Source organism: Oncorhynchus keta, chromosome 37, assembly GCF_023373465.1.
Source record: "Oncorhynchus keta strain PuntledgeMale-10-30-2019 chromosome 37, Oket_V2, whole genome shotgun sequence".
Taxonomy (NCBI): Eukaryota; Metazoa; Chordata; class Actinopteri; order Salmoniformes; family Salmonidae; genus Oncorhynchus; species Oncorhynchus keta.
Genome location: NC_068457.1, coordinates 21,127,656 through 21,192,506, shown reverse-complemented (window position 1 = coordinate 21,192,506; position 64,851 = coordinate 21,127,656). Strand labels below are relative to the sequence as shown.

General features: G+C 44.3%; 5 protein-coding genes and 1 long non-coding RNA gene across 53 annotated transcripts in view; 4 read left to right on the top strand and 2 right to left on the bottom strand.

Annotated features, from left to right (window-relative positions):
• Window positions 1–620: 620 nt before the first annotated feature.
• Window positions 621–3,600, top strand: urp2 (urotensin II-related peptide). Its single transcript, XM_035763772.2, has 4 exons — window positions 621–1,255; window positions 2,153–2,475; window positions 2,963–3,125; window positions 3,249–3,600. The coding sequence occupies exons 1-4, from the start codon at window positions 1,156–1,158 to the stop codon at window positions 3,278–3,280; spliced, it is 618 nt and encodes a 205-aa protein (XP_035619665.2). The 5' UTR covers window positions 621–1,155; the 3' UTR covers window positions 3,281–3,600.
• Window positions 3,601–4,219: 619 nt separating this feature from the next.
• LOC118376967 (chloride intracellular channel protein 4-like) lies at window positions 4,220–28,753 on the bottom strand. 48 transcript variants are annotated; one of them, XM_052499654.1, is made up of 9 exons: window positions 17,315–17,865; window positions 17,060–17,152; window positions 16,724–16,951; window positions 15,668–16,084; window positions 11,191–11,300; window positions 10,889–11,014; window positions 10,686–10,792; window positions 10,276–10,457; window positions 4,220–5,089 (listed from the first exon to the last, which is right to left on the bottom strand). In XM_052499654.1, the coding sequence occupies exons 1-9, from the start codon at window positions 17,846–17,848 to the stop codon at window positions 4,928–4,930; spliced, it is 1,959 nt and encodes a 652-aa protein (XP_052355614.1). In that variant the 5' UTR covers window positions 17,849–17,865; the 3' UTR covers window positions 4,220–4,927. The 48 variants fall into 48 exon arrangements, with proteins under 48 accessions (XP_052355614.1, XP_052355620.1, XP_052355628.1 ...); XM_052499660.1 differs by having other exon boundaries at window positions 17,369–17,865; XM_052499668.1 differs by having other exon boundaries at window positions 17,477–17,865.
• A 120-nt stretch (window positions 28,754–28,873) lies between these two features.
• Window positions 28,874–33,796, top strand: LOC118377066 (calcipressin-1). The gene is given in 5 exon segments (XM_035763897.2): window positions 28,874–29,589; window positions 31,227–31,400; window positions 31,821–31,914; window positions 31,917–31,976; window positions 32,143–33,796. Coding segments are annotated over 5 exon segments (606 nt in total). The 5' UTR covers window positions 28,874–29,502; the 3' UTR covers window positions 32,334–33,796.
• A 640-nt stretch (window positions 33,797–34,436) lies between these two features.
• On the bottom strand, window positions 34,437–36,313 carry LOC127916739 (small integral membrane protein 11-like). The gene is made up of 3 exons (XM_052499675.1): window positions 36,186–36,313; window positions 34,826–35,065; window positions 34,437–34,674 (listed from the first exon to the last, which is right to left on the bottom strand). Exons 1-2 carry the CDS (start codon window positions 36,207–36,209, stop codon window positions 34,862–34,864), a joined length of 228 nt encoding a protein of 75 aa, XP_052355635.1. The 5' UTR covers window positions 36,210–36,313; the 3' UTR covers window positions 34,437–34,674; window positions 34,826–34,861.
• Window positions 36,314–57,428: 21,115 nt separating this feature from the next.
• LOC127916737 (uncharacterized) lies at window positions 57,429–60,594 on the top strand. The gene is made up of 2 exons (XR_008095774.1): window positions 57,429–57,909; window positions 57,999–60,594. It is a non-coding gene; the product is annotated as an uncharacterized LOC127916737 (long non-coding RNA).
• A 1,554-nt stretch (window positions 60,595–62,148) lies between these two features.
• The window catches only part of LOC118376971 (sodium/potassium-transporting ATPase subunit alpha-1-like), a 9,726-nt gene continuing 7,023 nt past the window's right edge, over window positions 62,149–64,851 (top strand). Inside the window, 5 exon segments of the mRNA XM_052499562.1 lie at window positions 62,149–62,317; window positions 62,576–62,701; window positions 63,430–63,489; window positions 64,413–64,616; window positions 64,755–64,851. The exon segment at window positions 64,755–64,851 is cut by the window's right edge and continues 17 nt beyond it. Coding sequence (XP_052355522.1) covers window positions 62,306–62,317; window positions 62,576–62,701; window positions 63,430–63,489; window positions 64,413–64,616; window positions 64,755–64,851 — 499 coding nt within the window. The 5' untranslated portion in view covers window positions 62,149–62,305.

Here is a 64,851-nt window from a genome sequence, read left to right as displayed (position 1 = left end):
CCATTGCCCATGTCTTACAACTCCTCCTCTCCTCACCCGTCATTTCTGACATCACAGTGAAAGGACAATCAGTGCGTCCAGTATGCCGTCATCTTCCCGTGTGATTAAGCTTAGTGACAGGCAGAATAAAACCTCTTTTATAGACTGAACATGACTCTCTTTGACTGCATCTCCCTTTGACGTGTGTCACACAACACTCTGTCTGCATCTGATGATTGTGTGTGGGTGTGTTTGGTGATGCTGTGTGTGAGTGACTGTTGGTATATGTATTTATTTGTGTGTGGGGGTCAGTCTGTTGGCCGGAATCAAGCTAACCTCTGCCTTTTGCAAACAAATAGTGTGTGTATTTTTGAATTCATGTGTATTATTATCAATTCATGTCTATTCTTGTGTCTGCAACGTTTTCATTGTGTGTGTGTGTGTGCGTGGTCTGGGCCAACTTTGTGTTGGAGACAGGCTTTTGGACCTCCTGCGTCAGAGAGTCTTTCTCTGTGGGCCCCTGAGCAAACACATTAAGAAGAATCTTATCACTGCTTATACAGCGAAGAGCTGACACACACACACACACACACTCAAAAACACACACAATGGCGAGCCTGACGCCAAACACGCCAAATGTCATCACGCCGCTAAGAAGGTGCAGGCGGGATTACAAGAAATTAGCAGCCCCTTAATTGGGCAACGGCGAGGTGTTGGTTTGGCCCGTCTTGAAGGAACCGTTGGGTTTATAAAGAGAGGATGGGACAGGTCTATGTTAGAAGCGACAAGAGCTAAATTTGCACACGCACCTCTGCACACACACACACTCGACAAGCCTTCTTCACAGAGGCGCATCGGTGCTGAACGACAAGTGTGTTTACGACAAACAAGTTAGTGACTTCAGAGACAGAAATTAAGAAACAAACTTTGGACAAGAAGACTAACAGACACCCAAACAATTGGCTGAACACTGACCCCCAGGAGACATACAGGTTCTCCCAACGTGCAGCTAAAGAAGACGACAGAGCTAACTCAGCTCTTTGAGACTAAAACTAGACCTTGTTGGTACCCGAAGACCTGAGCTTAGAACCAGACCGGTACTTGTGGTTGAAGCCCAGAAGCTGTGGTCAGAATTGGTTCAGAAACGGTCAGAAGTTCCGGTAAGAAGGTGCAGTCATGCAGAAAATGTCTGTGGTCCTGTTGGTGGGAGTCCTGACGGTGCTGGTGACTCTGTGGGCTGGAGTGGACACAGCCCCCACCCTGCTGACAGACAGAGGTAAGGAGAGAGGGATGGAGGGATGGGATGGAGACTTAAGGGATTGAGGGAGGATAGAAGAAGGGTGAGAGTCGAGGTATAAAGGGAACATGGAGGGAAATTATGATGGACAGAAAGAATGGAAGGGAATGGAGAGAGTAGGAAGGAAGGCTGAGATTTAGTGGCTGAAGGGAGAGTGAAGGGATGGGATGGAGAAGGTGAAGGAAGAGAAGGATGGAGAGATCACGGTTAAGGATGAAGATGGCTGAATTAAAGTATTCAGGGAGTATAGATTAAGAATTTGTGGCTCACACTCCTCTCTTCCTAGAATACTTTCCTTGCCCACACAATGCTGAATTATCCTTTGAGTTTGTCCTATGTACACACACACACAAACAAATGCAAGCAAGCATATACACACAAACACACACACACACACACACTCAAAGCCGCTCGTGTCCACTCTCCACTTCGACACTAGCTGACATTGGTACTGAGTGATTCCATGGCGTTGCTATGGGACCGCTGTAACGTTCAGAGGTCTTTAAGGTGGCCACACAACAATACGGCTCAGTTGACACAGTGACCCTCTGAAGACCGTGGACAGACAGAAAGCTGAGAAAGGCTGGGAACTTTGTCTACATCACACAACAGACTGTCTAGAGCTGAGACTTGGTCTGTCTCTGAGTTGCTGGGGTTTGGTGGAATCAATCAATCACATTTTATTTGTAGGACACTTTCTACAAATAGCAACCCTGGCCTGAACCACCATGGAGCCCACAGAGGAGAAAGGTCAATGTGTCATCATCCAGAATCATTATGGGAGGAATTATAGAACGAGGATGTCATTCTGCCAGGCGTTGAATATGACTCTGAGACCACAGAATGTTCATGTGTGTCTGTAATGTTGTCTTTCAGGAGACATAAAGCTAACAGGTCCAGCTACAGGCGACGAGAGAACGGAACCGTCAACGGTCAACGCTTCTAGACCACTGAAGACCACACTGATGACCACCATCCCTGTTGGTCGAGAAAAGACCTCCACACCCACCAGCAGTCTGGATAGACGACTGAAGATGGATCCGGTGACGAGCAGTCCAGATAGACGAGCCCAGATCCTGAAGATGCTGTCAGTGCTGGAGGAACTCAGCAGGGCGATCAACAGCACTCTGAGCACACGGATGACCATGATGCCCAGAGGGTCAGCAAACGGCAGAAATTCAGGAAAGAAGAAGAAAGCGGTAAATCAATGCTGTTTGTGTTTTATGATATTCCTACCTGCCTTGGGATAGAATAGTTACTTTCACACCAGGATGTGTTTTAGAATGTAATACATCTATGGAGTGATAGGGGCAATAGTGCAACTTTTCTCAATTCTATGGCCAGATCAACTCAATATTTTGTTTAATGTTACTTTAAATGTGATTTGGCCATATATATTTTTTTTTACATTGCACTTTTGCCCCTGTCACCTCCATTGATTGCTAGCTAGCGATTGGCTAAAGCTACCTGATGTTTGTAGTGGCTGTTTAAAGATAACTTAACCATGGAATACAGTTTGTCTTTGCCCGTAGACTACTTTCAGGGTGTGGAACCATCTGACATTAAGTTGTGAACCTAATCTTCTCCTTTATAAAATGTTAAATACTGTACCTGTGATACATCATTTGAAAGGATCCTCCTGCCTGCTTGAACTAAAGTGTGACTTCTTCTATTCCTGTACTGAAGGTAGCTGAGGCGGATAGAGTGAAAACCACCACAGTGCCTCCTGTGGATGTTGGAGGTAGCGTCACTGCATCCCGGCCCAGCACTGACGGCATAGTCAGTCTGAGTGGCCGAAACTTCAAGAAGTCCCTCCCACAGCAACCCAAGAAGCCCAGCAACAAGAGAGGTGACAACAAGGGGTCAAAAGTCAATTAGGAAGTCCTTTTCACTGGTTTCATGTTTTGTCATGTTTACTAATATTTGAAGATACTGCTCAACTTCCTAATCTCCTTCTCTTTCTCTCCAACAGTGTGTTTCTGGAAGTACTGCTCCCAAAACTGATCCTCCACAGACCCTGACAAACACCCCTATAAACATCCATGGTACCCGCCAAACCAACATTCCCCCATCCTACTCCCACCCTGCACCCGGGCACTAGGCAACCAATGCAGCGAGGCATCGGATGCCTGGCGCCACCACTGACCTTTTCATTGGCTCATGAATAACAGTACTGACCAATCAGGTTGCCCCATCATTGACGTGTGTACTTGTGCCTATGTGCACGAAAGTCTGTTAACCGTTTATAGAAGAGAAAACACTGTGTGTGATCTGTAATAAAGATGACCTGAGCATGATAAAACTATAGGACAATAAAGAGGTTTATTTTTCTACAGATCTCTCTCTCTCTCTCGCTCTCTCAGTTGTTCATTATGGAATGACCAATAAGGCCCAAATAACCAAAATGACTGAAACTGTGTGCAGTTGGCTGCTAAAGATGATATTGAGGGCAGATGTATTGCTGTCGTTTGAGGGGCTCACAAGATCATTTGAAAGGGTTCGAGGCATCATCGCAAAGCTGAGAGACTATTGTCTTAAAGGTTATGTACACATTGGTTGTATAATGTAATGTTACTGGACTGCTTACATTGGTGGTAGAGATTTACATAAGAGATTACACACTTCTTGCAAAACGCTAGAATTCCTGGAGAGGATGTCCCCATGGTAACCCATGGTGGCACTGTAAACTACATTTGTTGATATTAGGGCTTTTACGTTTTGGGTTCCACAGAAGAGTCAGTTGTACCATTGCCTTGGTGACTGTGGGTGACTGGGTTGAGGTTTAAAGGGAAAGTTCACCCCATATTCAAAAGTCTGTCAGAAGTTGTAATACATCAAAAGATACACAAAGCAAGGTAACAAAAATATCAAAGACAAATCACTGTTCTGAAATAATTTTAATAAAGTCTCCTCTTGTGTCAGTATTTGTTTGATTATACAATCAAAATGGCTTCCGATGTTCAGGAAGGCCCAAACAGGTGAGCTTCTCAACAGAAAGCCCCACCCACAATCCTGTTATGGTCAATAGAATTCAATATAAATGGTATTAAAGCAGATTTGCGTTTACAAAACGTACAAATAGAAAAGTCAGACCTTGACATCAAAAAAGCTTTTTACTATTGATTATTATTCACCCATAGATAGCCAAAATAAGACGGGGGAGAAACTAAAGAAAAGTGAATTTATAAAGTATATGTATGTTAATATTTATATATAGGTTAATACTGTGGTCAAGGCCAAAGTGTTGCATATTCATATAAGTATGGTGTGTCTACCTGTGCTCTGCTATTCCTCTAAGACACAGAGGTTATAACACTCTAATTAATGCTTATGGCTGCTTTAGGACAGTTTTACAATGTGGCAGATAGTAGATAGTACTATACGCTGTTAGAGTTCGTACTCTGGGTTTCTAACAGTGTCTGTGTCTTCAATGACACCATACAGCTGTATTATAGTGCACTGCAGAGGGCTTTGGCCAAAAGGACTGAATGTGAAATGGATGTAGACCTCTCTGTCTAGTGGTCTTACAATCACAGCAGCCATGACACTACATATGAGTGCCGTGCAACCCAACCTGTGAGTGCACAAAGACACACACACACAAACAATTTGGGATTGGGCCAATTTGGGATTGGGCCTCCTCCCCTCTCGCTATTTGATTCGTTTGGCCACATCTATGTAGGCAAATTCGATTTCGCACTCAACAGGACAGGTGTTAGTAAACTCTTCCCTCTTGTAGGCGTGGTTCAGATAGCGCCACACCCCCGCCATCTCCACCGGGATCTCAAAGCCCCGGTACTTCCTGGCCACCACCTGGGACAGGACCGAGACACAGGTGATGTCATGAAACAGACCAGGAAGTGATAGAGGTCAGTATTGATGTGAGAATTTAGAGGATTTAAGTCATTAAAGTAGTTCCTTTATAATGTGTAGTCCTAGCGGCAAGGTGGGTATTATTGGTAGCAGTACCTTTATAATGTGTAGTCCTAGCGGCAAGGTGGGTATTATTGGTAGCAGTACCTTTATAATGTGTAGTCCTAGCGGCAAGGTGGGTATTATTGGTAGCAGTACCTTTATAATGTGTAGTCCTAGCGGCAAGGTGGGTATTATTGGTAGCAGTACCTTTATAATGTGTAGTCTGGGCGGCAAGGTGGGTATTATTGGTAACAGTACCTTTATAATGTGTAGTCTGGGCGGCAAGGTGGGTATTATAATGTGTAGTCTGGGCAGCAGTACCTTTATAATGTGTAGTCTGGGCAGCAAGGTTTATATTATCTGGGCAGCAGTACCTTTATAATGTGTAGTCTGGGCGGCAAGGTGGGTATTATTGGTAGCAGTACCTTTATAATGTGTAGTCTGGGCAGCAGTACCTTTATAATGTGTAGTCTGGGCAGCAGTACCTTTATAATGTGTAGTCTGGGCAGCAAGGTGGGTATTATTGGTAGCAGTACCTTTATAATGTGTAGTCTGGGCAGCAGTACCTTTATAATGTGTAGTCTGGGCAGCAGTACCTTTATAATGTGTAGTCTGGGCAGCAGCATAATGTGTAGTCTGGGCAGCAGTACCTTTATAATGTGTAGTCTGGGCAGCAACCTTTATAATGTGTAGTCTGGTAGCAGTACCTTTATAATGTGTAGTCTGGGCAGCAGTACCTTTATAATGTAGTCTGGGCAGCAGTACCTTTATAATGTGTAGTCTGGGCAGCAGGTGGGTAATGTATCTGGGCAGCAGTACCTTTATAATGTGTAGTCTGGGCAGCAGTACCTTTATAATGTGTAGTCTGGGCAGCAGTACCTTTATAATTTGTAGTCCTAGCGGCAAGGTGGGTATTATTGGTAGCAGTACCTTTATAATGTGTAGTCTGGGCGGCAAGGTGGGTATTATTGGTAGCAGTACCTTTATAATGTGTAGTCTGGGCGGCAAGGTGGGTATTATTGGTAGCAGTACCTTTATAATGTGTAGTCTGGGCGGCAAGGTGGGTATTATTGGTAGCAGTACCTTTATAATGTGTAGTCTGGGCGGCAAGGTGGGTATTATTGGTAGCAGTACCTTTATAATGTGTAGTCTGGGCGGCAAGGTGGGTATTATTGGTAGCAGTACCTTTATAATGTGTAGTCTGGGCAGCAGAACCTTTATAATGTGTAGTCTGGGCAGCAGTACCTTTATAATGTGTAGTCTGGGCAGCAGGTGTAGTCAAGGTGGGTAGTCTTGGTAGCAGTACCTTTATAATGTGTAGTCTGGGCAGCAACCTTTATAATGTAGTCTGGTAGCAGTACCTTTATAATGTGTAGTCTGGGCAGGTACAAATGTGGGTATTATTGGTAGCAGTACCTTTATAATGTGTAGTCTGGGCGGCAGTACCTTTATAATGTGTAGTCTGGGCAGCAGTACCTTTATAATGTGTAGTCTGGGCAGCAGTACCTTTATAATGTGTAGTCTGGGCGGCAGGTGGGTATTATTGTAGCAGTTTATAATGTGTAGTCTGGGCAGCAGTACCTTTATAATGTGTAGTCTGGGCAGCAGTACCTTTATAATGTGTAGTCTGGGCAGCAAGATGGGTATTATTGGTAGCAGTACCTTTATAATGTGTAGTCTGGGCAGCAGTACCTTTATAATGTGTAGTCTGGGCAGCAAGATGGGTATTATTGGTAGCAGTACCTTTATAATGTGTAGTCTGGGCAGCAGTACCTTTATAATGTGTAGTCTGGGCAGCAGTACCTTTATAATGTGTAGTCTGGGCAGCAGTACCTTTATAATGTGTAGTCTGGGCAGCAGTACCTTTATAATGTGTAGTCTGGGCAGCAGTACCTTTATAATTTGTAGTCCTAGCGGCAAGGTGGGTATTATTGGTAGCAGTACCTTTATAATGTGTAGTCCTAGCGGCAAGGTGGGTATTATTGGTAGTAGTTCCTTTATAATGTGTAGTCTGGGTAGCAGTACCTTTATAATGTGTAGTTTGGGCAGCAGTACCTTTATAATGTGTAGTCTGGGCAGCAGTACCTTTATAATGTGTAGTCTGGGCAGCAGTACCTTTATAATGTGTAGTCTGGGCAGCAGTACCTTTATAATGTGTAGTCTGGGTAGCAGTACCTTTATAATGTGTAGTCTGGGCAGCAGTACCTTTATAATGTGTAGTCTGGGCAGCAGTACCTTTATAATGTGTAGTCTGGGCAGCAGTACCTTTATAATGTGTAGTCTGGGCAGCAGTACCTTTATAATGTGTAGTCTGGGCAGCAGTACCTTTATAATGTGTAGTCTGGGCAGCAGTACCTTTATAATGTGTAGTCTGGGCAGCAGTACCTTTATAATGTGTAGTCTGGGCAGCAGTACCTTTATAATGTGTAGTCTGGGCAGCAGTACCTTTATAATGTGTAGTCTGGGCAGCAGTACCTTTATAATGTGTAGTCTGGGCAGCAGTACCTTTATAATGTGTAGTCTGGGCAGCAGTACCTTTATAATGTGTAGTCTGGGCAGCAGTACCTTTATAATGTGTAGTCTGGGCAGCAGTACCTTTATAATGTGTAGTCTGGGCAGCAGTACCTTTATAATGTGTAGTCTGGGCAGCAGTACCTTTATAATGTGTAGTCTGGGCAGCAGTACCTTTATAATGTGTAGTCTGGGTGTAGCAGTACCTTTATAATGTGTAGTCTGGGCAGCAGTACCTTTATAATGTGTAGTCTGGGCAGCAGTACCTTTATAATGTGTAGTCTGGGCAGCAGTACCTTTATAATGTGTAGTCTGGGCAGCAGTACCTTTATAATGTGTAGTCTGGGCAGCAGTACCTTTATAATGTGTAGTCTGGGCAGCAGTACCTTTATAATGTGTAGTCTGGGCAGCAGTACCTTTATAATGTGTAGTCTGGGCAGCAGTACCTTTATAATGTGTAGTCTGGGCAGCAGTACCTTTATAATGTGTAGTCTGGGCAGCAGTACCTTTATAATGTGTAGTCTGGGCAGCAGTACCTTTATAATGTGTAGTCTGGGCAGCAGTACCTTTATAATGTGTAGTCTGGGCAGCAGTACCTTTATAATGTGTAGTCTGGGCAGCAGTACCTTTATAATGTGTAGTCTGGGCAGCAGTACCTTTATAATGTGTAGTCTGGGCAGCAGTACCTTTATAATGTGTAGTCTGGGCAGCAGTACCTTTATAATGTGTAGTCTGGGCAGCAGTACCTTTATAATGTGTAGTCTGGGCAGCAGTACCTTTATAATGTGTAGTCTGGGCAGCAGTACCTTTATAATGTGTAGTCTGGGCAGCAGTACCTTTATAATGTGTAGTCTGGGCAGCAGTACCTTTATAATGTGTAGTCTGGGCAGCAGTACCTTTATAATGTGTAGTCTGGGCAGCAGTACCTTTATAATGTGTAGTCTGGGCAGCAGTACCTTTATAATGTGTAGTCTGGTGTAGTCTGGGCAGCAGTACCTTTATAATGTGTAGTCTGGGCAGCAGTACCTTTATAATGTGTAGTCTGGGCAGCAGTACCTTTATAATGTGTAGTCTGGGCAGCAGTACCTTTATAATGTGTAGTCTGGGCAGCAGTACCTTTATAATGTGTAGTCTGGGCATAATGTGTAGTCTGGGCAGCAGTACTTTATAATGTGTAGTCTGGGCAGCAGTACCTTTATAATGTGTAGTCTGGGCAGCAGTACCTTTATAATGTGTAGTCTGGGCAGCAGTACCTTTATAATGTGTAGTCTGGGCAGCAGTACCTTTATAATGTGTAGTCTGGGCAGCAGTACCTTTATAATGTGTAGTCTGGGCAGCAGTACCTTTATAATGTGTAGTCTGGGCAGCAGTACCTTTATAATGTGTAGTCTGGGCAGCAGTACCTTTATAATGTGTAGTCTGGGCAGCAGTACCTTTATAATGTGTAGTCTGGGCAGCAGTACCTTTATAATGTGTAGTCTGGGCAGCAGTACCTTTATAATGTGTAGTCTGGGCAGCAGTACCTTTATAATGTGTAGTCTGGGCAGCAGTACCTTTATAATGTGTAGTCTGGGCAGCAGTACCTTTATAATGTGTAGTCTGGGCAGCAGTACCTTTATAATGTGTAGTCTGGGCAGCAGTACCTTTATAATGTGTAGTCTGGGCAGCAGTACCTTTATAATGTGTAGTCTGGGCAGCAGTACCTTTATAATGTGTAGTCTGGGCAGCAGTACCTTTATAATGTGTAGTCTGGGCAGCAGTACCTTTATAATGTGTAGTCTGGGCAGCAGTACCTTTATAATGTGTAGTCTGGGCAGCAGTACCTTTATAATGTGTAGTCTGGGCAGCAGTACCTTTATAATGTGTAGTCTGGGCAGCAGTACCTTTATAATGTGTAGTCTGGGCAGCAGTACCTTTATAATGTGTAGTCTGGGCAGCAGTACCTTTATAATGTGTAGTCTGGGCAGCAGTACCTTTATAATGTGTAGTCTGGGCAGCAGTACCTTTATAATGTGTAGTCTGGGCAGCAGTACCTTTATAATGTGTAGTCTGGGCAGCAGTACCTTTATAATGTGTAGTCTGGGCAGCAGTACCTTTATAATGTGTAGTCTGGGCAGCAGTACCTTTATAATGTGTAGTCTGGGCAGCAGTACCTTTATAATGTGTAGTCTGGGCAGCAGTACCTTTATAATGTGTAGTCTGGGCAGCAGTACCTTTATAATGTGTAGTCTGGGCAGCAGTACCTTTATAATGTGTAGTCTGGGCAGCAGTACCTTTATAATGTGTAGTCTGGGCAGCAGTACCTTTATAATGTGTAGTCTGGGCAGCAGTACCTTTATAATGTGTAGTCTGGGCAGCAGTACCTTTATAATGTGTAGTCTGGGCAGCAGTACCTTTATAATGTGTAGTCTGGGCAGCAGTACCTTTATAATGTGTAGTCTGGGCAGCAGTACCTTTATAATGTGTAGTCTGGGCAGCAGTACCTTTATAATGTGTAGTCTGGGCAGCAGTACCTTTATAATGTGTAGTCTGGGCAGCAGTACCTTTATAATGTGTAGTCTGGGCAGCAGTACCTTTATAATGTGTAGTTTGGGCAGCAGGTTGCAGTCTGCCAGTGTGAGGTCAGGTCCATCCAGGAAGCAGCGTGTGGACTCCTGAGGGTCTTCTGTGCTGTTGGCATCGATCTCCTCCGGCAGGGGGGTCCTCAGGTATTCATCCAGCCGCCTCAGAGACTTCAACAGGGCCTTCTCCAGGCCTGCACCCCCACCCCACCCCACACCATGCCCCACACACACACACAGACACACACACAGACACACACACAGACACACACATACACACACACGGTATACTGTGAGTGAACACAGACAGACAGAGATGCACACACACAGACATTGTAATCACAGTCAGAGACACACAGGCTACAGTGTAAACACGCAAACACACAGTACACACACGCAGTACACACAAACGCAAGCCTTACCGTCGTTGGTATCTTTGCGGGGGTTCTTGATGTAGGCAGAGAACTTGGAGAACACATCTATACCTGCGGTGTTTGACTCTGGGTGATTAGTCGCCAACTTGGGGTACCTGAGAAAGATATATCAGACATCAGGATTGGTCAGTTGAATCCAGGAAGTGGTCGTTTGATTGACAGGCAATAGACAGGAAGTGGTGGGTGTGTACCGTGGTGGCGTGAGTTTTTCCTCAAGGAACTCTTCTATCTTGTTGACGTCGACCTTCACCTCCCCGTTAAATGTGACGAATGGAGGGTTGGTCCCCGGGGCCAGGTCCTGCAGGTCCGCCGGTTTCCTGGGTAACACATTATTACAAGGTTCTTACAGGGCTCCTGTGTCAGGGAACCCACATAAACATCACCCAGCATTGATGGCTGAATGTCTTTAGAAAGTATTTCAAACCCTGTTGATCTTGATATAGAACACAATTGATTGATTGATAGACGTATCGGCCGATGGGATGATCCATACCTTTTGAGGTCGACTGTGGTGACGTTGAAGATAACTCCCTTCAGCCACAGGATCATGAAGAGGCGCTGGGAGAATGGACAGTTCCCGATGCTCTCACCATCACTGCCAGCCTAAATAGGAGACACACAAAAGGTTCAGTCCAACTCATACACACACAGTTCAAATACATACAGTACATACAACAAGCCCCAATCACAAATGCCCTGGTCATTATTCCCTGTCTGGTAAAACACACTACCACAACACGTTGAATCAGCCCTGACGATCTCTTGCCACTAAAGGTCCTCAACAAACCTGAGAGATCATCAACAACACTAGCACCACCAGCAGCACCAGCACCAGCACCAGCAACAACAACAGCACCACCACCATCAGCACCACCAGCAGCACCAGCAACAGCACCACCACCATCAGCACCACCACCACCATCAGCACCACCAGCAGCAGCAACAACAGGACCACCAGCAGCAGCAGAAACAACAACAGCACGACCACCAGCAGCAGCAACAGTATCACCACCAGCAACAACAACAACAGCACCACCACCAGCAACAACAGCAGAAGCAACAACCAGCAGCAACAACAACAGCACCACCAGCAGCAACAACAACAGCACCAGCAACAACAGTAATACCACCAGCAGCAGCAACAACAGCACCAGCAACAACAGTACCACCACCAGCAGCAGCAACAACAGCACCACCAGCAGCAGCAGCAACAACAGCCACCACCAGCAACAACAACAACAGCACCACCACCAGCAACAACAACAGCACCACCAGCAGCAGCAACAACAGTACCACCACCAGCACCAGCAATAACAGTACCACCACCAGCAGCACCAGCAGCAGCAGCAGCACCAGCACCAGCAGCAGCAACAACAACAGCACCACCACCAGCAACAACAACAACAGCACCAGCAGCATCCAATTCCTCCATACTTCAAGCTCAACTCTTACCTTGACAAACAGCTCGATAGTTGGGAACCCCAGCTTTTTGGCTGCTATGTCAAACCAGGCCATGGTGATAGCACAAGTCAAGGTATCAGTTTATGGACTCATAACCTAGAGGTCCAAAGACAGCCTGATCCGTAAATCAATCTGCCTCCAATCAGTCAGGTTCTGTCAGCGAAACCCGTGAAAGTTACGGTCTCTGTCTGGGCTGACTGAGACCGGACCAGGTCTGAGGGTTCTGTAGCTGTGGGTGTCCATGATTGGGGTGGTAAGATCGAGGGGAGGTGGGTTTAGATATGCAGAGCAGGACAGTGAGACGTTTTGCACAGCACACTCCCTCTTTGTTAGCCACACACAGCTAGCATAATAGACACACTGTTTGGTGGGTGTTTTCCCTGTACTTTGATAGATTGTAGTTCTGATGTGTTGATTTCAGCTACAGGTACTGACATAATGAATTAATAATAGCCCATGCCAAACAGAGAACAGCGTGCAAACTTGTTTAGATACGTAATCAGGTCCATGTGCCCCTCTACAATAATTTCTTCCTGATGCAAAAGTTTCAGTTTATGATTCCAGTAAAATGATCTCATTCACTGCCCTAATAACCTACAATGCAGAAACTTTGCCTCTTTTGGTGCACCAGGATACGTTTTAATCAATCCTCAAACAACAGCAACAATAGGCACCAACTGACTGACCCAGAGTCTGTGGGTATGGTGTCAGTGTAGGCTGGCAGAACAGTGTGAGGTCTGTTCTGGGGTCAGTGTGTGGGAGTTGATGGAATCCTCAGGCCTGTTCTGACCCTGATGGAAAAGGGCAATGTGTTTCTCACACACACACACACACACCCACACACACACACACACACACACACACACACACACACACACACACACACACACACACACACACACACACACACACACACACACACACACACACACACACACACACACACACACACACACACACACACACACACACACACACACACACACACACACACACACACACACACACACTGAAAACATACTCCTCGTAGGCAACCAACCATACTGTGCATGCATATCATAGAAGTACCTCATTGGGTAGAAAGTTGTCAACAACATAAAGAGGATTGTTTGATCATGTATATTTCTACTGAGATCATTACAAACCCAACCAAGTCCGACTCATCACACTTCAACTCCGACCCCAAAACTCATGGCAACAGGTGACCATTCAGGTGTGCTGTGTGACTTTGTTACCATAGTGACAACAACAGCGGACCAATAAGTCAAATATCTGCATGTGTGTAGGCAGAGTGGGCCCTGTCACCCCCTCTTGTCCCCAGACACCCCAGTCAGCTCCATACCAGCAGGCCTGATAATCAGCTTATTGTCAGAGAGAAATAGAGTAATATTATTATATTATTATTATTAAATAGAGAGAGAGAGAGAGAGAGAGAGAGGGAGAGAGAGAGGGGAGAGAGGGGGAGAGAGGGGGGAGAGAGAGAGAGGGGGAGAGGGGAGAGAGAGAGGGGAGAGAGAGAGGGTCGAGAAGGAGAGAGGGAAAGAGGGAAAGAGAAAGAAAGAGAGAGAGAGAGGCAAGGGGGTCAAGAAGGAAGAGGAGGAGGGAGAGAGAGAGAAAGAGAGAGAGTGTAGGCAAGGGGAGAGAGAGAGAGGAGGGAGAGAGAGAGAATGCAAAAATAATTTCCTCCATGTTTTCCTTGAGTCTCTAACTCTGTTGAAAGCCACAGTTGGAGCTTGCTCCTGCCTCCTGCCTCCCCTGACCTTGACCATGGAGCATACCTACAGTTGCTCTCACACCAAGAGCAAGACAAAGGTGTCTATTGTATTATGTGAGCAGGCGCCCTGGGGAACAGGCCAGGATATTAGGACATTTTCCCCCAGGCTTAATCCTTCAGCTGGGCGCCAGGGCACCTTCATCAAACACTGGAATGTGCCTTTGTTGTGTTGGTCACGTCCTGGGCCCATGGCATGCAGCCCTCCAGACCTACAACGCCATAACAATATGCCCATTTTTAGCAAGAGGTTTTATCTAGTCGACTGATGGTTAGCACACATACAGTATTATGTAGCACATGTGGGAGTCAAATCCACAACCCTGGGGTTGCTATAGAGAGCCACACTCCAACCAATTGAGTCAAAGGAGGTACCATGTCAGGTAACTTTTTAATACAGGCTTTATATAGACAACTGACCAGAAATGCATGGCTCAAAGCAATACAGTTGCGGCTAGAATGGAGCGTAATGATGTAGTGGCTCAATGTAGTACTCTCCACCTAGTCCTCAAAGCACTGTTGCTAAGGAATATTATACAACATGCCTCACACCCAAACCGTAAGTATGCTTGATGTTTCCTTAGCAACAGATTTTCAAAATGGCGGTGTGTTTTTGAATAAGTCCAGCAGGCTAATACTTTACTGGCCAGACACACAGACCCTCTTCTTTCCTTACTACATCACCTCTGACCTGCAGGGCCAAACAGTGTCTTTATTTCGACGTAAATTAAGTTACCTGCTAACTACTCCCTTACAGTATATTTTCCAGGCCCAGATCTGAAGCGAAGCCAGTATCATTGTATGTTGCCATGTCGCTACACTCGGTGGTAAAGAAGAACAGGCCACAGAAAGTAGGCTAATGATAACAACAACGTCGTCTCTCTCTCAACGACTCCCGACAGGAGGCCATTTCAAGTTGTCAAATCGCATAACTTTAAACCAGCCAGGGGAGAATAGACCACAACAACAGAACAATGTCTGGGGCTTTGAGCAGACAGTGTCTGAGCTAGCCTTTATGACCAACTGAACATGTATAGACCAGACACTAATATAATTAGCAACTAAGTAGCTAAGATAAGCTAAAAGGTGGGCTAGGGCTAGTGGCTGGCATGAGTTTTCCTATGATGCTAGCTAGCACGCTACATGTAGCCCCATTTGTAATCTATAGAACAGGATGACAGGAAAGTTCCATTACGAGCTAAGTAGATCATTCTCGAGGATTCCGAAACACTGATTGGATTACCATGTGAGAGTTGGAGAGATAGAGAGCGAAGGAAGAGAGATTGTCCCTTATTAAAGCCTCTTCTAAGAGAAGGGGTGGGTTTGTATTGTTGTGACATGTGGACAGATACATCTTGTAGCCGTTACCTGAATAGAAGCTACACTTGACTTTAAACACATGCTAAACTATAACCTGCCACAAGTGGAGTTGCCAATACACGGAGACAATGGCAGAGAGATCTGTACATCTTAGACCACACCCCTCAGTGATCTTCAGTCCTGGTCCTGCGCACCCATAGGATGTGCAGGATAACACATCTGATTCAGGTAATCAGCTGATCGATACAGCCTCTAGCTCTACAGGACCAGGGAGCACTGGGGTCTGTTCAGGAAGATGCAACATATGATTGCCTGTCGTCTAAAAAAGGGAATTGTGTCAGCTTTATTCATCACATGTCTATCTGCAACGTTCTTAACGTCATAGCTAACCCATAGTTAACCCTTGGTGCTACTGTACCTTGACATAGAGGGAGATCTCGTACTCCTGGGGGTCCGGACTGTCGCTGTCTTCCTCGTGAGGAGTTGGGCTCTGCAGCCTCACAGACTTCTTTGGCGTCTTCTCCTCCCCCTGCGCCTCCTTCTCTTTCTTCACCTCTATCTTCACCTCTGTCCTCTGGTGCATGAACGTGGGCACCTCGTCCATGACCACCACCTTCTTCTTCTTTTTCTTCACCTGCTCCTCTCTCCTCTTCGGGGAAAGTACCTCCTCTTTGAGCACCGACTTCAGCTCCTTTATCCAGTCCTCCCTCCTCTCGGAGGTCTGAGCTTCCTCTGGGGACAACTTCTTAATCCCGTCCTCCTTCCGCTCAGGGGTCTGCACCTCCTCTGGGGACAATTTCTTAATCCAGTCCTCCCTCCACCCAGGGGTCTGCGCCTCCTCTGGGGCCTCCTTCTTGATCCAGTCGTCGCTCCTTCTGCGGGTCTGCGCCTCCTCTGGAGACAACTTCTTAATCCAGTCCTCTCTCCTCTCGGGGGTCTGTGCCTCCTCTGGGGCCTTCTTGATCCAGTCATCACTCCACCCAGGGGTCTGCGCCTCCTCTGGGGCCGCCTCCTTGTTCCAGTCGTTGCTCCCTCTGCGGGTCTGCGCCTCCTCTGGGGCCGCCTTCTTGTTCCAGTCGTTGCTCCCTCTGCGGGTCTGCGCCTCCTCTGGGGCCGCCTTCTTGTTCCAGTCGTTGCTCCCTCTACGGGTCTGCGCCTCCTCTGGGGCCGCCTTCTTGTTCCAGTCGTTGCTCCCTCTGCGGGTCTGTGCCTCCTCTGGGGTCGTCTTCTTGTTCCAGTCGTTGCTCCCTCTGCGGGTCTGCGCCTCCTCTGGGGCCGCCTTCTTGTTCCAGTCGTTGCTCCCTTTGGGGTCTGCGCCTCCTCTGGGGCCGCCTTCTTGTTCCAGTCCTCCCTCCTCCCGGGTCTGCGCTCCTCTGGGGCCGACTTCTTGTTCCAGTCGTCCTCCCCCTGGGGTCTGCGCCTCCTCTGGGGCCGCCTTCTTGTTCCAGTCCTGCTCCACCCTATGGGTCTGTGCCTCCTCTGAGGCCTCCTTCTTGATCCAGTCGTCGCTCCTTCTGCGGGTCTGCGCCTCCTCTGGAGACAACTTCTTAATCCAGTCCTCCCTCCTCCCGGGGGTCTGCGCCTCCTCTGGGGCCTTTTTGATCCAGTCATCGCTCCTTCTGCGGGTCTGCACCTCCTCTGGGGCCTCCTTTTTGGCCCAGTCCTCCCTCCTCCAGGGGGTCTGCGCCTCCTCTGGGGCCGCCTTCTTGTTCCAGTCGTTGCTCCCTCTGCGGGTCTGTGCCTCCTCTGGGGTCGCCTTCTTGTTCCAGTCGTTGCTCCCTCTGCGGGTCTGCGCCTCCTCTGGGGCCACCTTCTTGTTCCAGTCGTTGCTCCCTCTGCGGGTCTGTGCCTCCTCTGGGGCCGCCTTCTTGTTCCAGTCGTTGCTCCCTCTGCGGGTCTGTGCCTCCTCTGGGGCCGCCTTCTTGTTCCAGTCGTTGCTCCCTCTGCGGGTCTGTGCCTCCTCTGGGGCCGTCTTCTTGTTCCAGTCGTTGCTCCCTCTGCGGGTCTGCGCCTCCTCTGGGGCCGCCTTCTTGTTCCAGTCGTTGCTCCCTCTGCGGGTCTGTACCTCCTCTGGGGCCGCCTTCTTGTTCCAGTCGTTGCTCCCTCTGCGGGTCTGCACCTCCTCTGGGGCCGCCTTCTTGTTCCAGTCGTTGCTCCCTCTGCGGGTCTGTGCCTCCTCTGGGGCCGCCTTCTTGTTCCAGTCGTTGCTCCCTCTGCGGGTCTGCACCTCCTCTGGGGCCTCCTTCTTGATCCAGTCGTTGCTCCCTCTGCGTGGTGTCACCCTAACTCTTTTTACTGTCACCTCCTCTTTCATTTTTCCTTGTCTCAGCCTTGTGGGAGATAGCAGCATCTCATTCAGCAGTTGTCGTTTCACCTCCTCTGTTCCAGGGAACCCATTCTCTATCCTGGCTTTGTGACCTTTGACCCCTAGCTCCACCTCTTCTTTCTTCTCTTTCCTTCTTTCCTTCGCTGTGTATTCCTTCCCAAACTTTACTGGCTCATCCTTAGTGGCAGGCCCTGGCTGTTCTACTCTCTCGCTGCATCCCTCTAATGCAGATTTAGACTTATCCTCAATGAGATCTTCTGGCTTTTCCGCCATCTCAATCGCTCCTCTGATTGTGAGTCTAGATTATGGTCCATGTTTGTCACTGGCTGTTCCTCCAACTCACCCCCTCCCTCTGCTCCTCCCGTCCCTATCTCTGAGACTGGGACTGGATTATCCATCTCTTCAGCCCCTCCCACCTCTGCAGCTCCGGGCTCATCCAGAATGACCTCTCCTGGCTGTTCTTTCTCCATGTCTCCTCCTCCTCAAGCTCAAAAGCCTCCTCAACATGCTCTAAATCCTTGTCGTCGTCCTCCTGTGTAGCTCCTGCTGAACCCTTGAGTATCTGTACCTGTGGCTGAGCTACAACTTTGTCTTCTCTCTCTTCCCCCTCTTCTCTGGCAGCATTATCAGGCTCTAAAGCCTTTTCTGTCTGTTCCTCCATACCGCCACCTCTTCTCTCTTCCTCTGCTATTTCTACATTATCCTCCTTCTTTTGCTCCTCATCTACTTTGCTGCCTTCTGTGTCCATCCCCACCACCGCATTATCCCCAACCTGTTGCGGTTCTTCCCTCTCCCCACCACCTCCCTTCACTGCCCTATCACTGTCACCCTCTTCCACCTGTAGCTGCTGTTCTGTCTGTTGTAAACCTCCCTCATCTTTAGAGCCATCCTCACCCTCCTGACTCTCATTGGGCTGTATCAGTAGCTGTGCCTTGCTCTTGCTCCCTCCCTCTACCTCAACAGGTGGAGTGACAACATCCTGTGGCTGTTGAGCCCTGGTTGCCTGACTCTTGACGACTCCAAGCTCTGTGAACTCCTTGGTAACAAACAACGGGGGCTGGTGCTCTGTCGCTTGATCCACCTCCTCTTTTTTCTCTAAAACTGCTTTAGTTGTCTCTCCCTGTTCCTCTGTAACATGGCTTTTAACCTCCTTCTCTTTTTTCTCTGTACTCTTCTCACTTCCCTGCTGGTTCTCATCCCTCTCTTCTTGTGAAACCTGTAGATTTTTGCCAATTTATTGTTACTTTCCTCACTCTCTCCTTCATTGTCATTTGCTGGCTGATGTTTAGGCTCCTCTTCCTGTCCTTCCTCCTGCCGTGTTTCTCTGACCTCATCACTAGTGGACACAGTTTGACAGTCCTCAGTCACTTGAGTCCCGCTTTCATCACTCACTCTTACTATGCCATCATCATTAGTCACCTGGCTGATGTGCATCTCTGCATCCTGACCACCACTCTCATTACATAGCTCTTCTTTACTCTCCACCTCATCATTAGTTGACGGGACTGGCGGTTCTGTTGTCGTCAAACCGACACTGTCCTCTGTCTTCTCTGTCTCATCAATAGGCAAAACGATTTGTACCTTTTCTGCCTCTGGAGATGTGTCCTCGTCTTTTGTCTCTACCTCATCATTAATGGACTCAGTTTCAGGTAAACTAGGGGATGGTGGGGGGTGAGGAGGTTCTCTCTCCTCTATTTCTCTCTTTTTGTCCGCCCCTGCTGACTCCTCCTCTCTCAGCGAACTTCCCTTCTTCAACAGCCTCTACAGATTTCTCCTGCTCCTCTTCAAATACAACAACTGTCACTGTCAGCTCCCCTCCCCTTTATCTCCCTCTCTCTTTTCCTGTAAACCAACCTCCTCTTCAATCCCCCTCTCCCCCTCCTCTCCCTCCTTTCCTCCGCTCCCGCTAGCTTGCATCGTCACTTCGAAATGATCAGCTGCACCTGCCATCCCAATGTCCTCCATGTCCTCGCCCACCTCCTCCCCCAGTTCTAACACTTCCTCTGCTAGTTCTACATCCTCCTCCTCCTCTTCATCTCGTTGTCTCTGTCTGTCCAGGTTGGTACAGGTTCCTATAGGGCTGTGGATGATGGCTCCATTAGAGAGGTCCGGGCTGAGGCCATTAGCTTCAGACTGTTCCATGGTTACTGGAAGACCAACACACACTGGGAAGGAGTGTGTTCAAGGTTCCAACGAGTATGTGTCCAGGAGTTCAAGCCAAGTTTGAGAAAGTTAGATAAGTGTGTGTTTGTAGGTTCCACGGACACACGCACAGCTTCTAGTTGTCGCTGCCTGGGGCTCCAATCTGTAATTAGTGCCTGTGTACAGTTGGTCAAAGTACAATCTCTTCCTCCTCTCTCTCTCTCTCTCTCTCTCTCTCTCTCTCTCTCTCTCTCTCTCTCTCTCTCTCTCTCTCTCCTTCTCCAAAGGATTAGGCTGAGTTTCAGAAGTTGATCCCCACATGACCAGCCTGCCTCATTTAAATCCGCCCAGAGCCTATATCCCCCCAGCCCAGCCCAGCCCAGCCCAGCCCAGCCCAGCCCAGCTCCAGAGCTTATATCCTCCCAGCCCAGCCCAGCCCAGCTCCAGAGCCTATATCCCCCAGCCCCGCCCAGCTCCAGAGCCTATATCCTCCCAGCCCAGCTCCAGAGCCTATATCCTCCCAGCCCAGCCCAGCTCCAGAGCCTATACCCCCCCCATTCAACCACTTCCAGAGCCTATATCCCCCCTCCCAATGGCTGCTCCAGAGCCTATATCCCCCCCCAGCCCAGCTCCAGAGCCTACATCCAACCTGCCCAGCCCAGCCCAGCTCTAAACCCTTTATCCCCCTGCCCCTTTGCAGTTTTCAGCTCCAGAGCCTATATCCCCCAGCTCAGCCCAGCTCCAGAGCCTATTACCCCCACAACCATGCCTAGTACAATCCCTAGCCCCTTATCCCAGGCTTTACCCCAGGCCCCTATAAAACCACTGTCTGACATCCATTCAACCACTTCCCTAGAGGCAATCAGAATGTAAAGGATTGCATTGTTGACCAAATGTAATTATTCACACAAGAGAATTTTGGTACAAAAGGATGAATAACCTTAGTAATTATTTATCTTTTAAATTTCATTCTTCGATCTAAACATATTGATGATGCTGCCATCATACTCTTCAAATAAAGAAGATCATCTACTACTGACTGTAGGCCTTACGTTTTTCAACGTTAGAGGGCAGTATTGCTTTGTCTATAATGGTATTAAATATGATAAAATAGCAGGTCATTTACATATAAATAAATAGACTTCACTTCAGTAGACATAAGGATGGCATTTGCAACGAACAGTTCATAGCAAAATGACAGTGTCCTAAAACTCAACACTGACAGTGGCAGCTAATGTGCCATCACCTTCAGGGCGTTCCAGTAATTTGCAATGGGGTAAAGCGCTGCGTAGACATCACTGATCTAAAACAGACTGTATGAGTCAAACTCGTTATCATGTAATCTTTTGGACAATCCCGAATTGCAGTGATCAGTGAAGCTGCGTTGCGACAGTTCTAAACCGGAAAATCGCATCAGCTGTTTTTCGTCCCCTTGACGTCATCTCCTTTAGTCGATATGCCACCAGCTCTTTTCCAGTACTTTCAGTTTTTATTGTAATATGCGTTTTGAATATCATTTACTGAGAAATATTTGGTCATAAAACAACATAGCTACATTAGTTATTTAACTTTTGCTCATTAATTAATGACGACTCTAAGGAGCTTGCGATGAGATAGTAGCTAAGCGCTTCTGCTAGCTAGCAAGCTAGCTGAAAGCTAACGGAGGACCACAGTATATTTAGCTACAGTGACTGCTAGGTCCGAACTGCAAGTTGAAACAACTAACCTGGCGCGACTAGAACAAGTACAAGATGCAGAAATCAGAGAAAAGCGATGGTGCTGAGGCAACGGTCGGTGTGCAGTTTACCGACCTTCCCAACGCCCTTATCGCATGCAAAGTAACTGAAGATGTTTTCAATGACCAAACTCTGAAGGTAAGGATGTGTGTTATGGTGGATCAAAGCATTCAACCAAAGCAAGCTTGCATTACATTACAATGGTTCCCTACTAAACAACTTAAACCTACGTGTGTGTGTGTGTGTGTGTGTGTGTGTGTGTGTGTGTGTGTGTGTGTGTGTGTGTGTGTGTGTGTGTGTGTACTCATGTTCAATCCAAAAATAGTATTACATTCCACTCCTCCAAAGAATTGGCATCTTTCTAAAGATGAGTCTTAGGCTCCTAGTTGTGTAGTTCCAATCCACCACTCACACCCTCATCACACACATGGAAATTGTTCCCTTCCATCCCCTGCCTGATTCCATAGGGGTTGGAACAGTTCCATCAGCAAGAACATTACTAGATTTCCCCCATAACAAGGCCAGAATACAGGAAGCTTGGAAAAACTGAGATTCTGTCCTAACTGGGCCAGAATCTCAGAGTTTAGCCAAGGACAGATGCACACCAAAGGCAGAGTGTTTATTTTACTGCTTCCTTTCCTTGTCTTCTTTCCTTCATGACCACTTAGCTAGCCAATAAGTGAAAATGATATGGCACAAACATGTCTAGTCATCTCTGCTCCTCTCACTGATCTCTTGTCAGGGTTTTGGCTGATGAGGCTGTGACCTCTTTGTCAGTCAAATGAAGGCCACTGGAAGTAGACTGTGATAACACACTGTAATCAGAACAATGGAAAAGGGTGTATGCTCGTAACTATGCCAGATGTCATTCAGGAGATCCCCCTGAGAGGAGAGAGTTGGCAAGCAGAGGCCCTATTCAGTCAAAAGCGTTTCTGGACTTTGAGGATATAGCCTAAATTATAAAACAAAGATTGGTATCTTTAGTAAAATGCATATCTGGTACACACTCCCATTATCTCAGTCTCTGATAACATCTAGCCTTCCTGAGGTCAGGTGAATGTGTCACAGGGGCTGAGTTTTTGTGTTGGAAATCTGACTAATGTATTTTTCAGTGTACACAACATTCTTCCGCTCTGTGTAGGCTAGTCTTTGATTCAGAGAGAGTTTCCATTGGAGCTGGCAGGAAGGAAGGAACAGTAAGGACAGCAGTCATAAGCAGGAAGAGATGAAGTTGAAAAGGGGAGAAATTAGAGACTTAGTTTTATGTAAAGACTAGGCCCTATGCCTTGCAATTTGTTTAAAGCAAATAGAATAAATCCACACACTAGGGCTGTCCCGATAAAAACATTTATAAATCGAGCGCGCTCAAACTTCCCATCATTCTGATTACGGTAGTAATTTTGTCACCCTCATCATGGCAAAGACACAGAGAAATGCATATGATGCAGCTTTCAAGTTGAAGGCGATCGATCTGGCTGTTGGAAAAAGAAATAGAGCTGCTGCATGGGAGCTTGGCCTTAATGAGTCGATTATAAGACTTTGTAAACAGCAGCGTGAGGAACTGACTCAGTGCAAAAAGACAACAAACCTTTCAGAGGGAAGAAAAGCAGATGGCCCAAAGTATTTGCAGCCACTCGACATCATTGTAAATCGTGCATTTAAGGTGGCGCTCCATGTTCAGTGGGAGGCTTGGATGACAAGTGGGGAGAAATCCTTCACTAAAACATGCGAAGAGCAACTTATGGTCAAGTCTGCCAGTGGGTCCTGACAGCGTGGAGCATTGTCAAAAAATCCACTATCATCAACGGGTTTCGAAAGGCTGGACTGCTGCGTGTTGAAGGGGCAGCATGAGCTCAGCAGGGTATTTGCCTCCGGATGAAAGTGACGAGCGACAATGAAAACGATCCAACATGAAGCAATTCTGAGGCTATTCAACTCCGACACCGAAGGAGATGGCTTCAGTGGTTTCAGTGCACAGGAGGAGGCTTGGTAGGCTACTGTTTTAATTTTTGTTACAAGCCGTGTTTCGTTAAAGCCTATTTATTTTTGTTACAAACCGTGTTTCGTTTAAAGGCTGTGTAAAGTTAATTTGTTTCAATGTACCGGTAGGCACCTGCGGCTTATAGACATGTGCAGATGACTCAAGAGGGAGCCAGTGATCAAGATAACCAGAAGAAAAAACCTTAACCTGACCCAACCATCCTCCTGAAGTTGCTGGTAATGGGCTACACAAGGAGTCCACAACCTTTCTCATGAGCAATGCCAATTTATCTTACAATTTCTACTGATTTGCATGCTAGTTATGGTTTTCAAATGCACTTTTTCATGGAACAGTTTCATTTAATTTAGAATAACATCTTCACATCACAAAATCATTGTCATGTGGTTAATCAAAATTCTATCTAAATAAAAATTATACAAACTTAAAATGCAACTTCTATTGCCATTGCAACTATGTAGAAATAGCCTACATAAAGCCAACAAATAAAAACATTGCAGCCTGCAGGTAGAAAATATCCTGATAAAAGAAATATCATATAAATCACATTGGCTACACATGGCCTGTCTGCAACGAACTTGAAACTATAACTATTAACTTGGGTCTGGCCCAGCTCACACTAGCAAACTTGCAACATTGTATAACATATTCTGGGCCCTCAGTTTCCTGTGCCAGTGAGCTTAAGACAGACACAGCTGTAGGTTATTTGCGCAATGGATAAGAAGTAATCAGATAGGTCTATTTTATGACATTTCCACTGAATAAGAGCATGACATTTTTCCCTTTCACACTGAGTTGTTATCGAAAGGGCTGTAAAGCTGTAAAGATTTTTCAAATACACTACCGGTCAAAAGTTTTAGAACACCTACTCATTCAAGGGTTTTTCTTTATTTGTACTATTTTCTACATTGTAGAGTAATAGTGAAGACATCAAAACTATGAAATAACACATATGGAATCATGTAGTAACCTAATCAAAATAGCCACCCATTGCCTTTATGACAGCTTTGTAAACTCTTGGCATTCTCTCAACCAGCTTCAGCTGGAATGCTTTTCCAACAGTCTTGAAGTTCTCACATATGCTGAGCACTTATTGGCTGCATTTCCTTTCCCACTCTGCGGTCCGACTCATCCCAAACCATCTCAATTTAGTTGAGGTCAGGTGATTATGGAGGCCAGGTCATCTGATGCAGCACTTGGAACCCAAATCTCCAATTTGGACTCCAGACCAAAGGACACATTTCCACTGGTCTAATGTCTATTGCTCATGTTTCTTGGCCCAAACAAGTCTCATCTTCTTATTGGTGTCCTTTAGTAGTGGTTTCTTTGCAGCAATTCGACCACAAAGGCCTGATTCACACAGGTCTCCTCTGAACAGTTGATGTTGAGATGTGTCTGTTAGTTGACCAGCGTTGGACTAGTAACCGAAAGGTTGCAAGATCGAATCCCCGAGCTGACAAGGTAAAAAGCCGTTAACCCACTGTTCCTAGGCCGTCATTGAAAATAAGAATTTGTTCTTAACTGACTTGCCTAGTTAAATAAAGGTAAAATAAAATTTAAAATAAAGCATTTATTTGGGCTGCAATTTCTGAGGCTGGTAATTCTAATGAACTTATCCTCTGCAGCAGAGGTAACTCTGGGTCTTCCTTTCCTGTGGCGGTCCTCATGAGAGCCAGTTCCATCATAGCACCTGATGGTTTTTGCGACTGCACTTGAAGAAACTTTCAAATTTCTTGAAATGTTCTGTATTGACTGAACTTTGTCTTAAAGTAATGATGGACTGTCGTTTCTCTTTGCTTATTTGAGCTGTTCTTGCCATAATATGGACTTGGTCTTTTACCAAATAAGGCTATCTTCTGTATACCCACCCTACATTGTCACAACACAACTGACTGGCTGAAATGCATTAAGAAAGAAAGGAATTCCACAAATGTACTTTTAAGAAGACACACCTGTTAATTGAAATGCATTCCAGGTGACTACCTCAAGAAGCTGATTGAGAGAATGCCAAGAGTGTGCAAAGTTGTCTTCAAGGCAAAGGGTGGCTATTTGAAGAATCTCAAATATTAAATAGATTTGTTTAACACTTTTTTTGTTGCTACGTGATTCTATATGTGTTATTTCATAGTTTTGATGTCTTCACAATTATTCTACAATGTATAAAATAGTAAAAATAAAGAAAAACCCTTAAATGAGTAGGTGTTCTAAAACTTTTGACCGGTGGTGTACATTGAGGAACGATTGTTTTTACATCCATTGAGAATTACAGACTTCGTTTGCTTTCTCTTTTAGGTGAAGTAAACATTACTTTGAGAAGCTCCACAGCTCATTAGTGGTGGTGCATTAAGCCAATCAGAAATACAATCAGATCCCCAAATGGGCACATTTATATGCCTACATTTGCACATAGGCCAGGTAGCATATAAGCCTACTTCAGTGCATAATCAGGTGCACGTCCTTACTCGACGTTGAAAGGAGCGCTGCAAACAAAGGAGAAAAGAACAACCATCAACCAGTCAACTAATTGGGGTCAGCCCTACCACACACGGTTGCTTTTGTTCATGAGAACCAAGTGTCAATTCACCATGGGTCTACTACACACTACTATGGGCCATACAAACAGTACTGTTGTGCGAAACAACAAACAGAAGTCAATGCTGTATGGAATTTACACATTGTTGGTTTAACATAGAGGCCTAGCTGGTGTGGTGACATTGGTGAATAGTGTCTGATTCAGCTGAAATGTATTTCCCTACTGATGGCCTCTTCCATGGAAGGGAGGGGGCAGAAACAGTGAGACAGGTGCTCAAACCAGAACAGCTGGTCAAGCCACACATACTCCAACTCTCTCACTCACTCACTCACTCACTCACTCACTCACTATCACACACACTCTCTCACACACACAGATCAATGATTGAAAAATCAATTGGGCTTAGAAGGAAGTGAAACAGGGTAAAGGTCATAAAAACTTGACTGTTTGGAATAAAAGTGTTTTTCTTTTCAGAGGGTCACGTCCTTTAAGGAGCTTTGAGTCAGCAGAGAGATCATGTGATGGAATATTCCACTGTGTGCATCAACACTGTGTTCTCCTTTAGGAATGTTTGACAAAGACACACCGTTTCCATCCTATTCAGATATTCATCTAGTTTTAAGACCCGTCCCTGCCCTTAATCAGGTAAACTGTCCTGTCCAAATCAGAATGGCTTCCCTCCTGCAGTAAGGGCCACACATTATTACAACAGGTCATTTTAATACAGGTCACCACCAGGGACTGGCCACACACGTGACACCCCAGAGGTTACCGAATGGAAACTGTGACCTATACTGTCTTACTGTACTCACTGAGGGATTTGCGTGGCAGAGATATTTGATTCACAAAGCCTTAGGCCTGGAGAGAGAACAGAGCAGGTAGTGTGTGTGTTCTTGCACACTAGTACCAGACTGCAGCTGGTAGGCTTAAAGCTACATGATGTAACTTTTTTTTGGGCAATTTGACATATAAATGTGAGTTATAGATCTGCCATTCTCATTGAATGCAAGTCTAAGAAGCGGTATGTATATCTGTTCTATGTGTGCTATTTCTATTCTTCCCATTCAGTTTTGTTTTTGCGTCTTTTACTTTCAGTTTTGTACACCAGCTTCAAACAGCTGAAAATACAATATTTTTGGTTATAGAAAATATATTTGACAGCGGTTTAGATAGTACAATGATTCTCTACACTTGTTTTGTCACAAACTGAAATTAGGCGAACAATTTAGAATTTTAGCAACCAGGAAATGGTGTCGAGATTTCTGCATATTTAAGTACTTTAAGTACTCTGCCTGAGTACAACCTCTGCACTTGTCTCTCTCTACGATGTGCTGGGGGGACAGAATCTCTTTGTTGTCTAGTCTTTGATGTAAAGGTGTGCATGCGTCTGTGCTGTCTGGTTTCTGGTGCTCTTCATAACTATCAGTGACACTTGGGTCTTTCCTGCTGTTTCTACCACTCAGATCAGACAATGGTGGAGTGTTCTAGAATATACAACCAGTTCTGAGGTTCCACCTGTCACTGTCTGAGGTCACACTCTGCTGTTCTAGGTTCTGTCTTCTAGCCGACTGGCTTGTCAATCACAGCCAACGTATGATTTGTTACTCACTACCTTTCATGTAGCGGCAGCTGGAGACGACATCTCAGACAAGAGTTGATGATCTCTGCATGCAGAATAAAAGTAGTGCTGTCAAAAAATGTCAGTCGAGGGTCCAGACACAATACCTCGATACTGTTAACTTGCATGTAGGCCTGTGGGTGTAGTCTTGAGAAAATGGATGTGTAGGCTAGTTTTAAAGTTTGTGGGTGTTGTATGGAAACATGTGCCTCCCTCCCTGCAGAGCAGCTGAGGTTTAATGTGAGTGTTTGTTTGTTGTTGTTAACCATCTCCAGACCTCTCTGTGTGTGTGTGTGTGTGTGTGTGTGTGTGTGTGTGTGTGTGTGTGTGTGTGTTAACCATCTCCAGACCTTTGTCCTACCCTGTTAGTTAGTCTCACACACACCCCCACACTATCTCTTTCAGAGCTCCTTTGCATAACACTCATTGTGGGGGGGGGGCTCTCAGCCCTGCATTTTTTCCATCCTCTGTTTTGGTTTCATATTCCTATTTTCCATTCCCTCACTGGAACATTTGCACACACACACACACACACACACACACACACACACACACAGATTGTCACTTCACTACTAACACACAAACAAGTGTATACTACATTTAGCACATACATTATAGACACACTTGCTTAGCCTTTACTTTAGTCTCTCTCTCTCATACATTTTCCTCTCACAGCACCTCAGTGCTATTAATACCACTCTCATAAAAGCTTCTGTGTTATCAAGCCTCCAGCTGCATACTTTCCATAAGAACCAGTTCTCCTTCATCTCTCTCTCTTCTTCCCTTACTCTCCACACAGACCTCTGTTTTTCAGGCTGTCTCTCTCCCTTTCTCTCATGTACTCTGTGATTCTGCCACCTCTCTTTTAGTCTATCTCTCTCGTCTGTGTCTCTCTGTAGTGAAGCTCTCTGGCGTATTTATACCCAGAATGACGTGTGTTTTCCACAGTTGACGCTCAGCAGGCCAGAGTCATGTGCCCCGATAAGCTGATTCAGTGTGTGTGTGGTTTTATTGTTTCAGAGTCATGGCTCAATTTCTGATTTGCACATATTTTCCATTCACAACTAAGCAACATATTTGTCATATGTTTTGTGTGTGAGTGAGAGAGAGAGAGAACAAGAGAAGAGTGAAGAGTAACACTTCAGTCTGCTAAGGATTGATTTAGTTATTTTCCAGTCCTCTGTCTTTCTGTCTCACTACCTCTCTAATTAGTCAGCAAAGGAGAGAGGGAGGGAGGGACCATGTCTGAGTGAAGGAGGTAGAGAAGAAAGGAAGGACACAGCGGGTTGGCTGGGAGTGAATGAACCATGGAACGAAGGAAGAGAAGAGAGCGAGGGAGGGGCTGTGGTGTACGTCAGTAGTTGTGACTCTCATATAAGTGGCTGCAGAGGCAGAGAGAGCTGGAGACCAGACAGAAGGCTGTATTATGAGACTTTTACAAATGCAGCCCATAGTCTTGTTGGAATGTTCTACAGCCTAGACGGAGGACTGTTTTCAGCTGTCGTGTAGCTGCCTGTCTCTGTCCTACAGACCTCACTGCCAAGGGTGGAACCTGAGAGCTAACTCTGCATCTGGGCTAGCTGCTCAGTAGCTAACTGCTTCCAGCTTGAACGTCACTGGACATTTTGGCTCTTCATTTGGCCAGGACTGCAGGCTTTTGCAGCTCTCTTAGAGGGGTGAGGACGGTACAAACAGAGAGAGATAGAGAAGAGGAGGAAGTAAGGGAAACGGGAAAAATAAGTTTTTTGTTTTTGTGGGAACGAGATCTCTCTCAACCCTCACGCTGGGGAAGGCGGCGCAACCCCCCACACCTGTCATCTTCATCCTGGCCCCTCCTCACAAACTCTGACCTCCCGCATTATCAGGTGGAAAGGCCTCTGTCTCCCTGCCCTTCCCATCATGCACCTCAAGACCACCAAGTGTAACGCCTTCTGCCTGGTTGCCTCGGTGACCAACCAGGAAGTGTTTGACAGGCCTGAGTCCCGGGTAAGAAGGCTTTATATGTCGCCTCTGATCTGTCTCCTGGTTGTAATGGTTAAGTAATCTGTTCCAAGATCTGTGCTTGGCTGCAGCTTGTGATTAATTCTCACTGAACTAATCGTTCCAAACTGCTTTAGACCAATGAGATGCAGCGGTCCTCATGGTCTGAGCTGAGCTCCTTTCAGACCGCTGTCACACTGGGTCTTTCTTTAGCGACGGACCCCGACGCTCACCAAGGCCAGGCACGCACACAAGTTGAGCAGGGTTGCCATGACAACCGGGCAGTGTTCCTCATTTTAAGGGGACAGTTTAGTCAAGCATTTTGCAGCAGCTATTTTTAGAAGGGCGGGGGTGGGTAACGTTAGGCCTGAAAGACTGAAGATATGAAACGAGGTTGGTGACAGTGTTTTTGGGAACAGTACTTACAGTACAAGTCTTCGTACACTTGACAAATGTGCCTTTCAAATCACAATGCATTTGGCCTTTATAGGGTTTGGTTTTATTGTCATTGTGCCTGGACTGGTCTTGGATTTTTATTTTTACCCCTTTTCTCCCCAATTTCGTGGTATACAATTGTCCAATCGCTGCAACTCCTGTACTGACTCGGGAGAGGCGAAGGTCGAGAGCCGTGCATCCTCCGAAACACGACCCAACCAAGCCGCACTGCTTCTTGACACAATGCCCACTTAACCCGGAAGCCAGCCGCACCGATGTGTCGGAGGAAACACCGTACAACTGGCGACCGTGTCAACGTGCATGCGCCCGGCCTGCCACAGGAGTCACTAAAGCGCGATGGGACAAGGACATCTCAGCCAAACCCTCCCCTAACCCGGACGACGCTGGGCCAATTGTGCGCCGCCTCATTTGTCTCCCAGTCGCGGCCGGCTGCGGCACAGCCCGGGATCAAACCCGGGTCTGTTGTGAAGCCTCTAGCATTGCGATGCAGTGCCCCAGACCGCTGAGCCCCTTGGTTTTAGGCTTTTTGTTGGGCTTCTCTCCCACTGCTGGTTCTCTCCCAGGCCACAGTCTCATAACTGTAGTTAATGTTTGTTATCTGTGGGATCATGGTGACTGAGCAGTTTTGAGAAGCATAGCCTATTTCTGGGTAAACATACCATTATGTATTTAATGTATTACGTCATCCCATTACTAATGATGTGTGGCAACATCACTATCCAACTCACTTGTACTGTACCTTCTCTCTCACCCTCTTTCTCTCTCACCCTCTTTCTCTCTCACCCTCTTTCTCTCTCACCCTCTTTCTCTCTCGCCCTCTCAACCTCTCTCTCTCGCCCTCTCTTTCTCTCTCGCCCTCTCACCCCCCTCTTTCTCTCTCGCCCTCTCACCCCCTCTCTCTCTCACCCTCTTTCTCTCTCGCCCTCTCACCCCCCTCTTTCTCTCCCGCCCTCTCACCCCCCTCTTTCTGTCTCGACCTCTCACCCTCTCTCTCGCCCTCTCAACCTCTCTCTCTCGCCCTCTCACCTCCCTCTTTCTCTCTCGCCCTCTCACCCCCTCTTTCTCTCCCGCCCTCTCACCCCCCCTTTCTCTCTCTCTCTCTCTCTCTCTCTCTTACACCCTTTCTCTCACCCTCTTTCTCTCTCTCTCTCTCTCTCGCCCTCTCTTTTCTCTCTCTCCTTCTATAGGCCAGTTTTGAGTCTCTGTTCCGCTCCTTCGACCCGGATGTAAACTTCCAGTTCTTTAAGAGTTTCCGGCGTGTGAGAATCAACTTCAGCGATGCACTGGCTGCCGCTGAGGCGCGGCTCCGACTGCACAAGAGTGACTTCAACGGCAAAGAGATGCGCCTCTACTTCGCACAGGTAGAGACACGACTTCTGTACATCACCCAATGCCCCCATACTTTCAGTTACTTGGATATTATGGTAGTGGAAATATGCTATGCATTACAAATAATAGCTCCCAAGTGGCGCAGCGGTCTAAGGCACTGCGTCACTAAAGACCCGGGTTCGATCCCGGGCTGTATCTCCGTGATCGGGAGTCCAATAGGGCGGCGCACAATTGGCCCAGCGTCATCCGGGTTAGAGGAGGGCTTTACAAGTAGGCCGTCATTGTAAATAAGAATTTGTTCTTAACTGACTTGCCTAGTTAAATAAAGGTAAACAAATTATTTAAAAAATGTGTTCATCACTTTGGTTTAGCTAGCAGCAGTGTTGGCACTGATTGATTCCATTGATATACATTGAGCCTCGTGTATCGCCCCTCCCCTGTCTGCCCTGCAGTCCGTCCTCATAGGCAGTCCCCGCCTGGAGCCCCCTAAACCTGACAAACAGTTCCTGATCTCCCCAGCTTCGCCACCAATAGGGTGGCAGCAGGCCCCGACGCCGTGCCTGTCATCAACTACGACCTTCTCTGTGCCATCTCCAAACTAGGGCCAGGTACAACACACACACACACACTTGCTACAATGAGGATGGGAACCTAAAATGAGAATTGATTTTAATTCAATGTGATGGAATTACAGTAGCTGTCCTTTATATTGCCATCAGTTTGATTGTGGCCAGTCCTACAGTGTTAACTGTCCCCTCTCCAACTGTAAATTAGGTGAGAAGTACGAGCTGCACACCGGCACCCCCACCACCCCCAGCGTAGTGGTCCACGTGTGTGAGAACGAGCAGGACAGCTCGGGGGGCGAAGACGACACAGAAGGAAGCACCAGCAGCAGCAACCGCCCCCCTCGCCCCAAAATCATCCAGACACGGCGTCCGGACATCACCCCCGGCGTCATGCAGTGAGCAGCAGAGAGAAGGGGCGCTCTAACATCCACAAAGCATGTCTCCCACATCTGCCTCTCAGAAGTCAATGACAACCTGGCCCCTGGGAGGATGCTGTTGGGACATGTAATACATCCTCTCTAACACTAGGGGGAGTCGCATCTCATAGCCCTGCCTTTTCATGGAGAGAAAGAGAGAGAGAAAGGAAAAGAGAGCGAGAGACATTCATCTCTTATCATTTCACATTTAATTTCTCTTTCGTCCTCCATTTGGAACAATATTAGACACTTGAGAGAAAGAGAAGTAGACAGAGAATAAAGAGCAAGGGATGTTTTGAATATTTTTGCTGTAAAAAAAACTGTTTTACTTCATTTGCTTTGTAACTGTTGTATATGTTCATGGTCAGGCATGGTAGTGAGAGAGAGATGTTGTAGTCCTCTCTAGAGAGACACGGGGGGGGATCAACTTTCTTTGGATTCATTGTGACTTGTAATTCAGGACCCCGTAACAAACCCTGTCTATAGACTCATTTCATACTGTGTACTGGATCCATCATTTTCTTGTCTATAAGATGTGTGCGCATGCTGCAGTGGAGGCCGGCTCGTAATAATGGCTGAAACGGCGCGAATGGAATGGCGTCAAACTATGTGTTTGATGTATTTGATACCATTCCACCTATTGCGCTCCAGTCATTACCACGAGCCCGTCCTCCCCAATTAAGGTGCTGCCAACCTCCTTTGGAATGCTGCCATCACTAGCTCAGCGATTTACAATGTTTCACTCATCGAGGAGTACAAATGACATTCTATTTGATGACATCACAATAGACCTAATTATTATTCATGAATAATTCCTAATGGTCTTTACTCCAGGCCTAACATTTATAAGCAGAACACTTCAAAGTTACTTTCTTAGCAAATGAACCTGTCAAGGAGTGAATTCTATGAAAGGGACTTGTTCAATAATATGTCTCCAATAATGACTCCTCTGCTTCCATAGCATTGAGATATGTTACTGTATGTTAATACAAGCTCCCTCTTAGTCCATCCTCCTTTGATTGACAGAAATGGCTGCCATATCACGCTGGTCACATGGGGCAGGGATGGCCTCCTGCATGGGTCTTCATAGCTTACTGTACATTTTTGCTGCACATCTTCCTGGCCAGTATGGCTGGTATCACTTGACTTACACGGCTATTTTGGGGCCGACTGGGGGGCCATTAGGGCTCTGAACTGCAGTTACTGTAGGAGGGTTGGTTGTGTGCGCTGCGGGGTTCATAGGTTGTTGTGGGAGGCTTGTGTAGATGCACTGTGAAATGTTTAATGCATGCGCCATCACAGCACATCTGGAAGTTATCCACCCCAGCGGTTTAGTTGCATTAGTCATTTAGCTACTTTTGTACTCAAACTATTGACATTCATTATAATACTTTGAATAATAATCTAGTGAGTTATCATGTAATAAATACTTCACCGCTAAAGTCATGTGAATGTGTGGTTTGTTTTATTTTCATCAAATGTTCATAGGCAAGTACTGTCTGGAGCCACTTCACATTCTGGCCATTTGGTGGCACTTCGCTGCCTCCCTATGGTGACAGTTGGATGTGGACCCTTTCAAACGATCACCTTTACAAGTTAAAGTTTTGTCACAGGCACAAAGGTACAGTGAAATGCTTAACTTGTAAGTTCTACCCAACAGTGCAGTGCTCAATATCAAAATAACTAATTGTTTTAGACAAACATCAGAAAGAGGAAGCTTTATAAACAGGGTCAGTTCCAATGCCAAATGTACAATGTGCAGGGAACCGAGCCATGTACAGCCACTAAGACTTCTCAATAGTCTAATAATACATTTGATTAAGTGCTTTTCACTTAACGGAGTTAATCAGCAAGTTTAAAAAATCATTCAAATAAGTACCAGAAGTACACTTATCATACCGACGAACCAGGGAAAACAGTCAACATGATAAGACTTTAGTGCTATAGTGGCTTCCTCATCTCCTTGATCAGGAAAAATGAAATGCCCCCTAATGTGTAGTCAATAGACTGACCACCTCTCCATCACACCACTGTCTCCAACATTCAGCTCTATACATCAAATGTGTCAAAGAAAGGCCGCTTCAACAGAGGTACAAAAACAGTCTTTATTTACAAAACATCTGGTGGCTCTGAAGTTAAAAGTTTGTGTAAAAAAAGAATGACACCTGCAGCAATGTCCAGGACCCCAGGCCTGTTCTGGGTGAGTACTGTCCAACAGGAACTAGACATTCTCAACACTTCCTCCCCAGACCAGCCTATCAGAGCTCCGCCCCATCCCTGGAGCATGTAGGTCCCCAGTCTGGTCAGGTGACATACTGTAGTTCCTGGGAAGAAAGGGGAAATGTTTAGCTCAAACTGACCAATAACTACTGTACTTTAAGGCATCATAGCCTTTGAAACACCCATTGTTATCTCCCAGTCTATATTACTGACTGATTTCCAAATGGACTCATTTTGTATTGTATTCACTTTCACCTTTCATCTCCTCACACTCTCCCTTGTTCCTCCGGGTCAGTCATCCTTCTTGTTGTCCAGGAGCTCGTTATCCAGGAGCTCCTGCACCTGCTCCGCTATCCTCCTCTGCTCTGCCCTCTGTATCTTCAGCTTGGCCTCTTCCTTCTTGGCCTGATAGATCTTCACTCCAGCGAAACCCAGGCACAAGACCAGGGTCTTCAATGCCAGGATGTAGAAGAGCAGAGGGACATTGTCCAACGCCTGGAGGGAGAGATAGAAAGGAGCAGGGTGATGAGAGAGAGAGAAAATGAGGCTATGTGCTGTGTGTTTAGGTCATGAAAGCTGGTAATGTACAGGTTAATTCACTATAGAACAAATCTATAAAATATAAATCAGCCGTTCTGTGGCAAACTAGATGGAAAGAAAATGAGTGTTTGTTTGACCAACAAAGTTGTCCGACTTAATATAATCCTCTGTCATGCTCAATTGCACAGTGGACCAAGTCACTCTCCAACAGCCCCTCTTATACCGTCCCTCAAGGAAGGAACACTCTAGAACAACGGTTCCCAACCATTTTTGGTTACTGTACCACCAACTGAATTTTGCTCTGCCCGGAGTACCTCTGAAGTACCCTCTGTGTATTCTACCAGTAACCCTATGGTTTCATGAGCCTTCTCAGGTACCCCCTGTGGATTCCCTGGTTGAGAACCACTGCTCTAGAATTCCACAAGGGACCAAAATACTACACCGACCCCCTCAACCCCCACACCAAAAAGTCCAAAGACTAGAAGTCAGCTGACACCCAAACAGTCACCATAGTTGGCAGGACAGCTGCAACCACCGGTCTTCTGACACACACACACACACACACACACACACACACACACACACACACACACACACACACACACACACACACACACACACACACACACACACACACACACACACACAATTAGCTGATCTTTTTATAATTCGAACCTGTCCGTTCAGTTACTTGTAAAATGAGCTGACTTTTAGATCTGCTTCTCTGCGCAGCGCCAGCTCAAGACGACCCTCGTGAACTAGACCAAATACACGGTGCTGCGTAGGCTGCAGTATTTATAGCAATACTATCCTAAAACGTTTCAAATGCGTCACTGTACAAAGCACTCATAACAATGTAGCTAACCAACAACAGAGAATAAAAAAGATCTTAAAACGTAACACTGCACTGTCCATGCAAATAGCAAGTGTCACTATCAAGTCACAACAACATTGGAGAGGATGGGCAGCTTGCCAGACATCAACGACCTCGTAGCGGAATAAGGGACGATTTATAGAACACAATACAACAAAATTGTTACTATTGAATAGACTTTTATTGATATATCTGACTTACCTTCCAGTTGATCATGTGGTCCATGTCTGCTGTAATGTGACGTTGGACGGAACTGTGTTAAGAAAGTGGCTTTGGGTGAAGTTTCCCTTAGCACAGATATATGTGGCACTGCTCCGGGAGGAGGTAAAGTATAATGTATTACTTCTGGGGGCGGGGCTTAAGACATTTTACCAATAAGAATGCAAACTTTGTTTGATGTACATTATGTGGACCAATCGTCATCTAAGACTCGTAGAACCAACCGGTAGGTTAGCCAATGAATGGGCACTGAGAGTTTCACGGGAAACATGTTATGACGAATGGAAAAGAACCGTCTGGAAGTGACTCCAGAGATATTCTTACTTCTTACTATAAGGTTACAAATTTGTAACGGGGTTTACTAATCTGATTAGCCATGTTATTATTGCTGAATCAGATTAAATGTAGACCTACTCCATCACCAATTATGGATTTAACCATTCGAGTTTCACAAACTTTGTTGTGCTTCTAGCCAACATCTAGCTATAGACACCGCCATACAGTTCTTATATTATATTTATAGCCTATTATAAAACAAGGTAGTTTGGGACCAGGATGCTGATTGGCGGGAACAGCATATCAGCGGTGTGTATATCAGACAATATACCATGGGTATGAGACAAAATGCTTGCTAATTATGTTGGTAACCAGTTTCTAATATAAATAAGGCACCTCAGGGGTTTATGGTATAGGTCTATGGCCAATATACACTACCCTGCTAGGGGCTGTGTCCAGGCACTCCACTTCACGTCGTGCTTAAGAACAGCGTTTAAGGGGGTATATATTGGCCAATAACACACACCCCTCTGGCCTTAATGCTTAAAGGTATGCTGTGTTCTATGGAAAACAATGTTGGCTATTTGAGGTCAAGCTACTATGACAATGCAGTATTGTTCAGTATCCTCTAGAGGGCGATAAATTACCTCTCCATCAGTCTGTTGCGTAGGGCGTTTATACTCCTAGGCACAGATCTAGAATCAGCTCATGAATCCAAAATCAAAACCATAACCATCAAGACCAAAACACCAAACTGTCCTTAGATCAGTGTCTGGAGGCTGTTAGAGATACTGAAGAAGACACGGGCATGGAGCAGATCACTTTTGTCAGGGCAGGATCATTGTTGGTCACCACCCTGACAAAAGTGATCCGATCCAATGCGCCCGTGTCTTCTTCTTCTACATGCCAGGATGGAGAAGAGCAGAGGGACATTGTCCAACGCCTGGAGAGAGGGAGAGAAAGGAGCAGGGTGATGAGAGAGAGAGAGAGAATGAGGCTATGTGCTGTGTGTTTAGGTCTACAAGAAAAAGTTAGAGCCAATCAAGGCTCATGAATGTTGGTAATGTACAGGTTAATTCACTATAGTACAAATCTTTAAAATATAAATCAGCCGTTCTGTGGCAAACTAGATGGAAAGAAAATGACCGATTGTTTGATCAACAAAGTTGGCCTTTCAAGGTGTGTTGCATTATGGTTATAAAAAGACTTGCGACGACATGTCGACTGAATTCACTTGACAAAAATCAAGTCGCCTTCAAGTCGCTGCAGTTACTTCTCAGCCATCACCTGCATTATGGGAAGCGCTATTTGTCAATCAATGTTTTTGTTTGACCCACGTGAACTTGGCCAAAGACCTGACTGAAACAGGAACCAACATTGCCAGGATTCTAAAGCTACAGGGGATACAAATGAAAGTCTCTCTAACCAATGAATTGCACACATGTTATGTTTTTCATTTATGAGTGTGTGATGTGGGTTAGGGTTAGAAAAGTTTATTTGGATATTTATAAATAAATAAAAACAACAACAATAGCAGCTATGTTGACACTGCCCTATTGATATGAGCCTTGCTGTTGGAAAACCCTTACACTGTATAACCTTCGGCTGTCGCAGGTGCACCTACCCCCAACTTCACTCTCCGACTTTCATCTATGGTCGGCTTCATTAGGCTTAACGCTCGAACACACCAGCAGGAGGACACACACGTGTGTATGTGCATTTGGAATGGCTGTGTTCGAGAGAATCAAAAACACAAATTGTGACTGACTGACTGATATACAAATAATAAGGAGTGTTATTTCTGATTTGTAGATCAGTCAGTTAGCAGTCGCCTGCAGTCGTTTTGATGCTCTTGAACACGGCCAATGTATCACCCCCTTTCCACATCTGCACTGATCTGAAAATAACTTGACAGGTGGGAAGAAAAGGAAATGGTATTTTGACCTCTAACCCCTTCCTCCGCCCCCTTCCATCTCTCCCCGGGCCACACCACCCAATGGGCTGACAGGGCGCAGAGCCTGCTGGGAGAAACAACACAGGATTCTGGGAAAAGCAGAGGGAGGTCTTTTCTTCTTAATGAAAACACCACCTGTGTCTCTCTTTATACAGTAGAATATCTGGGTATCAAAGAGGCCTTATTTGTTTAAAGATGTTTTTTTTGTTGAGCGGTTAGATCTGAACATGTTTGTTTGCTTTCTAGTCGTCTGAAGAGTGCTGGAGAGAAACACTTCCCTGCTGAGGACACACAGCTGATGGGGGAGGATGGATATCCTCACACACACACACACAGGAGTAAAACAGGCAATCCCCCATGACCTGTGCTCAGCTGTATGGTCAAAGGTAAATAGGTCCACCAGTCATGAGATAGCATCATCATGGCTCTTGTAAATGTTAAAGAGATTCAGCCAAACATGGCTCCCTACCCAGGATTCCATGCCGCTCCCTACCAGTACTCTAAAGGACTGGTCATTCACTAGCAATGTACTTGGCAACATGATATGCCAGAGACAGAACAGTGATATGACGCCCACTTGGCAGCCAGTTACTTACTCTGACCTACTTTCAGCTAAACCACAGGAGTGTTATTTACTCTGACATACCTTCAGCTAAACCACAGGAGTGTTATTTACTCTGACCTACCTTCAGCTAAACCACAGGAGTGTTATTTACTCTGACCTACCTTCAGCTAAACCACAGGAGTGTTATTTACTCTGACCTGCCTTCAGCTAAACCACAAGAGTGTTATTTACTCTGACATTCCTTCAGCTAAACCACAGGAGTGTTATTTACTCTGACCTACCTTCAGTTAAACCACAGGAGTGTTACTTACTCTGACCTACTTTCAGCTAAACCACAGGAGTGTTATTTACTCTGACCTACCTTCAGCTAAACCACAGGAGTGTTACTTACTCTGACCCACCTTCAGCTAAATCACAGGAGTGTTATTTACTCTGACCTACTTTCAGCTAAACCACGGGAGTGTTATTTACTCTGACCTACCTTCAGCTAAACCACAGGCGTGTTATTTACTCTGACCTACCTTCAGCTAAACCACAGGAGTGTTATTTACTCTGACCTACCTTCAGTTAAACCACAGGAGTGTTATTTACTCTGACCTACCTTCAGCTAAACCACAGGAGTGTTATTTACTCTGACCTACATTCAGCTAAACCACAGGAGTGTAACTTACTCTGACCTACTTTCAGCTAAACCACAGGAGTGTTACTTACTCTGACCTACCTTCAGTTAAACCACAGGAGTGTTACTTACTCTGACCTACTTTCAGTTAAACCACAGGAGTGTTATTTACTCTGACATTCCTTCAGCTAAACCACAGGAGTGTTATTTACTCTGACCTACCTTCAGCTAAACCACAGGAGTGTTACTTACTCTGACCTACTTTCAGCTAAACCACAGGAGTGTTATTTACTCTGACCTACTTTCAGTTAAACCACAGGAGTGTTATTTACTCTGACCTACTTTCAGCTAAACCACAGGAGTGTTACTTACTCTGACCTACTTTCAGCTAAACCACAGGAGTGTTATTTACTCTGACCTACCTTCAGCTAAACCACAGGAGTGTTATTTACTCTGACCTACTTTCAGCTAAACCACAGGAGTGTTATTTACTCTGACCTACTTTCAGTTAAACCACAGGAGTGTTATTTACTCTGATCTACTTTCAGTTAAACCACAGGAGTGTTATTTACTCTGACCTACCTTCAGCTAAACCACAGGAGTGTTATTTACTCTGACCTGCCTTCAGCTAAACCACAAGAGTGTTATTTACTCTGACATTCCTTCAGCTAAACCACAGGAGTGTTATTTACTCTGACCTACCTTCAGCTAAACCACAGGAGTGTTATTTACTCTGACCTACCTTCAGAGTAAGGCATGTTTTCTGCTTTTGGCTCTATACTCCAAAAGTTTAGATTTGAAATCAAACGTTGACTATGAGGTTATAAATCCTCTTTGGGATAGACGTTCCGCTAGCGCCCCACCTCGACAACATCCGGTGAAATTGCAGAGCGCGAAATTCAAAATACAAAATGTGTAATATTAAACATTCATGAAAATACAAGTGTCTTACATCGTTTAAAAGCTTAACTTCTTGTTAATCCAGCCGCTTTGTCAGATTTCAAAAATACTTTACTGTGAAAGCACACCATGCGATTATCTGAGGACAGCGCCCCGCATACAAAAGCATTACAAACATTTTCCAAACAAGCAGAAGCTTCACGAAAGTCAGAAATAGCAATAAAATAAATCACTTACCTTTGAAGATCTTCCTCTGTTTGCAATCACAAGGGTCCCAGCTACATAACAAATGGTCCATTTGTTTGATAAAGTCCTTCTTTAAATCCCCAAAAGGTCAGTTTAGTTGGCGCGCTTGACTCAGTAATCCACCGGTATCCCTCGTTCAAATTAATCCCGAAAGTTGCCAATAAACTTTGTCCAAACAAGTCAAACAACGTTTGAAATCAATCCTCAGGTGCCCTAATGTGTAAATAAACAATACAATTTAAGACGGAGAATAGTATGTTCATTACCGGAGAAAAATAACGAAGTGCGCGCCCTCACCGACGCGCGCTACAATACAACAGCCAAAATGGGAGCCACCTAGAAAAACTACAAATTCTAGCTCATTTTTCAAAAAACAAGCATGAAACTCTTTCTAAAGACTGTTGACAACTACTGGAAGCCCTGGGAACTGCAATCTGGGAGGTATTCCATTGATATTCCCATAGACAGCCATTTGAATGAGTGGTGAGCTCATTAACAATAAATTCTGGATCGATACCCCCGAGTTTTCGCCTGCCATATCAGTTCTGTTATACTCACAGACATTATTTTAACAGTGTTGGAAACTGTGTTTTCTTTCCAATACTACGAATTATATGCATATCCTAGCTTTTGGGCCTGAGTAACAGGCAGTTTATTTTGGGAACCTCAGTCATCCAAACTTCCGAATACTGCTCCCTATCCCGTGTAGACTGTCAGCTTTAATTTGAGGGGATTTTCGTCCAAATCGGATGAACCCACTTTTTGTAAAGAGTCCCCCAATTTTAGGGGAGCAAAAGTATTGGGACAAATTCACTTATATATGTATTAAAGTAGTAAAAAAGTATTTGGCCCTGTATTCTGTCATTTTGGAGTCATTTTTATTGTAAATAAGAATATAAAATGTTTCTAAAGACCACCATGATTACAGATAATCCTGAATGGATCGTCAATAATGATGAGTGAGAAAGTTACAGACGCACACATTTCATACCACCAAGACGTGCTAACCTCTCACCATTAAATCATAACAGGGGAGGTTAGCATTTATAGGGGGGGATATGATATTTGTACGTCTGTAACTTTCTCACTCACCTAAATGACAAACTGACATCGTTTAACAGCTGTGTGTGTGTGTGTGTGTGTGTGTGTGTGTGTGTGTGTGTGTGTGTGTGTGTGTGTGTGTGTGTGTGTGTGTGTGTGTGTGTGTGTGTGTGTGTGTGTGTGTGTGTGTGTGTGTGTGTGTGTGTGTGTGTGTGTGTGTGTGTGTGTGTGTGTGTGTGTCAATAGGCAGTAATGCAATGCCTCATAGGACCGGAGATAATTACATTTCTTGCTTGAAGTCACATGGAAAAGAAGTGTAAAGCAAGCACAAACGTAGTTTCACTGCATGCTACATTGGTTGCATATGGTGGTGAGGTATCATACTTGGAGAGAGGTGAAGAACCATTGATTATGTCTGCACCGCATGATTGAGCATTCATTTAATGTAAAGTTGACCTGTCCTTCACATGAGCTAAACGTTCAATGTTTTTGTCATGTATGGATGGAGTCTCTATATGCAGCAGGAGAATACTGTATGGATCACAGTATCTGCCTCAGACAATGCTGCAAGCTACATCTGAGAATATGGACACAGTATCTGCCTCAGACAGTGCTGTAAGCTACATCTGAGAATATGGACCACAGTATCTGCCCCAGACAATGCTGTAAGCTACATCTGAGAATATGGACACAGTATCTGCCTCAGACAATGCTGTAAGCTACATCTGAGAATATGGACCACAGTATCTGCCTCAGACAATGCTGTAAGCTACATCTGAGAATATGGACACAGTATCTGCCCCAGACAATGCTGTAAGCTACATCTGAGAATATGGACCACAGTATCTGCCTCAGACAATGCTGTAAGCTACATCTGAGAATATGGACCACAGTATCTGCCTCAGACAATGCTGTAAGATACATCTGAGAATATGGACACAGTATCTGCCTTAGACAATGCTGTAAGCTACATCTGAGAATATGGACCACAGTATCTGCCTCAGACAATGCTGTAAGCTACATCTGAGAATATGGACCACAGTATCTGCCTCAGACAATGCTGTAAGCTACATCTGAGAATATGGACCACAGTATCTGCCTCAGACAATGCTGTAAGCTACATCTGAGAATATGGACCACAGTATCTGCCTCAGACAATGCTGTAAGCTACATCTGAGAATATGGACCACAGTATCTGCCTCAGACAATGCTGTAAGCTACATCTGAGAATATGGACCACAGTATCTGCCTCAGACAATGCTGTAAGCTACATCTGAGAATATGGACCACAGTATCTGCCTCAGACAATGCTGTAAGCTACATCTGAGAATATGGACACAGTATCTGCCTCAGACAATGCTGTAAGCTACATCTGAGAATATGGACCACAGTATCTGCCTCAGACAATGCTGTAAGCTACATCTGAGAATATGGACCACAGTATCTGCCTCAGACAATGCTGTAAGCTACATCTGAGAATATGGACACAGTATCTGCCTCAGACAATGCTGTAAGATACATCTGAGAATATGTGAATAAAGGCTTGAATAAAAGGAGGGCAGGATATGGATGTGTGACATTGGTACTTGAGTTTTATCAGTCTCTGGAGAATCATTCTGTTTGAGAGAGAGAGAGCGAGAAACTGAGAGAGAGAGAAGAAATAGGGAGAAAAAGAAAGAAAAAGTGAGCGATTGGGAGAGAGTGAGAGAGAATTACATTGTGATCCACGGTCGATCTCTGAGGCTCTGGTTTCCATGGTAACGGCTATTGGGGTGTTTGGTTAAGGGTGTTAGGATGTTGTTCATACAGGACGTGGTTATTTTACCATAGAAGGACAGGAACAAGGGGATACAATGCAGACCTTTTCCCATAGACATTTCAGAGGTCTTTTTTATACATTCGGAAAGTATTCAGACCCCTTCACTTTTTTTCACTTTTTCCACATTTTGTTACGTTACAGCCTTACTCTAAAATGGATTAAATACAAATTATTCCTCATCAATCTACACACAATACCTCATAATGACAAAGTGAAAACAGGTTTTTAGAAATGAAATGAAAACAGAAATACCTTATTTACATAAGTATTCAGACCCTTTGCTATGAGACTCGAAATTGTGCTCAGCTGCATCCTGTTTCCATTGATCATCATTGAGATGTTTCTACAACTTGTTTGGAGTCCACCTCTGGTAAATTCAATTGATTGGACATCATTTGGAAAGGCACACACCAGTCTATATAAGGTCCCACAGTTGACAGTGCATGTCAGAACTAAAACCAAGCTATGAGGTCGAAGGAATTGACCTTAGAGCTTAGAGACAGGATTGTGTCGAGTCACAGATCTGGGGAAGGGTAGTAAAACATTGCTGCAGCATTGCAGGTCCCCAAGAACACAGTGGCCTCCAGCATTCTTAAATGGAAGAAGTTTGGAACCACCAAGACTCTTCCTAGAGCTGGCCGCCCGGCCAAAGTGAGCAATCGGTGGAGAAGGGCCTTGATCAAGGAGGTGACCAAGAACCCGATGGTCACTCTGACAGAGCTCCAGAGTTCCTCTGTGGAGATGGGAGAACCTTCCAGAAGGACAATCATCTCTGCAACACTCCACCAATCAGGCCTTTATGGTAGAGTGGCCAGATGGAATCCACTCCTCAGTAAAAGGCACATGAAAGCCCGCTTGGAGTTTGCCAAAAGGCACCTAAAGGACTTTCAGACCATGAGAAACAAGATTTTCCGGTCTGATGAAACCAAGATTGAACTCTTTGGCCTGAAGAGGAAACCTGGCACCATCCCTACAGTAAAGCATGGTGGTGGCAGCATCATGCTGTGGGGGTTGTTTTTCAGTGGTAGGGACTGGGAGACTAGTCAGGATTGAGAGAAAGATGAACGGAGCAAAGTGCATAGAGATCCTTGATGAAAACCTGCTCCAGAGTGCTTAGGACCTCAGACTGGGGAAAAGGTTCACCTTCCAACAGGAAAACAACCCTAAGCACACAGCCAAGACAACGCAGGAGTGGCTTTGGGACAAGTCTCAAAATGGCAGGGGCCCGGACTTGAACCAGATCGAACATCTCTGGAGAGACCTGAAAATAGCTGTGCAGTGACACTCCCCATTCAACCTAACAGAGCATGACAGGATCTGCAGAGGAGAATGGGAGAAACCCAAGAAGACTGGAGGCTGTAATCGCTGCCAAAGGTGTTTCAACAAAGTACTGTGTAAAGGGTCTGAATGTAAACATTTCTGAAAATCTGTTTTTGCTTTGTCATTATGGGGTATTGTGTGTAGATTGATAAGGAGGAATAAACGATTTCATCCATTCTAGAATAAGGCTGTAACGTAACAAAATGTGGAAAAAGTGAAGGGGTCTGAATCCTTGTATATGAACATATGTACTTGAGTGCATTTGTGTAGGTGGCTGCATGTGGGTGGATGTACGTATGTAACAGTACTCTTCTTGCGTTGTGTACAATCAGTCATCCACACAAACTCCAACTTGTAGCACCAGTCATGGAGCTTTATTCTGATAGAAACAGCACAAAATTGCAATCTGTCATTGCAATCCACAGCTCACCATCCAACTCTGCACTCACGCACTGTACAAAATATACGAACCCCCCCACCAGACACAGTAAGTTGCTAGCTAGTATTAGCTGGAATTCTCTACAACAAAATGCACAACAAATATGCTACATCTTATGTGTGGTGTTCTAATAACATTTACAAACATACTGATATACATTGTACATTTAAATCATCACTTGGGAGTATAAAAATCACTTTTGACGTACAGTGCTTTGCAACCAACAACTTACCGCTGGTTTGGTGCTTGTTCACTGGGACGATTCTAACTGGAACATCCTCCCTCGTAAGCAAGCTACGCAAACCAGCCAATAAGATGCCATGTTGAGTAGGTGAAGGCAAGACAAAACTAAAACCAAAAACCCATTGGCTTAACAATAAAGTGTCAAGGGGAATCACCAATATAACCCTGTTACACATATAATATATATCTTACTCTTTCTCCTAAAGCAGTGATATTGATGGATTTGAGCCAAGTATGTTGGTTGGGTCAATAGTAACCATACACAGACTCAGACACACACACACACTGGGCTATTTACATCCATCCCTGAGGCACTGAAGCCTCTGATATTAAAAGAGCAGGTCAAAGGTGAAAAAACAACCTCCAACCTCTCCAGGTGAACAGTAATCCAGATGTTTCTGACACTGATGTTCATAACCTTTTTGGATTTCTGTTCACAGGAAAGATGCTCTCACACACACTCACAAACACACATGCTCACACACACGCACACACAAACACACTGCCTCGCACTTGCTTGTTTGTGTTCCATTATTGATATGCCTGCCTTAGATCTCTCGTAGCTCAATGAGTACCAGTGGGAGAGATAAGGCTGTTGATGCTGTGTGTTGTCTTAGTAGTTAGTAGCGTTGTTAGCTGTGTGAGACAACATGCTAGCTTTCATTAGCCACAGTGTATTAGCTGTGCTATATTGACATGGATGTGTCGTTGGTTGGCGTTAACTGAGGTAGAAGACTGCTCGCTAACTAGCGATGTTAGTTACAGTAGTCAGAAGCTTCTGACAGAGGGCAGAGAGGATAGGGATGGAAAAAGAGAGGAGACGAGTGAATAGGTACGAAGAAGAGAGGAGAGGGGAGAGACAGTGAGAGATAGAGAGGGAGGGAGAGAGAGAGTGGAAGAGAAGAGAGAGTTGATTGTGTTGAGTTGATTGTGCTCTCTACTCGTCCCCAACATCTGTCGTCCCTCCTCTCTTATCTCCGTGGAAACGCCAAAACCTGCCTCCTCCCTGTGAGGATTCTTTCATCTCTATCACCAGGTGTCTCTCCTACACACTCTTCTTCTTAATATACACACTCATCTTCTTCTTCTTCTTCTTCTTCTTCTTCTTCTTCTATTCTTACAGATGAGAAGGAACAGTGTAGGTGTTCTGGGACCCAGAGGATTTGAACCCCAGACTGTCATCCCATTGAGCCAACGGCTCAGGGAGCCAACACAAGTGTTTATATTTCAGGTTAGGCTCCTCATAGTTCACCCAACCACTCCTTGTTCCTGTCATACAACCCCTGTCAGACCGCTGGTTTTCAGTCGGTTAGGAAAAGGTTAGTTGCCTCCCTGCTTGTAACCAACACCTCACACATTCAATTCACATGGTGCCTGCAAGGATGTTCAATTCACATGGTGCCTGCAAGGATGTTCAATTCACATGGTGCCTGCAAGGATGTTCAATTCACATGGTGCCTGCAAGGATGTTCAATTCACATGGTGCCTGCAAGAATGTTCAATTCACATGGTGCCTGCAAGGATGTTCAATTCACATGGTGCCTGCAAGGATGTTCAATTCAAATGGTGCCTGCAAGGATGTTCAATTCACATGGTGCCTGCAAGGATGTTCAATTCACCAAAAACCCATTGGCTTAACAATAAAGTGCCTGCAAGGAGGTTCAATTCACATGGTGCCTGCAAGGATGTTCAATTCACATGGTGCCTGCAAGGATGTTCAATTCACATGGTGCCTGCAAGGATGTTCAATTCACATGGTGCCTGCAAAGATGTGTTTGTGTGTGTGTGTGTGTGTGTGTCTACACATGACAAACAGTGGGCCAGGGGGTACAGTATATGAGGGCATTGGAAGACCATGGTGGCGAGGGAGACTAAATGGCAACGCTAGACTGATGAGCATGTAAGCATTTCACTCTAAGGTCTACCTCCACCTGTTGTATTCAGCGCTCGTGACAAATACATTTGATTTGAGAAGGAGAACCCTAGGGACAGGCAGCAGGAGCATGGAGATGAGAGAGAGGGAGAGAGAAAAAGATGGGGGAGAGAGGAGGTGTTTGCAGTAGGCAGACAAATGAGCGTCTTGCTTTCCAGTGAGATTTGTCAGTGCTAGTGTTGCGTCCCACACAGTAACCTTCAGCCCCCAGGGATATAGAATACAGGCCGAACCTATCAACTCATCTCTGCACACTAATGTTAAAACAGGCACCAGGAAGACTCCCATTAAATAGGATTGCCTATATTTCTGCCTCAAATTGGTCCCTATAGGGCTTCCTGACTAGACAGTACAGCCATGTTCCAACACGTTACAATCTCATATGTCCATTCCCTGATGACTTCACTGAGGGACCTCTTAATGACTACTTTACAGCAGCAGGATTTAGCCCTGTGTATGTCTATCAACAACACCTCTTAATGACTACTGTACAGCAGCAGGATTTAGCCCTGTGTATGTCTATCAACAACACCTCTTAATGACTCTACTGTACAGCAGGATTTAGCCCTGTGTATGTCTATCAACAACACCTCTTAATGACTACTGTACAGCAGGATTTAGCCCTGTGTATGTCTATCAACAACACCTCTTAATGACTACTGTACAGCAGGATTTAGCCCTGTGTATGTCTATCAACAACACCTCTTAATGATTCCGTACAGCAGGATGCTGTAGCATACTGTTGCTGTTATCTGTTGTCCTGAGTGTTATTGAACCCTAGTGTCTATTGTGTGTGTATGTGTGTCTGTCTGTGTTCGTGTATGTGTGTGCCCACCCCCCCCCCCCTCTCAAAGGCGTATCATCACAGGATAAAGCATATACTGTATACCCACACACACGTGACAGAGAGTGATGAAGTGATCACATGAGCAGATGTCACAGTGTGATTACAGATGTTTGACTCAGGGGGACATCAGGTTAAAGGTGAAAAAAAGCTGTCTGATCTCTCTCTGTAGCTCTCTGTCTTTCTCACTTCTCACTATTCACCACGACCCTTTCTGTGATGTCCTGTCCCTGTCCAGTAATGAGACGTCACAGTGTGTGTGTGTGTGCGTGTGCGTGTGCGTGTGCGTGTCTTAGTTCAGAGTGTTCTGTTTTTCTAGTATTTTTCCATGAGGGAACACCAGGGCCCCAAGGGAAGGAGAGAAGAGGCAAAGAATGAAATTTGGGAAGAGGAGGGGGGAGGGCTTATAATACACCTGCCTATTGGGAAATTGAGTGAGTTAGTGTCATTGACAGAGGAGAGTGGGGGCAGTATTGTGTAACACCGGAGTCCCTCCATTCAGTTCTGCCAATAACCAGAGAAAGAGAGAGCGAGAAAGAAGAGAGAGGAGAGAAAGAAAGAGAGAGAGAGAGAGAGAGAGAGCGAGAGAGAGAGAGAGAGAGAGAGAGAGAGAGAGAGAGAGAGAGAAGAGAGAGAGAGAGAAGAGAGAGAGAGAGAGAGAGGTAGGAGAACAGAGGTCCCTTTCAGTTTGTTCTGTTGAGGAACAGAGATAGACAGGGGTGGGGGGAAGGGGGGGAAGAAAGACAAAAAGAGGGTTGTAAGGGACAGCAATGACCTCCTCAAGGACAGACAGGTCATGTGACCAGAGAAGGCCAGCCCTCTCCCTCCTCCCCTTCTGCTCATGAGCTCAAACTTTTCCACTACTCTTTTTTCTCTCTCCTTCTCCCCATTCATTTCCTCTCCTTTATTCTGCTAGTCTCCTCACTCTTTTCAGTCTCTCCTTTCAATTCTCTCTCCCCTCACTCTCTCTTTCACTCTCTTTCTCTCTCTCTCTCTCCTTCCTTCGTGTGACCAGCCTTGTCACTGGTCTATAATTCACTGGTCTATAGATAGTCTACTGTATAATGGGTCTATTAACACATTTAACGACATAATTTTCACTGATTTGGTGCTTATTTTACCTCAAACAAAACAATGCCCAACAATTTCTCAAGTATCCTGACATCCAGGACAGCAGACAAACTTCACATCTCTTATGCTTAGCTTTGTTTTCCACAGGGGTATATATCAATTAGGTTCTCTCTTCAGAGTTAAATATTTGATTCTGAACATTTTGTTTGATATATTGTAATTGCAGTAAACTCTGAGCCTTTGAAGTTAATTTGTAAATTATGAATCCACAGGTCTCATTAACCTCCTGCTGCAGCAACAATACTAACATGCCTCCCAACACTGACATTACTCACTGGACCTGGATATATGTGTCAGACAGCCTGGTCTATTCACACTGTTTGCCCATTCAGTTAATTCAGTGTGTGTGTGTTCTTTCAGCTCTGTATACTTTTGTTAAATAATTCACAAGCGCTTCAGCAAGGCTTGTGTGTATAGGGAGCTGTGGCGTATTCATGCAAACCTATTCCAAACACACAGGAAGCCCACATACACAATACAAACTGATGGTACAGTATGACTATACACACACACACACACACACACACACACACACACACACACACAGACAGACACACACACCAGCTTTTTTTTTTCGTTTTAGTTTTAGTCTTTATGAATAAAATACATTTTAAACTTAGTCACGTTTTGGTAATTTCATCCTTCTTAGTTTCAGTTATTATCAGTCGACTAAAACTGTGAACAACATTAGTCTAGTTGAAGTCACAGTCATTTTAGTCACATACAGTATTAGCCAGTGCATTTTTTTTCCTGCGTTAAATAAATAATATGTATGTGCACATTCAGATAGCCTGGTCCAACTAGACCTATTATCCCTTCATATAGCTGGCACATTGCTGTTGTGGCCGATTGTAAGCAATGCCATGCATGATTTACCAGGTAGACTACGAAGCCTTCCCTCTGGGCACAGACGTCAGTTCAACGTCAAGTTTTGATGTCAATTTGGTTGACTGTCAACTAACGTGAATTAAACGTAAAATTAACACACAAAAAAGTTCACCATGTCATTGGATTTAGGTAGTTGTGTGAGAAAAATACGATATTCCCTTTCATTGATGACTTTTTGCAAGTCCTATCATTTTCCCACGTTGATTTTAAACATTTTAGGCAAGTTAAACCATTTAGGTATACAGCTCTCTCCATCATAATCTTGGGATGGGGGTAACAGTGGTTCGCTTAAAAGGGGGAGAATGAGCTTTCCAACCATGCCATAAATATTACTATACTCTAATATTCAGCAAATGAATATTTCCAATCAGAAATAAACAACTGCACTTCATTTGCGGACCGCGAGAGTAGCAACAAAGATTAATTGCAGCGCACATGGGAAAATAGAGATTCTGATATGATCAAAGCTAAAATAGCCAAGATGAAAGTACAAGAGTAAACATGATTGTTTCTAGTTTAGTTCGTCACAAGTGAAGTGTCCTGGCTCACATTATTATCTTCATTCGTTTTTGTCAGGAAAAATAGGTCATTTACATGTATTTTTAGTCATAGTTATTGTTGACGAAATGAACACTGACACATAGAAACACACACATTCGTTGTAAACTACTTGTAGTAGTCAACTGTATTCCATTCCACATGCGCAACCTGAGGCCTAAAATGTTATGGCACTGTCTGTTCTTCTACGAGCTTTTAATGTCATGAGACAATCTTGAAATGATTGGCATGCTCAAACCAGACCCTCAGAATTATACATTTTTTCAGGAAATGGACTGTAAAATGCCCAAATTTGGGCTTGATGTGCTGCCGACCAGTTTGAAAGTTCAGTTACCCTTGTGTTCAACTTTTATTTTCCTTCCCAATTGCAGACGTTCAAATCTTGGAAAGTTTTCAGTCTGTAGTGACACGACTTGAGGAGAGAGTGACCGCTACTCTGTACATAAGACCAAGTTGTATAAAATGTGAGAGTGCTGTAGCTAGATGTATTGACGTGACAAACAAGAAAAACAAAAAGCCCTTTCTCCTGGAGTTATGCTTCTAACGGCTCTACAATGAGACATCAAATGATAGATTGAAAGGGATATTAAGCACAAACACATTTTATACAGGAAGTAACATATCACAGAAAATGGATGACGTTGTACACAGTTGTGCAACATTTTCAGGACCCCTTTTGGCTCGTGAGCACTACCTTCAGAACTACTGCCTGAAATGATACAAAATCTTTATAAATGAATATGCAGGGTTTCATATTTTGCATCAGCACTGAGCTTAGATAGTCAATATGGTAGGTATAGTCTCTAAACAAAAGCTCTGGCACTGGTTTAATTCAAGCCCAGAGAGAAGAAGCCTATACCTCTTGCCAAAAGCAGCGCCACCATCTCCTCTTGGCCCTCTTGTGTAACCTCTATGTGTGGAGTGCATCCCTCATCGTATCCCCTCTCCATCAGCAGGGCAGCCAGCTCTGCATGTCCCCTACAGGCCGCCAGCGTCAGCGGAGACACAGCAGAGTCAGCAGGTATGTTGACCTGTGCCCGCTGTCCGTGTGTCTGTGTGTGTACTCACCATACAAGCCTCCATGAGTGCTGTGTGCATCTAATCAGTCCCAGCTTCTAACAAACAGGAAGTGCACCATGTCCAGGTGCCCTGTGTGTGTGGACAAGAGGAACAATGATAAACAATGCTCTGTGTGCTTCTTCCCTACAATGACATTACCTGTTTAACCTTCACTCGATGTCAACAGAAGTGACAACATTAGATCCCTAATGCAATGTGTCAGATGTCTCCCGTGTGGTTCTGTGTTATACAGGGAGGGAGCAGAGGCACACCTTGGCTGATTAGAAACTGTACAGTACTCTGGCTGCATTCATCACATCCCTCCGATTCATGTTCCTGAAAGACGAACAGGAAGACAGACTGAAAGACAGGAGTGAGTAAAGTGGACACACGGAAACACAGGAGCAGCAATGTATCCCGAGATAAATATGCAGCATGTGCGTGACTGATTACATTAAAGGTGCTATACATTTCATTTCTCAGAATTTCTCCCCTACAGTTTGTGTAGGACCGCCGAGTGCTGAAGCGCGTAGCCCGTAAAATGTTTCTGTCCTCGTTTGCAACACTCATTTTGGAGTTCCAAACTGCCTCTGGAAGCAACGTCAGCACAAGAATTGTTCGTCAGGAGCTTGCCTTTCTTTGATTGCTGAAAGCCAAACTTTTTCAAAAACATTAATCAAATACAAACCCAGACTGTTTGCTCATTGCTGTTGCTCTAAGAAGGCAACTGTGCCAATTTAATCTCAAAAAGGAAACCGTGAGTGGTTGTATTTGATTCACGTTTATTGGAAAAGTATGGATTTCAGAAAATTAAGAAAGGCACACCACTGTAAAAGTTAAGAGTATATTTATATAATGAATATGAGTTTGGAGGGCTAAAACTATTAAATATCAAAGCATTACACCTCTCTCCTAAAGCTTCTATTATTCTGAAACTGTAACTAAATGCAAACTGGTTTTCCAGTAGTCTACTAAGAGAGGCACATCCAATGTTTAAACAGAGGCTCTTTGTTCTTATAAAGATTAAAACGATACATTTCCGGTGGATTGACAATGGAACCCTCTTTAAATATAATCCCCCTTCTTAAAGGAGGAAGCCATATTGGCTACAATTCCAATTTTATCCTCCAGAAGAGGCAGAATATATATTACTGCAAATATCTGTATTTATTTAACCTTTATTTAAATAGGCAAGTCAGTTAAGAACTAATTCTTATTTACAATGATGGCCTAGGAACAGTGGGTTAACTGCCTTGTTCAGGGGCAGAACGACAGATTTTTACCTTGTCAACTCGGGGATTTGATCTAGCAATCTTTCGGTTACTGGCCCACTAGGCTAACTGCCACCCCTAATATTAATATAATAATATGGCTAAACTCCTGATGTACTGATGGAGGATAAACCAGAGAGAATGTATTTGAGTATCATGTTTATGAATGACATTGTTTACAACGATGGTAAAATGATGTCATACAAGCAATTAATCAAAGTGTATGGAAATGTATGCTCAATACAAAATGATAACCAACTCAGCTGAGCTCTGCCACAAAAATGGAAGATGCAATTACTTAAAAGAGAAAGTAATGAATTAGTTTGTTTGCCTCCAATTAAAAATGTCTTAAAATGACCAACATAAATCGTAAAATGTATCAGTTTCACTTACAGTCAAGAGGTTTGACAACTATGCAGCATAAAATTAAAGATTTTCCTCATCTCAATACCATGGCATCGGGTTTATGAACTGATATACAAAACAACAATTGATGCATCAATCCATTATTTTCAATTTAAGCTATTATACAAAAACAATGCTCAGTTTATGGGGAATTGAACAGTCAGACCAGTGCAGACTGCCACGTGGAAACAGAATCAATAGAGCATCTCTTCTGGTACTGTCCATTGCTGGCTTGTTTTTGGAGTCCGGTCCACGAATGGTTGTTATGTCATAATATCAAGGCGCGGTTGAACCTGCAAACTGTGTTGTTGGGGGTCAATAGGAAATATCATTGTGCTCTTGGGTAAAACAAAATGTTTTGGAGATGGGGAGGTTGAAGTCACTAGTGAGACACCATGGTAGAATGGAAGGATGTATTGCAAGAGGAAATGGTAGAATGAGGATTTACTGGGAAAGAGAGGTTGATCTGAAGGTTGGAATTAATGAGGGTTGTAAATACATACACACATGCACAGCATCAAGTTTAGGTTGGAGGTCCTCCAATCAGGAGTGAGGGTGGGGATGTTTTGTGTTTAGTTATGTATATTTGGTGTTTTGGTTTCACACTGTGAGCGATGTGTGTGTGAACAGTGTGTGTGCTGGTCCTGTTGGTTATGCGTGCGCTCACCCGGTCATCGGGCGTGGCTTGGTCCATCCCGCCCTTGGAAAATCCCTTTTGGGCCGGGGGCGGGGGCTTCGGCCTGACGGCGTTTCGGGGAGAGTGGGGGCGAGAGCACCTTTTGACCAGACCTCTGATGGTAGCCTATTCATATTGTTTTTATATTGTTGTTTTAATAAAACGGTGATATATTTCTTCACAATTGGCCAAACGTTACACTTTGAATATCTCTATTTTACTAGCCATGCACAATAACAAATGTGTTCTAAATCGTGTGTGAAATTGTTGCTACAGTTGTTTCTGAATTTAAAAGTAATCCAAGAAGTAATCATCTAGTTTTTCAAAAGCAGGTGTGTGCGTGTGAGGTCTCAGTGTTACCCAGGACTCAGTGATGATTAAAGAGAAAGACTTCTGCTGTCTGACTCCCCATGACATCCACAGAGTGTTCCCTGCTGTTCCATACACTCAGCAGGCCACCAAGTGTGTGTAAACCAGAGAGAATGTGTAGTGTGTGTGTGTGTGTGTGTGTGTGTGTGTGTGTGTGTGTGTGTGTGTGTGTGTGTGTGTGTGTGTGTGTGTGTGTGTGTGTGTGTGTGTGTGTAATGTGTGTGTGTGTGTGTGTGTGTGTGTGTGTGTGTGTGTGTGTGTTTGTGTGCCCTCTCTGTATTTGGACAGAGGCTCTTTGTTTGTGGTGCCAAGTCTCAGCTCAGGCGAGGAGGCTGGCACTGGCAGAGCCCTGTTACACTCTCTCTCCTTTATTTAATTCTTTGTTTTTTACTTTCTGGACTAAACTTTGGTCTTTCTCTTTTCAGCATAAAATTCCTGTTTACTTCCCTTCTTTATGTTTTTCCACTTATTGCTTCTTCCGTTCTCTTTTTAAACTTTCCCTTTGGTTATTTCCCTCCCTTTCCTGCCCTTTTGTGATGATGGATGTGATCCTGCGGTAGAGAAACATAAGAGGCGCTGAGCTTGGTCACATGACAGCTTCACCAGGAGACAGGGACACCCACCAGAGACCAGTAGACATGATTCAATGAAACCTGTAGTATCTCTCTTTCTTTCTGTCATTCTTTCTCTCTTCCTCGCATTCTCTCGTTTTCTCCACCATCTCTTTCTTCAGTCTCACTCTCTTTCGCCCACACCTGAGTCTCTCTCTCACCTCTCTTCCCTAACGAATGTCTCTCTACTCTACCCACATCCTTTAATTCCCCCTCCTCTCCCTTACTCGCTTCTGATCAAGACAGTAAACTGTATCTGGAATGATCAGATGTGTATCCCTGTAGGATTAGGAATGGAAAGATTGTGAATGGCCAATGGGATGATTGCTCAGACCTCTAGGCCAGGATATGAATGACCCTGGTTTAGGTCTTTGACACTGGTTCGAATGCATGGTGGTTAAACCTTGTGTAATCCACAATAATTCCACATAATCAAAGAGGCTGTTTATGTGCAGTTGTGTGCGTTTCCTTTCTCTCTCTCTCTCTCTCTCTCTCTCTCTCTGTCTCTCTCTGAACTCTCTCTCTCTCAATTCAATTCAATTCAAGGGCTTTATTGGCATGGGAAACATGTGTTAACATTGCCAAAGCAAGTGAGGTAGACAACATACAAAGTGAATATATAAAGTGAAAATCAACAAAAATTAACAGTAAACATTACACATAACAGTTTCAAAACAGTAAAGACATTACAATGTCATATTATACCAGACCTCTGATATATATACATATATCATATTGTTTTTATATATACATATTTTACAAATAATTAAAGGACACAAGATAAAATAAATAAGCATAAATATGGGTTGTATTTACAATGGTGTTTGTTCTTCACTGGTTTACTTTTCATGGCAACAGGTCACAAATCTTTCTGCTGTGATGGCACACTGTGGAATTTCACCCAGTAGGTATGGGAGTTTTTCAAAATTGGATATGTTTTCGAATTCTTTGTGGATCTGTGTGATCTGGGGAAATATGTCTCTCTAATATGGTCATACATTGGGCAGGAGGTTAGGAAGTGCAGCTCAGTTTCCACCTCATTTTGTGGGCAGTGAGCACATAGCCTGTCTTCTCTTGAGAGCCATGTCTGCCTACGGCAGTGCAGGCTATGCTCACTGAGTCTGTACATAGTCAAAGCTTTCCTTAATTTTGGGTCAGTCACAGTGGTCAGGTATTCTGCCGTGTGTACTTCTGTGTAGGGCCAAATAGCATTCTAGTTTGCTCTGTTTTTTTGTTAATTCTTTCCAATGTGTTAAGTAATTATCTTTTGTTTTCTCAATTTGTGTTGGGTCTGTGTGCTGTTGTCCTGGGGCTCTGTAGGGTGTGTTTGTGTTTGGAACAGAGCCCCAGGACCAGTTTGCTTAGGGGACTGCTCAGGTTCATCTCTGTTTGTGATGGCTTTGTTATGGAAGGTTTGTGAATCGCTTCCTTTAGGTGGTTGTAAATTTTGGCTCTTTTCTGGATTTTGATAATTAGTGGGTATCGGCTAATTCTGCTCTTTCATGTTTATTTGGTTTTTACGTTGTTCCACGGAGGATATTTTTGCAGAATTCTGCGTGCAGAGTCTCAATTTGGTGTTTGTCCCATTTTGTGAAGTCTTGGTTGATGGCGGACCCCAGACCTCACAACCATAAAACAATGGGCTCTATGACTGATTCAAGTATTTTTAGCCAAATCCTAATTGGTATGTTGAAATTTATGTTTCTTTTGATGGCATAGAATGCCCTTCTTGCCTTGTCTCTCAGATCGTTCACAGCTTTGTGGAAGTTACCTGTGGCGCTGATGTTTAGGCCAAGGTATGTATTTTTTGTGTGCTCTAGGGCAACAGTGTCGAGATGGAATTTGTATTTGTGGTCCTGGTGACTCTCACCTTTTTCTTCCATTATTTTGGTCTTACTGAGATTTACTGTCAGGGCCCAGGTCTGACAGAATCTGTAATAAGATCTAGGTGCTGCTGTAGGCCCTCCCTGGTTTTGAGATTCAATTGGCACAGTGGCCAATTTAGGGCAACAGCAATGAGTTCCCTCTCAAAACAAAACCGATTCACCATTGGGATATTAAACAGATGAAAACAGGCCCCTGTGCTAAATGCCCCAGAATCATACACTTCCGCTTTGATTGTCAGTTATCTGGGTAGCAACAAATGAAATGGTGAGAACGGATGGGGCTCAAGCATTTCAAATACAGGTGCCAGTTCCATTTTGTGTTTGTTTGTCCACAATCGTTTTTTTAATGCAGGGAGTGGTCACCTCTAAAACGTGTAAACACTGGTCATGTTTGCTCTAAATAAGGAGCAGTTCTCTATTTGACACACAGACACACACCACACACATAGACACACACAGTTTATCTCCATATTTATCTCCTCCCTTGTCTCTGTAGCCAGTTGCACCTGTGGGCTGGTATGAGATGAGGTGAGCGATGCCATAAATACCTTTGTTTTGGGATCTTTGTTTCCACCCCGGAGGACAAGAGACGGTGCACTTCACTGTTCATCCATCCATGCTGGCTGTGTTTGTCCAAGTTAGTCGAACTTTGGGTAAGCTAACCTTTGTTTGTTGGTCTGTGAATGTTTTACCGCTTGTTAAAGTACACGACAGCCATGTAAAACAATGATTTGTGTTTCAGTGACGTGTTCTGCGCAGGTTTGAAACGCGATCAACGCTGTCTGCGAGACACAGCATTGAAACCGTTTTGTTGGCTGTGTAGGCCTGGACAGAGTTAGCGATAAGTGAATTCGTCCATAGTTGCCAATATATCTTGGCTAAGTAGAAAGGGTTGGAAGCAATTTTTCAACTAACCAGGGCCTTTGTAGCGTTAATATCATCGTTAGAACCTTCTTACCATGTAGCTTTAGTAGCCCAGGTGTTTCCCATAGCTTCCGTTAGTAAAGCAGCTCTGAAAAACCTTTGCACATCTCTGAGTGATCCAGACCACCCGTAGAGCAGCCAAGGTGCACCGTTAGATGCTTTTTTTGCCATTCCGCGTCACTGTATTCCTAGAGGATCTCCGCTAAACATAGAATCAACATGTTGATTCTATCTGTCTGACTGCGACTGTCACTAACTTTAGAACGAAGTTGACTACAAATACAAAGTATCCAAAGTATTTGCAATTGTTACAAACAAGTGAAGGATAAATGAATGCTTCAAATGAAGACTGAGATGACTGCATTAAAAGATATATAGGCTGCATGGGCCCATATAGGCTATTTCAGTTATACTGAAATCTATTTCATGTTCAATCCATTAAGTTCCATTTTGCTACTAGGCTACTGTCTGTAAAAAAACATGTTTTGCCTCAATGTGTTTCATGATATGTGACAACATGTGCGCAATGACATACCCAATCTGTGATTTTGTGCATTATTATTAGGGAAGCATAATGAACCACCTCAATAGCCTTTTTGCAGACATAGGTGGTCATTTCTCTCTAGGAGCTGATCCGTCATCACTATTGTGGAATAATTCTAATGTTAAGGTAAGATTTGAATGGACAAAGCTGACCCGAGAGCAGTGCTGGCTTTAAAAAAAATCCTATCAGTAATGACACATGGTCTAATGACGCACTTAGTGAACGTTCTCAACGTCCCTGTTTGGGGAAACACTTCAAAAGCTGGCTCATAAATAACGTAAATAAAATGCATCTGGTTACATCGCAACTGGGAAACGAGGACCTACTTTCTTCGTTCGGGAGAAAGGTGTATCTTATCAATGTCCATGTTCAGTTGCAGGTGGTTCTCCAAAAACCAGAGAAGATTCAGAAAGATAGTAAAAATCTAAGTTTGGTATGGAGAGAGAAATGCCTCATGTGTTTGGTATGGAGAGAGAAATGCCTCATGTGTTTGGTATGGAGAGAGAAATGCCTCATGTGTTTGGTATGGAGAGAGAAATGCCTCATGTGTTTGGTATGGAGAGAGAAATGCCTCATGCATGTGTTTGGTATGGAGAGAGAAATGCCTCATGTGTTTTGGTATGGAGAGAGAAATGCCTCATGTGTTTGGTATGGAGAGAGAAATGCCTCATGTGTTTGGTATGGAGAGAGAAATGCCTCATGTGTTTGGTATGGAGAGAGAAATGCCTCATGTGTTTGGTATGGAGAGAGAAATGCCTCATGTGTTTGGTATGGAGAGAGAAATGCCTCATGTGTTTGGTATGGAGAGAGAAATGCCTCATGTGTTTGGTATGGAGAGAGAAATGCCTCATGTGTTTGGTATGGAGAGAGAAATGCCTCATGTGTTTGGTATGGAGAGAGAAATGCCTCATGTGTTTGGTATGGAGAGAGAAATGCCTCATCTGTTTGGGTCTTTGTTTTGGTCGCACTGTGTGATGCGCTGTCATCTATTTTTACACATGGCCGTGGACGCCATGGACGCCATGGACGCGTCGCATAGAAATGACTAATTCCTGCAAAGATGTTGGGGAATGCAAGATGTCTGGCAGCTATTATGACGATGGAACTCCTCACTTGGTGCAAAACGTGGATTCTTTACAAACTTTTAAAAATATTCTCTGGTTTTGGGAGAACCACGTGCAACTGAACACAGACATTTATAAGATAGACTTTACTTCTGAATCAAGAATGAAGAAAGTATTAGCAAAACATTACTTACTGTTAGTTTGAATCCCTTATATTAGGTAGGTAGGATAAAAAAAAAAAAGTTGAGTCTGCCCGAAGCGAATGAGCTGGTATTCAGGCAAAAGATTTGGTGTTGCTTTGGCAGTCAAACTAGTTGAATTTTCTTTGTTATATGTTTTGTTTGTATACTTGTCTTATTTTGTTACCACTTCCCCAGAGCCTTCCAGGGCTTGTTGTCTTTTTGGGGGTTATTTTGGTTAGAGAGCAGTGGCAAGTCTTAAGAATTAATGTGTGTGCTTTAGCATGCTAATTATCACAAGTGTGTTATCTTTTAAATAATGTTTCATATTGAGTATGCTATCTAACAAAGAATGTTTCATATTGAGTATGCTATCTAACAAAGAATGTTCCATATTGAGTATGCTATCTAACAAAGACTGTTTCATCAGGTCTTACAAAATATTTTTAATCACAAGTGTAATATCTTACAATGATTGTGAATATACTCTATCTAAGTTTGCATGATATTCTCCTTGAAGTGTTTTACATGCAAGTTTGAGTCTTGGAGATTTGGTAGTATTTCTTGCCCTGCTGTCAATCCATTGTTTGTGCCCTCTATGTTAATAAACCTTGGCACATTGGTTAACTAATTGTTCATCTCAATCATTTGACAGACCTGTGCTTAACTTGTCCCGAGGACCCCCCATCGTGTATAAAAAATGGTGGTGCAGTACCATTTGTATATCTCTAAAAACACACACTCTCTTTCAGAAACTCCCTCACCTTTTCTGTCTACCCATCTCTCTTTTCTGTCTACCCATCTCTCTTTTCTGTCTACCCATCTCTCTTTTCTGTCTACCCATCTCTCTTTTCTGTCTACCCATCTCTCTTTTCTATCTACCCATCTCTCTTTTCTGTCTACCCATCTCTCTTTTCTGTCTACCCATCTCTCTTTTCTGTCTACCCATCTCTCTTGTCTGTCTACCCATCTCTCTTTTCTGTCTACCCATCTCTCTTGTCTGTCTACCCATCTCTCTTTTCTACCTACCCATCTCTCTTTTCTATCTACCCATCTCTCTTTTCTATCTACCCATCTCTCTTTTCTATCTACCCATCTCTCTTTTCTGTCTACCCATCTCTATTTTCTATCTACCATCTATCATGTCATTATTTCCCTCTCTAAATCTCCATCTACACTCCACAAAGTATAACAGCAACTATGGAAGAATTCACATATCGCCGATTTAAGAGAGTATGGCTTACCAACTTTAAAGGTTTGCTCTTTTTTGTAAAATGAATAAAGTCTATTTGATTATGTTGGGTTCTTAAGAAAGTATAAACGTTTTTATGTTGCTATTATTTAAATAAACTGGTTTTACACATCTACACCCCCCCCTCTATCTCTCTTACCGCCCGCCTCTCCCCACAGACTGATAACCACAAACAGCCAGACGTTTACTAAACAGACACCCGCGACACTCCACCCTGCCTCCTGAAGTACAACCTCTCCCTGAGTGTGTCAAGGTTACGCACTCTTCCCCACGGCCTCCATCTTAACCTGTGCATTTACATGTCACAGCAAAGGTCAAGGAATGAATGTGCTGGGACGTTGTCCAGTTGGAAGGCAGATAAGATGGCCTCTGGGTCAAAGTCACTATTGTTTGTTATAATTGCAACAACCAACACGCCACTGAACAAAGGCCAATGGCCTTGGTTTCTATACTGGCAACTTATGTTTCAAATATGAGAATGAATGTACAAACACAGTTCTTTATGCTCGCTTCAACAGCTTTTCGTGATATTATTTAGTTTCAAAGGTGCAGGATTTCTTTCAAATCAACCAACAAGTGAGAAAGTAAGTGCAGCAGAGAGAAAGAAAATGATCTTTATTCATTCATTGTCCTCGTTCTTTTCCATTCCACTCCACACTGTTATTACTGTCAACTTCTTTTCCATTCCACTCCACACTGTTATTACCGTCAACGTCAGACGGATTCTTTCTTTCAGGGGCCTTGTCGTCAAAATGACCAAGCTGTATAGGTGAAGGTTGAATAAATAAATAAATGACCTTTCACAGATCCCCCTCCTCCTCCCCAACCCCTCCCATCCTCAGCCCCCTCTCCACTCACCTGCCTCATTCCTCCTGTGTACCTCCCCTTGGGCAGGTAAACCAGTCGGGTATATAAATATATTCAAACCTCAGTTAGCTATCCAGGGAGCTCTGGGGTGACTCGAGACGTCGAGAAGTGAGAGAGAGAAGTGTAAACGTGTAACAGGTGGAGTTTCTCAGGATAAGGAGCAAGTATATTCTCTTTACAAACCACTGGGATTGAGAGTCCTAGAACAGCAGTGCAAGGATGGGGCTTGGAGTAAGTCTGGATTTCACTTTTAAGTATCAGGATTTGGATTTACTTATATTGTGTCCTTTCAACTTAAAAAATCTGTTGTTTTGTTTTTCAGTTCATATTAAAAGTTTAGCCCTCGGTTCATGGCTGCTTCTAAGTTTTTAAAATAAAGTTCTATATTTGATAAAGTTCTGAATGCACTGCTTATCTAAGCCCTCATTATGAAAGAGGCACATCGATAGTTCCCACTTTCTCATCATTAACGTACCTTCTGATATACAGAAGGGGAAAGATGATTATAAGCTGGCGGCGACCTCCGAGGACAATGGAAATAAAAAGAGCAAAAAGGAGGTGAAGAAAGCAAAGGAGAAGAAGGACATGGACGATCTGAAAAAGGAAGTTGACCTGGTGAGAAAAACTGATTATTTATTAAATGACTAATTATATTGATCTCATTTTGTTGACATGAACAATGCACATTTATCCATATACAATGTACACATCAAAGCACTGGAGTTGGCTGCAAAAATGTTAATCCGTAGTCCCAGAGATGATTTAAATAGTGTGATATAGCATCAAAACTATCAGCATTTTCAGCAAGAAAAGACTAAGGTAAACAGTAAGCCTATTAATCTCTGTGGATCAGAAAAGGTACAACACACAACCTTTCAAATGTGCATCAAGCTCTGTAGTTTCTAGACTTGCATTTGGGTACTCATTAGCATTTTAATTGACTTACTATTACTCTGCAGTGAGTCTTGGGTTTCAAAACCCCAATGGCCTGCGTTTAAACTTCAGAGGAACAGTAGCATATCTTTGGAAACAGCTTTTTTAAATACAAGGAGCAGAATAAAAACGTGTGTGCACTGTGCAGAACTTCTTCAGGGCAGAAATGTGAACCAGACAATTCCATCCATCATAAAGAAACACATGACTTATCTTTGGTTTACATTGAAATCGATGCAGCATAACCTCATCATACCTAGGATCATTTCAAATGGTTTGAGGAATGTGTTTCATTAACTATGCATGTTCTGCATATACTTCCGCCATGGGGAAAAGTTGAGAGAACTCCCTAGTTCAACAAGCAACTGTTTCTTTCTTTCTCAATCTCTCTCCCCCTCTCTCTGATTTAGGATGACCACAAGTTGACCTTGGATGAACTTCATAAGAAATACGGCACAGACTTAGCCAGGGTGAGTGAGTGAATATGTGTGTGCCTCTGCTTTTTAAAACGGACAACCAGTTGTATCAGCTGCTCCTACAGATGATTTCTGACTATAATTAGAAGCGCATTGAGGTCGTGGAGGTTAAAGGCACGAGGTCATATCGTAGGTAGAACTTCATCTGCCTTCTAAGTCATGATCACATCATTATCTACCACTGAATCTTTGAACATGAAACACATCTATGTCTTCCTAAAGTTTACACAGAGTTTGGAGTCAAACATATATTTTCCGATTGTGTGACTCCCATTACATTCTTTTCATTTAATTTTTTGAATCCTTTATTTAACCAGAGTGGTCACATTGAGATGTACATCTCTTTTACAAGTGAGCCGTGGCCAGAAAAGTGGCATACATAGTAAACACAGCATAAAAACACAACATCAGACATGACAGTGAGTGGAAGTTAAAACGCTGCATAGACCACATGGATCAGACTTTCTCCTTTTGTGTGACAGCAAGTCAGATTCACATGAACTATTTTTAACAAGCCATAGGTTGGTCTAATGCAGGGGACACAATATCTGCAATATCAGCTTTGTGTGGAGTACAATTAGGACAGGCCTAAACATTGTCTTGTGTGGAAAGGATAACAGTTAAACACTGTTTTGGTGACGGCGCACAGATAATGATCTGTTGATATTTGATCCAGGGATTAAGCAGAATTTCCACTACAAGGGCCACATTCACACGGGAACATTGAAAGCACTATGTAGTGATGAGGGGCGAGGTTTGGGGGCAGGGGGGTAAGATTTTCTTGCTGACAAAAGGGGAGGGGAAAGTTTTGAGTTCCATAGGTAATCACTCTACTGCCTCTTCCTGCTTTCCTCCCTCCTCCTTTCTCTTCACTCTACCTTTCCCTCTCTCCTTCTCTCTCATCCCTCCCCATCCAGGGTCTATCCTCAGCTCAGGCTAAGGAGATCCTTCTTCGTGATGGTCCCAACACCCTGACCCCTCCTCCCACTACCCCTGAGTGGGTGAAGTTCTGCAGACAGCTCTTTGGTGGGTTCTCTATGCTCCTATGGATTGGTGCAATGCTCTGCTTCCTGGCCTACGGAATCCAGGCCGCCTCCGAGGATGAGCCAGCTAATGATAATGTGAGAATGATAGAATTCTGAGATAATTTGAGACTTAAGAAAAACTACAATGCCTCTAGTGCCTGAAAGGGTTTTCTCACTTAACCGTAACGTAATAGTCTCATACTCTTTCTCCTTCTTCGTTTCTGTCCCTCACAGTTGTACCTGGGTGTTGTGCTCTCTGTTGTCGTCATTGTCACTGGCTGTTTCTCCTACTACCAAGAGGCCAAGAGCTCAAAGATCATGGACTCCTTCA

Excerpts from the sequence above, each read along its gene's own strand:
- urp2 (XM_035763772.2), top strand. The coding sequence starts at position 1,156 with ATGCAGAAAATGTCTGTGGTCCTGTTGGTGGGAGTCCTGACGGTGCTG. Across the intron at positions 2,476-2,962 it reads CAGGAAAGAAGAAGAAAGCG|GTAGCTGAGGCGGATAGAGT; the intron begins GTAAATCAATGC and ends CCTGTACTGAAG. Across the intron at positions 3,126-3,248 it reads GAAGCCCAGCAACAAGAGAG|TGTGTTTCTGGAAGTACTGC; the intron begins GTGACAACAAGG and ends TCTCTCCAACAG.
- LOC118376967 (XM_052499619.1), bottom strand. The coding sequence starts at position 17,848 with ATGGCGGAAAAGCCAGAAGATCTCATTGAGGATAAGTCTAAATCTGCA. Across the intron at positions 10,793-10,888 it reads GAAAAACTCACGCCACCACG|GTACCCCAAGTTGGCGACTA; the intron begins GTACACACCCAC and ends TATCTTTCTCAG. Across the intron at positions 10,458-10,685 it reads CCGCAAAGATACCAACGACG|GCCTGGAGAAGGCCCTGTTG; the intron begins GTAAGGCTTGCG and ends GTGGGGGTGCAG.
- LOC127916739 (XM_052499675.1), bottom strand. The coding sequence starts at position 36,209 with ATGGACCACATGATCAACTGGAAG. Across the intron at positions 35,066-36,185 it reads ACCACATGATCAACTGGAAG|GCGTTGGACAATGTCCCTCT; the intron begins GTAAGTCAGATA and ends CTCTCCCTCCAG.